Raw genomic sequence first — 72,089 nt, 5'->3', positions numbered from 1 at the left:
GTTAGGATGGTATATGTTAGAGACCTGGTTAAGGTCGGTATCCTAGTATATAGGATGATGCTATGCTAGTGGCCGGTTAGGTCGGTATCCTGTTTAGAGTATGTTATGTTATGTGATATGCTAGATCGGTTTGATTGGATGTGAATTGTTATATGATTGTATGATTATGTGCACATGGTTGTTTGACTGGGGTTGGGTTGAGGCGGGTCTTGCTTTGTGCTGTAGGCCAACATACCCAGGGCGGACCGGTTATTCCGAAGGCCCAGCGAACGGTCCGGATAGGTTGTAGGCCCCACGAGGGCGGACCAGACATGCCGAGGCTCGGAGAGTGGACCATGCCGACTGAAGGCCCGATGCGGGCGGACCAATCATACTTTAGACTCAGAAAGTGGACCAGGTGGATTGAAGGCCCGGTGCGGGCGGACCAACCACACTGCAGACTCGAGGGATATGGCTAGACTTGGAGGGTGGACCAGGTGGACTGAAGGCCCGGTTCGGTGGACCAGTCACACAGTAGACCCGAAGTGCATGGTGGTTCTGTTCAGTTATGATATGTTATGCGTGCTATATGTGGTTAGTATTTTGGGGGTATCTCACTAAGCTTTCGGGCTTACAGTTGTGGTTTAATGTTTTTCATGTACTTCAGGAGACCGTGGCAAGGCGAAGGCGTGATCGTACCGCTCCTCATGTTTAGGTTTTGTGTTATGGTTCTGGGAATACTCTGATAATAAATGTATTGAAAACCTTTTTATAATAACTTAATGAATTTGGGTTGTTTTTGAAAAGTTTAAATTGGTTTGAATTTTTGGAGTGTTACAATGAATCATATAAAATACATAACTCATCAACAGTGAGCGGTTCAACTCCTAGCATCATAGAGTTATGTTTACATTTTCATTATAGAATAACCGATTCACCATCAATTCCTTTGATATGGTATAGTATAGAATTAAGAAAATAAATAAAGACAAAAAGAAACAATAAAAAGAAAGAAGTCACAAAGGAAGATGTGCAGCTTTTCAGGAAGATAGTAAAGACCCGATATGGTGTATCTTTTGAATTGAATGTTCATAAAGTACATCCTTTTTTCAAGAACCTACCACCCTAACTTTTTTCTAGAAAAGAGAGACAAATCAGCACTCATTTCACATCTCAACACATATCAAGATGCAAAGATTTTAAACACCAATATAGAGAAATAGATGTTCTTATCCTACTAAGATGATATTATTCTAATGGATTCCAAGCTTTGTATTAATGATAGAGAGAAGATATCTAAAGTAACACAGCCTTTGTAACCAACGAGTTAAAAGTTTCTAATCTTTGTAACCTTCAAGCTATGAAGGTCGGTAGGAGAAGACTCGAAGGAAAAAAGAATTATGATTTTCATAATGAGTGACAAGAATCATTGTTTTGGAAATGATTTCTTTGGATCTCGGATGGGGGATGGTGTAGCAGTAAGAGTGTCTATAGAAATTATATATGACATCCTCATTATTTTCATCTGACCATGTATCAACTGGTTAAGGGTCCAAAAGAGGGAAATAAGAGCAATCAGAACATTTTGTCTAGACATGGTTCTTTGTGTCGACAGTAAGACACCCAGTACCTATCACCCTAACCAACAACATCACACTGAAGGATGCAAGCGTTGAAGAAAATATGTAGAGCCACTAAGAACGGTTTATGAGACCAATCTTGGTGATAAGATCTTGAAACAAATGGAGTGCATGGTTAGGCGAGATGATCTATTATCTAAAGAAGAATAATGCATGTCAACATCAAATTCTGAAAATGGATGATCCTCAGACTTAAGGATTGAGAGAAAAGAAAACACTAGATAAGAAACACACACACACACACACACACACACACACATATATATATATATATATATATATATATATATATATATATATGCAATGTATACTCCTTCGGTAAAAGAAAAGGAAATCTTGAATATTTAGTTTTTAAAGCAAAAGAGTTGTTTTTGTAGTTTTGAAAGAAACACAATAAAGTACTGATACAAAGCAGTAAATGTATAAGACGCAACAAACACATAAAGTAAATAAATGCCATTTTTCCTGATAGCAATGAGCAAGATTGAATTCGTTGACTCGGTGATGTTTCCTTCCTTCTTGCTGAAGTACAATTTGTAGTCAGCTTCACAAAGTTGACTGATAGAGATGAGATTATGTTTCAAACATTTAACATAAAAATCATCCTTGAATAATATGGTCATGCACTAAATCGATCCAAACCCCTTAGTTTTTCCTTTACTTTTGTCTCCAAACGTCACTACACGTCTATCTTTGTCATCATACACTACAAGAAAAATGTGATTTTACTAGGGAAGAAATCTGCTGCGAAAAGTTGAATTTTTTTTGCAAAAGATGAATAGAGACGAAATTTGCGACAACCGATTTCCATCCCAAAAAACCCCGTAGCGAGGGTTTGCTATGGAAACAATCATTTCGTCGCAAATGTGTCAACAAAATGAAATCCATTGTAGATGATATTCTGTTAGGTACTCTGTAGTAGGATTTTGTTGAGAATTTCGTAGTAGTTCTTCCATCACAATTCCGTTGTAGTGGATCTATAGCAAATTCCATGGCAATGAATCCCTAGCAAAATCTATGGTGATGAATTACTAGCAAAATCCGTAGTGATGAATTCCTAGCAAAATCTGTGGTGATGAATCCCTAGCTAAATTTGTTGTAACGAATCCCTAGCAAAAATTCTTGGTGACGAATCCCTAGCTAAATCCATTGTGATGCTAGCTACAGATGGATAATTATTTTAGAAATTAATTCCCAATTATTTTGTACGAATATATAAAAAACAAAAATAACAAAAAATCAAATAAAATTTATACCATAAATAAAACAAGAAATATTTATTATATGGAAATGAATAGTAACATAATTCAAAATAAAAACTTTGCGAAAAACAAATCAACGCTCTATGATATACTACTTTTGCAGTTATTTAAAAGCTTTAATAAAGTCATTGTCGATTATAGTTGTCATTTAAGCTGCTCGCTTTTTGTATTGTGTTGTCCATCTTTGGCCTATATTATTTCCTTCAGGTCTTCGTTTTGGTCATTTTGTTTCCTCACAGACTCCATCAATTCTTCCAATTCATCATTTTTTTATCCGGAAAGAGACTTGTTGCATCCTGTACAGAAGATTGTAATATATAGTAAACATGAAGTTTAATAACTAATAAATAGTGAAGCTATAAACTCAACATAGTACCTGATGATATAGTGTGGATGCAGATAAATTCAATATGAGAAAGCTAAAAACAAGAGAGTAATTAATTGTAATTTTTACTGTATTGCAACCCCTCCTAGTGGATTTTCAAATTGTAATGGCTCAAATGTTTATTGACAAAGTAGTATCACAGTCAAAATCAATGCATATAATTTTATAAAATCCAATCATGTCCTTACAGCCTCATGCACTCATGTATTACCGAAAAGAACTATGCTCTAGATACAATTATGTTTGGATATATAGAAAATTAATACCAGTTTCATGTGGTCTTAAATTGGGTTATAATATTTACCAGTTACCATCGAGCTCAACTAACGGTGGGGCTATGAGCCGACTTAAGGTGAGAGTGAGAACACTAACAGAAATCATAACATGTAAATCAATCATTTATTAGTTATATCAAAATAAGAATTTGAATCAATAAAACTTCTATAAAAAAACAACCACTTATTAGTTATATGGATATGAGAATGGCGACGATAAGCAGGAAACATATGAGCAGAAGGACGACATGAAGAGGCGAAAATAGGCATTACTCATGGGAGTCTGCGATGGCGATAGTAGTCGGGCGATGCCGACGATGGAAATGGTGATGAGCATGACGACAACTATGAGCAGGGTACATCGATTAGCAAGGAACGACGTGAGAGGCGTGTTCCTAAATATAATATAGAAAAATAAGGACCGTGTATTTCTAATCGGTTTCTAGGGCTAAATGTTAAATGATAAATGTTAAAAGCGGGAAAATGAATTCATATAGAAATTAAATTTTTAGGGAAATAAAAATGGATAGAAAGCTAATACAGTAATATAAGTTTATAACTTTTTATTAAAAAAACTTTAAGTTATATTTTGTATAATTAATTTTATTATATATATATATATATATATATATATATATATATATATATATATATATATATATATATAATATTGTAGGTAAGGTGGATGTAGGGCGGGGTACATATTAGTATGGGCTTAGTACTTGGGTCATAATCCTTAAACCTTAAGCCTTAAGGCGTAAGTCATAAGGATTAAGGCATAAGCCATAACTTATAATCCATATTTCCTAAACCAACTGCCATGAGATTAATACATGCGGTTGTGGGTGTGAGTGGGTATGGTTAGGTAGGTGTAAGGGTATTAACCAAGGTTCTAAAAAACTCGTCATGGCTCCGCCATGGCGCGCCATGACTCCAAGGCTTGCACCTGCCACCAAGCTTTACCAAAATGCCGCATTAACTCATATATGTGTATAAAAATGAATAATAGTTGAAAATACATATAAAAATTTTAATTATATAGAAAATTGCCGCCTTAACTCACGTCTTACAAACGTCGTGACTCGCTAAGGCCCGGAAAAGCTTGAGGCTTGGCATTGCCGCCAACTCACGCCTTACATTATTTAGAACCTTGGTATTAACATGATGTAGGTGTTATTGTGTGTATATATATGGCGAGGGTGGTAGTGGTGGTGTGTAGGGTAAAGTGTATGTGGTGTGGAGGTAGAGTTAATCTTGTAGGAATGAGCCTTAGGCCGTAAGCATTAAGCTATGTGGATTAGGGTTTAAGTGTAAGTCATATGAGTTTTGGTTTAAGGGTTAATGACATTATGTCATATAGGCTACGGATTTAGGGTTATGACATTAAGTCACATGGGTCAAGGTTTCAGGGTAAGTTACATGGGTTAGTGTTTAAGGGTAATGGCATTAAGTCATATGGGCTAGGGTTTAAGGGTTATGGAATTAAGTCACATGGGTTATGGTTTAAGGGTTATGCCATTATGTCATATAGGCTAAGGTTTAAGGGTAATGGAATTAAGTTACATGGGTTAGGGTTTAAGGGTAAGTCACATCATTTAGGGTTTAGGGATAATGACATTAAGTCATATGGGCAAGGATTTAAGGGTTATGGCATTAAGTCACATGGGTTAGGATTTTAGGGTAAGTCACTTGGGTTATGGTGTTAAGTCATATGGGCTAGGGTTTAAGGGCTAAGGAATTAAGTTACACGGGTTAGGTTTTAAAGGTAAGTCACATGGGTTATGGCATTAAGTCATATAGGATAAGGTTTAAGGATAATGTCATTAAGTCACATGGGTTAGGGTTTAAGGATAAGTCATACATGTTAGGGCTTAGGGGTAGTGACATTAAGTCATATGGTCAAGGGTTTAAGGGTTATGGAATTAAGTCACATGGGTTAGGGTTTTAGGGTAAGTCACATGGGTTATGGTTTAAGGGTTATGATATTAAGTCATATGGGTTAGGTTTTAGGGTAATTCACATAAGTTAGGGTTTAGAGGTGATGACATTAAGTCATATAGGAAAGGGTTTAAGGGTTATGGCATTAAGTCACATGGGTTAGGGTTTTAAGGTAAGTCACATGGGTTATGGTTTAAGGGTTGTGACATTAAGTCATATGGTCTAGGGTTTAATGATTAAGGTATTAAGTCGCATGGGTTAGGGTTTAAGGGTAAGTCACATAGGTTAGGGTTTAAGGGTTATGACATTAAGTCATATGGCTAGGGTTTAAGGGTAATGTCATCAAGTCGCATGGGTTAGGATTTAAGGGTAAGTCACATAAGTTAGGGTTTAGGCGTAATGTCATTAACTCATGTAGGCAAGGGTTTAAGGGTTATGGCATTAATTCATATGGGTTAGGGTTTTAGGGTAAGTCACATGGGTCATGGTTTAAGGGTTATGACATTAAGTCATGTGGGCTATGGTTTAAGGGTTAAGGCATTAATTCATATGGGTTAGGGTTTAAGGGTAAGTTACATGGGTTACAGTATAAGGGTTATGACATTAAGTCATACGGGTTAAGGTTTAAGGGTTAAGGGATTAAGTCACATGCGTTACGGTTTAAGGGTAAGTTACATGGTGTTAGGGCTAAAATGTTGTAATAAGTCGAAGAGTCAATTTGTTTCTTACGAAGTATCTTATTGTCTTCGTATGTATGTGTCTTCGTATATATAGTTATTTTACTAAGGCGTTATAATGTGAAGGCTTAACGTTTAGTCCTTAGTATTTTGTTATGCTTTTATTCTCCTATAAATAAGGGTATGTTCTAGTGATCTAGGAATAACTTTACACACAATTTTACTGTTTATTCATTGTATTCTGTAAACTGAAAAGCATAATATGAGCTGATCAAAGATTATATTTACTCTCGTGTTCATCGTTTCAATTCTTTACTCAATTACTTCTAGAATTACATTCAAACTCGATTCCAAAACTCATCAATTGGTATCAAAGCAGGAATCCTTTCTGTGATCTGTTTTTCATACGTTCAAAAAGGTTTTTGAGTCTACTGTTTGATTCAAAAAGTTTCCGTTCTTTTTGTGTGGAAAATACTTCTTGATCTAGGTCTAGGATTTGATTCTGCGAAATTTTTTTCTGTATTGTTTGTTAGTAGTGTGATTCTAATCTGAAAAATAAATTTTGATTTCAAATTCTCCAAGTCTTCATAAAATTCTTGAGCTTTTGTTTCGTACAACAATGGCGTCATTCAATCTTAACTCCATGACATCATTTTCTCATTTTCTTGGATCGTCCACAAAGATTCCGATGCTAATTCCAGAATATTACGATCAGTGGGCAGATCGTATGCAAGACTACTTGAACGGATTGGATGAAGAACTATGGAATTGTATTTCAGGAGAAATCAATCCACCTGCAAGAGTTCAACCAATCGGAGCATCTTCAAGCAGTTTGGAGGTTGATAATCAATCAAATCGTTTGAAACAGCTGGAGAAGAAATGCATGAGGGAATTAAGAGGTGCTTTGCCTCCTATTGTGTACAATTATGTCAGGACTTGCATGATAGCAAAAGAAATCTGGAATAATCTCAAAGACAAATTTCAAGGCACTGAAAAGACGAAGATCACTTCGGTGAAACAATGTTTGGTGGAACTCAAGGATTTCAAACAGAAGGAGTCTGAATCCATTGAAGTTTACTATGATCGGTTCAACGAGCTAATCTACCGTTGTAATCGTTATGTAATCACAAGATCTTCAATGGAGTTCAACTTGATATTTGTAATGGGACTTCGAAAGGAATGGAGAAGTGTAAGTATGATGGTGAAAAATCAGCAGAGTTTTGACACTTCGACTTTAAATGACTTGTACAATCAATTGAAATCTCATGAAAATGAGGTTAATGAAATAGCAGAGGAAGCTATGGCAAGTCTTGGTGGTCCATTGGCACTAATTTCGAAGGTTCCAGAAAAAGAAAGTGAAAAATCAAAGTCTGATGAAGAAGAAGGTTTTCTGATGAATTCTGATGATGAGGCTGTTGCATTTTACTCAAACAATAGAGTAAAGAAATTTTTTAAGAAACCTTTTATTACAAAGAACAAGTCATCAGATTCTAAGGGAAATTATGAGAACAAAAATAGAATGGATGAAAAGGTGAAGGAAGAAAAGAAGGTTTCGAAGAGCGAAGAGGAGAAAATGGAAAAGAAGTTAAAGGGAGACATTGTATTAATTGACACTATTGCTATGGTGCTAATCACTTGGCAATAGATTGTTTGTTAAGAAAGAAGGAAGAAAAGAAAAATAGAACAAAGGATGAAGCATATTATACTGAGAAGTTGGAGGAAGTGAAGTCAAAAGCAAAGAATCTGTCTCTGGTGGCTCATGGAGAAAATGAATCAGATGGTACATATCAAATCTGGTCTTCAGGCTCTGATTGATGAAGAGGTGAAGAATCCATCACATGGAGCTATGTTTGCAAAGGTTGAAGAGGATTCAGATGAAGAGCAGACTTACGAAGTGCGTAGGCAGTGCTTCGTATCGAAGTCTACTGACAGGTCGCCTATGACAACAAAGGTACGTAACATTCTTGAATCTTTTAATATTCCAGTTTCTGCATATAATTCTGAATTAGAATCTTTTGATGAAACTGTTACTTACTTTGATTCTCTTGTCGTGTCTGCTAGCAATGAAGCGAAAAAGTTAAATGATCAATTACTAGAGACAAGAAAGAAGTTAGATTCAAAAGTCACTAGGATTGATTATCTAGAATTGCAAGTTACAAATATTATGTCAGATAGGGAGAGTTTAGCTAAAGAAATAAATTTGTTGTTAGCAATACGTAATATTTTTTGTAATTCTGCAAAAAGACTTTATGGAAAATTAACTGAATTGCATCATTCTAGCGAGATTAGTAAGGAACAACATATAAAGTTGCTCCCATTTTTAGCTTATGACAGAGCTAAGGTAGATAGTATTTCATATGATTGTGAAAAAGAAATATTTGATTTTAACAAAGTTCCAAAGGATAGGTATAGATATGGAATTGCAAAAGTTGAAGATTATCTTGATGCTGATGATTTAGTAAAAATTGTGAATGAGACTTTAACTAAATCAGACCAAATTCGAATTTTGAAAAAGACTGAGAATTCTACATCTAATTCTCAATCTAATTTTGCTGATATTGAAGATAATTCTGATAATATTAGTGAAATTAGTGATTTAGAGGATGTAGATTGTTCTCAATTGTCTATAATAAATGTTGCAACTTCTTTTAAAGGGAAATAAAATTGTGAAGAATTATTGGTAAAAATTGACACTGATCAACTCTTAACTTCGAAAGTTTGTGATATGGATTTTGTGGAGATACATGATAGTCAAACAGATGATAGTGATAATGAGGAAGAAAACAAAAATTCGAAGACACATGAAAGTTTGAAAGAAGCTGAGATTCCTCAAGTGGTTGTTGATCAGGTTTATATGGATTCACAAAAGTTTGAGAAAATTCTTAGTGAAAAAGGTGCTCATTATCTTGAATCAAATACTATGGTTTATCCAATCTTCAAATGCACTGATGATACTGTGTTCCCAAATCAAGTCTTCGTAACAACAGGCAATGTTGAAAATATAAAGCCTGAATTCAAAAAGTTGGTAGAGGAGGACAATAAGAAAACTTCTGATGAAGGTTTCTTTTCAAATCAAAGCACAGTTGAAAACAATCTAACAAAGAATTCATATACATTTCAACATCAAAAACCAAAAAGAATATGGATTGAAAAGTCAGTACTTGCAAAGAAGATAGCTAAAACAACTGAAAAAGAGTTACCAAAGAACGAAGATGTTAAACCAGTGTTTAAAGAGCTTAACAAAGCAATAAAATTGAATTCAAAGGAGTTTAAGGATCAAGTTGAAAAATTTTCAAAAGAAAATAACATTTCTAAAAGGAAAGCAAGAACAACAATTTTTTGGCAAACCATTGAGTCATTAAATAAGAAATCAATAAATTTTTCAAAAAGAGAAAAAGTTTTTAGAGCAAAATCAAAGACTCAAGTTTTTGAAAAGAAAAATGTTTTGTTTTTAAATAATCAAACAAAAAAAACACTTCCAAGAAAAAGTTTTTAGAAAAAGGTTGAAAAACAAATTTGTAAATCACAAATAAATACGTCTTATCATGAGTCATATCTATTAAAACCAAAAGTGGATTATGTTCCAATTTCAGCAAAATGTTATAATCTTCCAAAGAAACAAGCTGACAAAGCCTCAAATGCAAAGGGGATAACAACTAAAAGACATATTGATCATTGGTTGGAAGGAAAAGGAAAAATATATCAATCAAGTAAGTTTTCGAAAGAACAGATACATGAGGCATACGAAAAGTATGTAAATTCTTCAATGAATGGAAGTTTATCCTCCAAGGAATCAAGTATTTCAGTTAAAGTTTGGAAGCCAGTCACCAAAACGAACATTGTCATATCACAAACTCAAAATGGGAAGAGTACAGTCAGTGAAAATTTGAAAACAATAAAAACTCATATCTATGACCCTTTGAATGAAAATGTGAAATTTGTTGACAGTCTCAAAACTAGAGTTTGTGATTGGGTTAGTGGTCATACTTTACAATTGAAAAAGACACCTAATATAAATGGACCCAACAAGTCTTGGGTACCTAAATTCTTTCAATAATCGCAGGTACTTCGTGACGAGAAATATGATGACAAATGGTATATTGATAGCGGTTGCTCACGTCACATGACTTGGAAGAAGGAAAACTTGCGTGATTTTCAAAGCTTAGAGAATGGTGGAGTGGTTAAGTTTGGAAATAACCATAAATGCAAAGTCAAGGGTTATGGAAAGATAACTAATGGGAAATTCACTGTAAATCGAGTTGCATATGTAGAAGGCTTACAACATAACTTGATAAGTGTTTCACAACTTGTTGTGGGTACTGGCAATCAAGTTCTTTTTAATGAAGAAGGGAGTGTCATTTCAAATGTTGAGACAAACGCAGTCTTACTCAAGTCCAAACGGAAAGGTGATATGTTTACATTGGACATTATTCCAATTGTAGGCAAACCGGCTGTGTGTCTACTTTCAAAGGCTGCTGCTGATACAAGCTGGTTATGCCACAGGAGGCTATCACATCTCAATTTTCGAAACATCAACAAACTTGTCGTACAAGATTTGGTAAGAGGTTTACCCATTCTTAGATATGATAATGATAGTTTGTGTGCAGCTTGCGAAGTAGGAAAACAACGAAGAGCTCGCAGATATTTTCACAAAGGCGTTGGATGATAAATCATTTCTTCGCATTCTAGAAGGATTGGGAATGCTTGATGGAAATTCAATTTCATATGACAAAAGCGAAGAGTGATGTCTCATAATAACAAAAGCGAAAGTTGTTTAGCATTCAGAGGCTACTGTTCATGGTCAACGCTTCGAATGCTTCGCATTCGTATGTTTTGTTCCTTGATGAAGTCTGTGTTCAGAGAATACTGTTCAGAGTCAACTTTTTGAATGCTTCGTATTCATTTGTTTTGTTCTTTGAAGATATTCTTGTTCAGAGGTCATTGTTCTAAATAAAATCTTTGCATGGTTTCGCATTCAAACTCTTCACATTCACACACATTTCAACTAAGGTATGATTTCAATAAACTTTGGAATAGTTAGTATGTCCCTAGAAGCATGATTCTGCATGTTGACTCAAGCCTCGTATGACTCAATGTGTGAGAGGAAAGCCTTGATGAAATTATCTCATGAAAATTTCTTACCAACAAGGCTTGTATTCGCATTAGTCAACAGAGCTACCTTACTCTTCTCATATGAGTTAAGAGTTTTCTGTTTTGTCCACATATAACAAAGGTACATTCGATCTATAAACCAATCTTTTTCATCCTAAATTTCTTTACACAATTCACACACAATGACGTATGTCCCAGAGATTTTGATCAAACTAATTGAAATCTAGACATACAAAAACTCTGTGTTTATGATCTGAAATCATGAGTCCGTGATGAAAGTGAAACCCTAAAATCCAACAAATCAAGGAATTGATGGGGAACATTGTTCCAGAACTTACGAAACATTTGTTTCAGTACCTTTTATACTCCAAATTGTATTCATTTTTATTGAGTGGTCTTGATCAAACATTCAAAACCAACGATGTTTGTTCCCAACAAGATCCAGCATAATATTTTTTCCATGAATATGATTTCCATGTGAGTATATTTCGAAAATCCTTGTTACGTTGTATATCATTCCATACCAATTTGTCACTGACTACACTGGTCATACAAATAATTTCGGTTACAATTTATCACCTTATGTTAAGGCTGATATGTCACGAAATTTTCGAAGCCACCCGTTAGCCTTATAAAAGAAACCCTTCGAAACTGCTCTACAAGTTGTCGATTGTAATTCACGGGAAACCAAGCAAGATGTTGCTTATCTCTCTTGATAATTTTCGAAGAAATCTTTGCCCGGGATTTAACTGCTTTTGTGTCAAATCAAAATTTTGACATTACCACTTTCCAAATTTTTTTACATTTGTTTCTTATCTAAATTTTTGGAACACAGCACACACGAAATCCTTGAGGTTTTGAGTATTACCAACTCAGACTGATGATTTTGAACCTCTGGCATATGACTTCGCTTTTTAAGCCAAAAGTGAAAGAGCCTTACCTCTATTCATTCTGAAGGGTTCCGACTGTTACACTTCTCTTGGGGCAAACCAAACAGTCTTGTCTTTTGGTGACGTATGGAATACGATACGAGTTTTAGGTGTGCTGACAGTTACGTTTGTTACTTTTTGATGAGTGAGGTCCGTATTTCAAGGTGCCATGTCAGCAAGCATTTAATGCATCCCGCTTGAAATTCAAAATTCTAGGGTTACATATAAAAAGGGAACTTAGGGGTCCATAACGTTTTATGCGATCAAATATTCTCTTTCTTACAAATTCTCTCTGAAATTCATCTTCTTCACATCCAACAATGGCGACTCAAAGGCAAGATTCAATTCCATCCTTACCAACAACTGAAGAAGTTGTTTCTGTTCCGATATTGAAGATCCAGGGTTCAAATTATCAAGTCGATTCTGATTTATCCAAGTATCCGGATGAACTCAAGATGTTGGTGGTTGCTTTACAAAATTTTGTTCTATCTAAAGCAATGTTTAATTCGTTTGCGGTTCCGATGTCCTGGTTATCTAAAGTCGGATCAACAGCATCGTACAACAAAAAGACGGGGAGTGTGGAGTTTACAATGGTGAATGAAACACGTATTCGGGTGTCCAAGAGGTTATTTTGCAAGATTTAGGGAATTTCGAACACAGGTCCGTATGTGGAAGTCACTTCTTCACAAATTGTGTTCATGTTCAATGAAATGGGTCATCAACCTCCATTGACGTGTATCAGTGATTTTAAGAAATCAGGTTTACCTACGATATGGAATTTTTTATTTGGATTTTTTCTTCGCTGTCTTACCGGAAGAACAGTGGGTCTAGATAAAGTGAGAATGGAAGTCTATGCAATGGTGGCTGGGCTTTATTATGATTTACAAGTTGATTACTCCGAATAGTTATGGACAGAGTTCTTGAAAAGTATATCGAAGACCAATGTCAGGCAGGGGATTTGATGTGCCAGATATTGGAGTCTTATTCTTCAGTATGTTTATGCCAAGGAGAGGATTGCAGTTCCTGAAGATGAAGAAAAAGTTGTTTTCCACATGTATGGCAGTCCGAAGGAGGTTGTTGATGATCCTGCCATTTTTACATCTGTTGCTCGTATTCCAGATGCGATGCTCAAAAAGGTGGATCCAACAAATAACGTGTTGGTGTCATATCTTCAGTCAATTGACACAACCGTTGTTAGTGGTGTTTTATTTGATGCGGAAGCGAAGAAATCAAAGAAGTCGAAGAAGACAGATGTTGGATCTTCGGAAAAGAAAGTGAAGGTTGAGAAGAAGAAGAAATCTCCTATAGTCAAACCAGCTTCAGTCGAAGAAAGTTCTCAACAGATTATTTCTCCCATTTCGACGATTGTTGCTGCTACACCAACAGTCGAAGCTTCTCAGGAGAAAGAGATAATTCCATCAAAGATAGGGGGTTTTCGCCGACTCAAATTTAAGCGAAAATCTTCGTCTCAGATTGTTCTAGAAAACTCAAATCACACATCAGGGTGTGATGGTTCGTGAAATTCCAGCCCCTGTTTCTCCATCGTCGAAAAATCGAAGGGCTGAGGATCTTTTCAAGTTTATTAAGAAGAACCAAATGACTGAGGAAGAAGAGAAAGTTCCTGAAACACCTGAAGTCCATATTCAAGAAGTAGTAAAGATTAGTCCACCTGTTACTATTTCAAAGCCTGCTGATTCGAGACCCGTTGAACAAGGTCTTGTTATCTCTCTACCCCCAGGTTACATCAACTACTGATTCTCCAACTTTTCAATCTATCATGGATCAACCGTTTACTACAATTTTTTCTACTCAATCTACTGATCCACCGAACCCATCGTCCCCTGTTGATGAAACCATGGCTACTGATGTTGGAACTGACAAAGAAGGCTTTGGAGGAACGTTCGAAGCTCTTCACTTTGATACTTCCGAAGAAGATTTTCCAGACCACATGCTGATGACGATGAAGCAGTTCAAGATTTTGAATTCAAAATTAAATTCAATCTTGCAATCACAAGCAGATGTGGGTAGTGTTGGGGTGACGAGTTTGGAGGTTGATTCATTGATGAAATTGATGGAAGGGCGCGTAATTTCGAAGGCTTCTAGATTAATTCGAGATTCAGAAAGTAGAGTTCTTGAAAAAGTTGATCAACATCATGCTTCTACTGAGAATCGAATTAATTCTCAGAATGCTGATTTTGTACGAGAAGTGAAAGATTTGAAGATGGTTACAAAGGAGCATAATGTTCTCTTCGTACAAGAAGTTAAAAAGGTAAGGGAGGATGTGAATCTACAAATCAGAGAACTTCGTGAAGAAATGCAAAAGGAAGTTCAAATCATACAACAGGATTATGCTTCGGCTAATCAGAAAATTGATATCATCTGTGATGCTGTCACTAGATGTGTCAAACTCTTCGAACAAATGAATCCAACGCTGACAACTCTTTCTCCCAACGAAGAACAAAACTTTGGAGAGTTGGTCGGTTTGTTGAAACAATTAAAAGCCTTATCTTCGAAGTCTGTCTCTCCGATAATTTCCCAAGAATTTCTTTCACAGAAGTTTTCCCATTTCGAAGCCATTTTACACAAGAATCTGATTTCCCTGCTTTGCATTTCCAAGCTTTTACCAACAATCTCAGATGCCCCACCTGCTTTAACAGGGGTGCAAGGGGGAGAAAAGATAGAACAAATAAAGGCTGGGGAACAAGTAAAAACTTGCGAAGGGATGAAGACAACTACAGAAGATGTGAAGGTAGTTGGAAAGATATACCATTTGAAGGTGGTGGCAAAGGCAACTGTTGTTTCTACTGGTCCAGTTACTTCAACTGTGATCACAAGAGTTCCAATTCCTAAACCAATTTCAAAGGGAGTTGTTATTGGAAAGCAAACAGGTGGATCTTCTTTCGAAAAAGTTGATCTATCAAAAATAAGGGACAAGGGTAAAGAGATACTGATTGAAAAGTCCAAAGAAGAGAAGAAAGCAGAAGTGGCGGCTGAAGTAGAAAAAATGAGACATGTACAGAGCATAATGAGACAAAGGGCTCTGGAAGGTTCAAATGTTGATAAGGGTGATCCATTAAAAGTGTATAATTACGAAACCATTGAATCCAGGGTGATGTTTGATCATATGTATTCGTTTGAAAAGATCCCAAAGAAAAGCTACGTGGTGACAAACACTGATTTTTCTCAACTTGATTTCCCAATCAATGAGATGATGTTTGTCATGCCACAGTTTAAAGTTGAGTCAAAGACAATGGAAACAGAAGAGGGAAAGAAGATGAAAATAAGGTTTCATGCTGTGTTGGCAAAGGCTCAGGAAGAAGTTTGGTTTTTGGAGAAGATAAGAAAAGTGATATCTATCAAAAGAGATGTCATTTTCGAAGGGAAGTTTGAAAATGTTAAATACATTGTTGCAAGGGCAAGTGGAAAAATTCAAGAATTTATGGTGGCATATTTTCCTTTGATGAATACTTATGATCTCATCAATGTCGCCCTGATGCTTAAAGACAAATTATTTTCATTTCTGAAAGATACTGAGCCTAATGTTTTTAGCCTTGGGTGCAAGAACATAAAAATATACTTGGAAAATTACTTCGAGTGCTTGGATCAAACAGATGTGGAACTTGCAATAGTGAAAGGAATTGACATAACTGCACCAATGGCACCAACAAAGAAGAAAAATGAGCTGAACAAGTATGAAGATGGTGAAGTTTGCTTAAAACCATTGGGGATAGTTTTTGCTGGGAAGGATAAAGCTGGAAGAGCTAAACGATTTTTGTTCCAAACCTGTGAAGTAGAGAGATACAACAATTCTCAATATACGAACTTAATTGTTCGTATGAACCACTGCAAGAAAAACTCTGAAGGAGAAAAGAAAGAGATAAAGAAGGTTATCTCTTGGTATACGGAGATCCGAAGAGTGCTGATGTATGCCGTTCAAGCACTGACTACTTGATGACTTCGACCTTGATTCCAAAGGGGGAGATTGTTAGGGCTAAAATGTTGTAATAAGTCGAAGAGTCAGTTTGTTTGTTACGAAGTATCTTATTGTCTTCGTATGTATGGGTCTCCGTATATATAGTTATTTTACTAAGGCATTATAATGTGAAAGCTTAACGTTTAGTCCTTAGTATTTTGTTATGCTTTTATTCTCCTATAAATAGGGGTATGTTCTAGTGATCTAGGAATAACTTTACACACAGTTTTACAGTTTATTCATTGTATTTTGTAAACTGAAAAACATAATATGAGCTGATCAAAGATTATATTTACTCTCGTGTTCATCGTTTCAATTCTTTACTCAATTAGTTCTAGAATTACATTCAAACTCGATTCCAAAACTCATCACATGGGTTATGGTATAAGGGTTATGTCATTAAGTCATATGGGTTAGGGTTTAATGGTAATGACATTAAGTCGTATGGGCTAGGGTTTAAGGGTAATGGAATTAAGTCATATAATTATCCCCACCTAGGCACACCAACCTACATCTGCACCCATACATCCAACACCCACCCCTAAATGTTAAGTGTCATCCCTACCCCCACACACCTTATGGATTTACCACTACAACCATCCACCCTGCACCTCACCCCAACCTATAAACCCTCACCAAAACCCTACCCCGCCTAACCTATCCGATCCCCACATCCACCTACCCTACCCCCACCAGCACCCTTCCCCAACCATACCCTATCTCAAATCCTAATATCCACCCAGCAGACCCCCACCACACACCCTACAATCCTACCCCTACCAACACCTTATATATCCATCCGACCCACCCCCACCTATACTTATAACGATCCTTTCACCTACTCCCACCTACACACATCCATACTCACACATTCCACTAATGTTTCATTTATAGTTGCAAATTTTTGGAAATACAATTTTTTATTTAAAGGTTATATGCTAATAATAGTATAATTTTTGTTATTTTTTTATAATTACATATTTATATCACAATATCTAGAGTCTTCCGACCATTGTGTTATCTTTTGTTTAAATCACAGAAAAATTGAGTCCAAGAATAAAATACTTTTATTAACAAACAAAATCATTTGCCACTATTGACACATATAATATTTTTGTTTCGCGTTTTACACAGATCATTTATAAATTTACATGTTTAAGCATGTATAATACATGTATAACATTTGTATGATATGCAACCCATATTTGATACGAATAGAATATATATATATATATATATATATATATATATATATATATATATATATATATATATAATTACATTAGCAATATGGCACATGAATTAAATTAATATAATTAATTTAAATTAATTGTTATAATTAAATTAATATAATTACCTATTGTAATCTTTCCCGCAATCGATATTCTTATTCATGATATGTTTATATTTTGACCTAATTCTTTGTCGTTTCAAATTGTGCATACTCGATTAGCAAAACCCGATGATTGCACGTTCATCATTAATTGTTAAAAAATATATTTCATCTCCTACAGTCGACTTATGAGACTCATGATTATTCTCCTACAAACAATTTTGTTCTTCTTTAATTCTTTAGTTACATGTAAGATTATAGAAAGCAAATGTCATTGTTGGTGTCGATATTTTGTAAGAATTCATAAAGTAATATGTCGAGAATGATAATATTATTCAACTGCGAAAAATGGTAATATTGTTACGTTACAAGTTAATTAGTTTTTAATAATAATAAAATTAATTTAAAGATAATGTTATCAATTTATAAATAGATTAATTATAACTAAATTAAGTGTGTGAGTGTGTGTGTGTGTGTGTATATATATATATATACACACACACTAGCTGTTTACCCGCGCCAAGCGACGGGTGCGACAATGGTGGTTGAATGTTGAAAGATGAATTAAACCCTAGAAATGGAAACGTCAGCGATATAATCCAAGATTTGTGAACAGAAATTGCGAGATTTGGGGAAATACGGAGATAAGGAATGAACCGGGTCAAAATAGCCTAAGAATAGGGAATAAGAGATTTGACATTTTCAACTGTTGACCATATATACTCTACTCTTTTTGTAATGCATAAATTGATTGTACAAATGCATTGTATGCTTGTACGACTTAAAATTCAGCGTTTGACCAAAAATGCTTTATAAGGTAATTAAGATATATATATATATATATATATATATATATATATATATATATATATATCAGTGTTATAAAAATCGGTCTAGGCGGCCGCCTAGGCGCTAGGCGGTCTGCAACTGATTACGATTAGGGGTGCTAGGCGGAAATTGGTCAATATCGGTCAAACTCGGGCTAGGTAGTCCTCGGCGGTCCTTGGCAGGGATAATGAAGGGAAGGATGCCTTTGCTACCCAAAGGAAATGAACTGGCTGAGAGAGCTTTTATGACTACATACGTATACATAATATATAACCAATGTTTAGACGACCTTCGGATGGATAATTGATACTCTAAACTACATCCAAACAAGGAAAAGGAATTTAAGCAAAGTTAGCCTTCCTAAGTCCTTCAAACATTACTTATATAACTATACATATATAGGCATGCATTTAACAATATAAAAGCATGAAAGAAACTTTGGTAAAACCTTTGGAAAACTTTATAAATAAGAATTTATGACTTGATGTTAGTTTATAAAACAAGCTTCGAAAACCTTTGGTAAACCTTTAATAAGAAATTACAACTTTATGTCCCTTTAATAAACAAGCTTTGGAAGATGATTTGATATAATAGTTTAAGTGAAGAAAATCTTTGTTTAAAACACTACTGTAACAGGTTTTGAAGGAAAACATACAGTACGAAAGACAGTTTGAGAGAATATCTAACCAAGTAAAGACGTTTTGGTAAACCATCTGTAGTATTATACTTGGTAAAACAGATGAAAGTGTAATAATTCCTTTTGCATGCGGGTTATTAATCACATATGATTGATATGATAACTAGCATGCTTCAACTTGTATTCTCCCCCCCCCCCCCCCAATAAAAGCATTTAAAAACGTTTAAAAGGTTAATTAAGAGGTATGAACTCACCTGTCGTGGGTGACTCGGATGGTCGGACGATATAGGATGCTATGTGTCAATTGATGTCTTGAACACACACTTGGATCCTATTTAGAAAGTAATGATACATTTAAGTATCCAATTAGTCATTAAATAACTAATTACACAAGTAAATACCCTCTAAGGCATGAAAACACCTTGTTTCAAGTGCTAGGAGTGTTAAGGGTTGCATCTAAGGAAAGTATAGTCTCACATTGGAGTTTACTCCTCAAATGGTAATACGTAAGGGTGTTTACGATTTTGGAACCATATCCCCCATGAGTTTACGGCCGAAAAATCATGGGTGGGGTGTATTTGTGTGCTTTAAGGCTTCATGCTTCACAAGGAACGGTTCTAGGGTTGATTCAAGGGCTATGGAATTGATTAGGGCTCAAAATGGACACTTTAGGGAGTTTACGGTTTCTGAACCACTCCTTGGGGAGTTTACGGTCGTAAACACATGTGTTTACGGTCGTAAACACATGTGTTTACGGTCGTAAACTCATGTTTGTCCATTTTTCATGTGCTTTGGTGGTTGTAGGTTAAGCATGCAAAGTTCTAGACCCAAATATAAGCCATACAAGGTGTTAAGGGCACTTAAACACCCTTTGGAGGTGTTTATGGTTTTGGGAGATCCCCAAACCATAAACTCTTGTTTACCCCCCTTCAATTCATGTTTTGGGGTTCTTAGATCATTCATGCAAGTCCCTAGGCCATTAGCTAAGCATTGAAAGGGTTTTGGGGCATCAAAACCCCCTTCTAAGGTGTTTACGGTTTTTGGATGTTCCCAAACCGTAAAATCTTGTTCTTGGGGTTTTTTGATGATTAAACCACGAATTTGCAAGTATGATAAGCTAAAAAACAAGCTAGGAAGGCTTACTTACCATTGTGAAGCTCGAAAGTGGCAATTCTTGATCAAAACCCGATTTGTAGAGAGAGAAAGTAGAGAGGCGGTTCCTAAAGTGTGAAAAGGTTGGGATGAAACCCACTCAACCCTTATATAGGATTGAGTTTCCGATCTGGTTGGGGGTCCACCCAACACTAACCGCAAACGGGGTTTTTCGCGACTTCCGTTAAACACGACAATTTTTAAATTATACCTCCTTATTTTTGGTTTGCTTGACGAATATTATTTAAAATATTCCAACGGGCTTAAATCCAGCTAAAAATATTTTGAAATAAATTTGGCTAATTTTTGGATTTGCTTAATTGCGGAGACAAAACAATTGGAAATTTCGGGTTGTCACATATCTAAACTCAACCTTCTTGTGACACATCCAAATGGATCCTCTGCTAAGATTAATAAAATGGGAAATCTTAAGTTGTCATCTAATCTTACCTTATTTCATGTATTTGTTGTTCTTGATTCTAATGTTAGCCTTCTATTTGTTCATAAGCTCTGTAAAGATAGTAATTATGAAGTTGTTTTTTCTAGGCACAACTATATAATTCAAGATTCACTATCAAAGGAGATGGTGGAGAATGGTAGAGAGTCTGGGGATTTATATTACCTTGATTATTTACCCTCAGGTATTTCCTCTAATATAAGTGGTCCTAAATGTTATGTTTCTAAACCTACATGACATAGTCATCTTGGTTATCCTGCTGTTCAAATTTTAGGTTCCTTAAAGGAGAAACTAAACCTATGTAATGAATCTTTGCCTCATTGTGATGTTTGTCATAAGGCTAAGCTATCTAGAGAGTCTTTTCTTATTAGTCAACATAACACTATTTATCTTAGTGACTTAATTCATTTAGACCTTTGGGGACCCTATAGAGATGTTACTCGTGAAGGCTTTAAGTTTTTTTTTTTTTACTATAGTGGATGACTACACAATAGCTACTTGGGTTTTTCTCATAAGATCTAAAGAAGAAGTTTTTGAATGTTTTGTTTCTTTCTCAAAAATTTCGTTTAATCATTTTGATTCAAAAATAAAAATTATTCGTTCAGATAATGGTACTGAATTTGTTAATATTCATATGAAGTCTTTTTGTACTGATAGTGGTATATTACATCAGACTTCATGTGCTTATAATCCACAACAAAATTGAGTTGTTGAGAGAAAGCATAGACACATTCTGAATGTTGCTAGGTCTTTGCTTTTATAATCTGGGAATCCTATTAAATTTTGGGGAGATGCTGTTCTTACCTCTGTTTTTTTTTTTTTGATAAATCGTATGCCTAATTTTGTTTTAAATGGAAAGTCATCTTATGAACTTGTTTTTAAATGAATTCCTTCTTTTGAACATCTAAGAGTTTTTGGCTACCTTTATTTTGCTGTTAGACTTAATGTTAGTGATAAATTCTCTGAACGTGCTGATAAATGTGTTTTACTTAGATATTCTGCTGATAAAAAGGCATACACACTTTTTAATGTTGACACTAATTCATCTTTTATTTCCAGGTATGTAAAATTTTATGAAATTGTCTTTCCTTATAAATTAAGGTCAACATCTATCGAATTGTCCCTTAACAATGGTGGTCCTTGTCATCCTTTTTCCTATGATGATATTAATGTTAATTAATATAAAAATGATTCTATTAATTTGGATGATTTAAGTATTAAAACCTAGTGGGATGATGTTGATGCAACCACCAACCTGGATGAGACCAGTACTAGTGATGTCAGCAACCAGAGTGGCGAGGCAACTGTGCCTCCCATTGATGGTTCAGTTCCACATCTCTTTTTTAGTTCTGAGGAAAGTAGTCATTCTCTTAACTTGCCTTCACTTGAACAATTTGTTGGGTCATCTAGGTCAAGAAGAGAGTCTCGCATGCATGCTAAATTTTCTGCTTATATCATTGAGGGTAAACATAGATATGGTATAGAAGGGTCTGTTAACTATTCTTTTGTTGATAATGATATTTGATGTTTTGCATCTAATTTAAATATGACTGTTGAACCTAAAATTTTTTAAGAGGCTTCCTCTGATCCCAACTGGATCAAAGTCATGAATGAAGAAATGGAAGCTCTTTATCTTAATCATACTTGAGATATAACTTCTCTTCCTAAAAACAGAAAACCTATTGGGTATCAATGGGTTTATAGTATTAAATATAAACCTAATGGAAATGTTTAAAGTTATAAATTTAGGTTAGTTGCTAAAGGGTTTAACGAAAGAGAAGGAATTGATACTTGAGTATTGTTATTTCTTTATATGCTCATAATTTATGGTCTCTATATCATCTCTCGCTCTCTCTCTCTCTCTATATATATATATATATATATATATATATATATATATATATATATATATATATATATGTCTCTTCCTTCTGGTTATCATACTAAAAATGATACTTGAGTATGTATATTGGTTAAGTCTTTATATTGCCTTAAACAGGCTCCTAGAATGTGGAATGAAAAATTGTGGTCCGCCATGTTTAAATTTGGTTTTAAGGAAAGTGTTAGTGATTATTTCTTATTTACCATAAATGTTGGAAATTCTGTTACTATTTTACTTGTTTATGTTGATGATATCATATTAACTAGTAGTCGTGAAACTGAGTTGAGTCAGATTAAAGAATTTTTAAAAACTCAGTTTCTTATTAAAGATCTTGGTGTTTTAAAATATATTTTAGGAATTCAGGTTGTTAATACTATAGGTGGTCTCTGTCTAAATCAGATAAAATATTGTCTGAACATTTGCATGAGTATGGTATGCTAGGTTGTAAGCTTGTTAGAACTCCTCTTGAAACTAAGTTAGTTGTTAATTTTGGTGATATGGATAAAAGTGAGAATTTATTGTCAAATATTATTGACTTTCAAAAGGTAATTGGAAAATTGATTTATCTTACTAGACCTGGCATCTCTTATGGTGGTCAAGCTCTTAGTCAGTTTATGCATAAACCAAGTCTCACTTAAAGATTGATTTTAGACTATTACGATATTTAAGAACTAATCCAGAAAGAGGAGTATCAATTACAAAGTCAGATACTTTTGAATCAAAAGGTTATGTAGATGCTGATTACGGAAAATGTTTGTCCACTCAAAGGTTTGTTAACGGATATATGGTTTATTTTAACAATTCCTTAATTTTGTGAAAATGCAAGAAACAACCAACTGTTTGTAGATCTTCCAATGAGTCTGAATACAGGGCACTTGGGTCTATGACTTGTGAGATTAGTTGGGTGTTAAAGTTTCTGTTTGAATTAGGTATTAAAGGGTTGTCTCATGTTCCTATGTATTGAGATAATGACTCAACTATTAAGTTATCCATGGATCCTATTTTTCATGAGTGAGCTAAACATTTTGAAACTGACTTATACTTTGTTCGTGAAAAAATTTCTAATGGTGTTTTAAAGTTAGTAAAATTTCATCATCTGATCAAACTGCTGATATTTTAACCAAATCCTTAAGTTTTAAGCAACATGAATTTTTAGTTAATATAATGGGTTTGGTTGATATTTTTAGTAATAAAAAACAAATAAATTGATCCAGGGGGGATGTTGAAAATATTGTATTTTTAATGTTCAATATCATTATTTATTTATGTTTTATATATTGTGTTATGGATCTTGTCATGAGGGTATATTTTGTATATCATGATTTTTTTGATTGAGCTTGTATTAATAAATATGTTGGTCAAAGGGTTAGTCGTGATATTATGGCATAGTTTTGGTTGTGGCTCGTTTTTTGGGTAAACTACAGATGGAAGACATGCATATCCTTACCTGATTCATGGGTGTACTTGAATCTATTGACCCGAAGTATAAATGTTGTTCTTGGAGTTGTGATGGTCATAATTCACTCATACAAGTTTCAAGCCCTCTCTCTTTTCTCTCGTTTACAATATACAAAGTTAGGATTAGGGTTTGACTCTCTTGTTATTTTCCGTTGTTATTAAACTGATCTTGTATGATCGTTTTAGTTTAGGTTGAGTGTTGTAACTAAGAGTTTTTGTAGTGAGGTTTCTGTGTAAGTACCTGAAAACCTTATGGTTCTTTGTACTTAAATGATATAAGAATCGTTGATGTTGTTCATATTGTGTTTTTGGAGCTTTTCATGTTAGGAGCCTTGGTATTTAAGGATTAAATTCTTAATGCAGAAAAGGGCATTATTCTAGAGACCATGACGTGGCCAAGGAAGGGCCATGATGTGGTGGTGCTCTGCCTCACGACTGTTTTGTCCTGAATTGGCCATACTATAGCCAAGAGTTCACCACGACGTAGTGGTCCACTGAGTTGGCTTTGAGCATTGACTTTTTGACCATTTTAACTTTTGGTCAAACCTTGGTACCATTGAGTGTTTAGCTAAGAACTAATCTCAGTTTGGCATTAAGTAGCTTCTGTTAAATGTTCTGTTGCTAAGGTTTGTCGTTGAGCTTCTATTGGTTAGCTCATGTGACTTTTCTCACTATACTTTGTACTACAGTATGTATCCTTGTGTGTAGGATGTTGTTATGTTGTAGTGATATGTTAGATTGGTAGATATGTTATAATTACTTGTGTTTGTTAGTTATAGTTTATGTGCATATGACGGACTAAAAGCCTAAGGAAAGTTATCAAAGTATATTGTAGGCCTTGTGAAGCGGTCCAGTTAGATTGAAGGCCCAAAGAGAGCAGTCCAGGTATATTGTAGGCCTTGTGAGGCGGTCTAGTCAGACTGGAGGCTTATATGTGCATGCATTGTATATATATTGTTATGTGATGTATTTTGGGGAACTCATTAAGCTTGAACTTACAACTGTAGATCAAATGTTTTCAAATACTTTATCGGTTTGTGAGGATGCGAGGACGAGACTGTACACACGTACATCACCAATTTAATGATTTGAGATTCCAAGAAAATTTTCTTTTTAACTTTGGTATTGTACTATAGTTTTGCCTCGAATATGTTTTATGAAAATATATGTTAAAAAACGAAAACATTATTTAAAAAATTGGGATGTTCCAGTTAAATGAAAATTAAAATTAAAATATATGTTTTAGTAACGACTTTCGGTACATGTAACATTTGTAATATTTAAATCCAAATATTACCATCCATTTAACGAGCTAAAGTTTTGACATTCTATGCATACCCTTAAGCAATAATTTGGTTAACAATTATGAATGTAATCATTGAAGTTATATACTTATATCTGCGTTATTTTAATTTGTTTACAGTACAGTACACGTGCTTAAAAATGTAATTAGAAATTATGAAAAAAATAGTATAATATTTATCTTTATAACATCTTTTATTTTTTTTATTGATAATGCATATTTATTTATTAAATTGATTTGTAATTTATTTAATCATTTTGTGTTCATGTAAGTGTTTGATGTTATCTTAATTTTAGATAAGAATTATAGTCTTAAATCAAACTTCTAACGTTGTATATAAATAAGTTTTAAGAATTTTATAAACAATTTTTACTTTTAATTTTGTAATTTATTGTGTTGTGTTTATTTATGTTTATTATATTTATGTAATACTTAATTTTTCATATATCAATGTTATTTCTACGATTAATGGTGTATTTTCACTATTTTGACACTTTATTCAGATTTATATTTTGTTCTATAAATCATAATTATATTAATATCTTCACATATATATAACTTATATCGAATATTCAAATAAAAATATATATTAATTTTAATTAATTAATATAGTTGTCTAAAAAAACTTATATCTTATTAGTTTAATAAATTTTGTAAATCTTTTACTCGTGTTTTTCACGGATTGTAACTTAATATCAAAGTTCTAAATAACATAAGGTGTGACATGACGGCAATGTCAAGCCTTAAGCTTTTCTGAGCCTTGCCGTATCACGTCGTTTGTAAGGTGTTACTTAAAGTGACAATTTTGTATATAATTCATATTTTTATATGTATTTTCAACTATTATTTATTTTTATACACATATATGAGCCAAGACGGCGTTTTGGTAAATGTTGCGACACATACAAGCCTTGAAGCCATGACATACCATGACGGAGCAATGACGAATTTTTTAGAACCTTGCTTAATATACTTATATATGGAATTGTTTGCAGTGGATTAATATAATCTCAACAAATTTAGTCATTTTTTAAAAACCGACATTATAAATATGTTCAAATACATGATATCCTACACCTTGTTAACCCTTAAAAGCAGATGTGATTATTATTATTATTATTAATTTTGAAAAGTTAGTTAAAATTGTTTTTAGATTATTAATTTTTTGCTTAAAATAAATATTTCTGTTTAAAGTTGTTTTTAGATTAATAACTTTTTGTAACTCTCAAATGAATATTTTTCTTTTAGTTATATTAAAAACAATTAAAACCAAAAGATCATTGGCGAACATACCCTTCATAAAAGTAGAGCATTTCGTCCAAACCTTGTAAACATTTATAATAACAACTATATCTTGTAAAATTTCAAATTACATATAATTTTAAACTCATAAACTCATATATATATATATATATATATATATATATATATATATATATATATATATATATATATATATATATATATATATATATATATATATATAATATTAAGAACGTTTCCTTAGATTGTAACTAAATTAATATAATATGTATTGTATTATGTCCAATAATCGATATTCTTATTCATGATATCTTCATTTGACCAGATTCTTTGTTGTTTCAGATTCTACATACTTAATTAGCAAAACTTGAAGATTGCACATTCCTAAGTGATTGTTAAACCATATATTTCATCTCCTACAGACGACTTAGAAGACTTATGATTATTCTCCTACAAACAATTTTGTTCTTTCTTTAATTCTTTAGTTACATGTAAGATTATAGAAACTTAATTTCAATGTTGGTATCGATATTTTGTAAGAATTCATAAAGTAATATGTCGGGGATGATAATATTGTTCAACTGTTAAAAATAGTAATATTTATAAGTCAATTACTTTTTTAATAATAAAAAATTTAATTTAAAGACAATGTTATTAATTTTTAAATACTTTAATTATAATTAAATTAAGTACTAGATATATATATATATATATATATATATATATATATATATATATATATATATATATATATATATATATATCAATGTTGTAAAATCGCTCGACGTTATCTAGTCGGTGGATTGGGGTTAATGGATTAATCAACTAGACGGAGATTAATCGAATAATTAATTGGGGACCATTAATTGCTAATTTGTTAAATTTTTTAAAATTAAATACGACTAGTATCATATAAAAATTCGTAAAACCACTAACATCATAACAAAATTGGTTAATATGATTAATATAACACTAATCATACCTGAAATAGTTTCTATTGAAATATAACTTCTTCAAAATGTTAAAATTTCATTTGGATCTACTGACTTATTGTGTATGCATGAATTAATCGTTAGACGCCCTCTAATCGGTCGAGTACCACCTAGGGATTAATCGGAGATTAATTGAGACCTAATCGAGATTTTTGTAACACTGATATATATATATATATATATATATATATATATATATATATATATATATATATATATATATATATATATATATATATATATATATATATGAAAGTTTACAAAATATCGACGTAACTCTGAAAAAAGGTTTTTTATTTTTATATTTATTTTTTTTACACCAATATGACAACATCGGGAATATATTTGACAAATTTAGAAAAACTTATGAAAACATTGAAATGATTTCAAAGTAAAAAGTAAAAGGTTACATCTCAATCTAATAACTCAACCGATTTGTTTTAGAATGTAAATAATCTAAGTGATTAACTTACAATAAACATGATTTATTTTATTTTATTTTATGGTTAATATTAATAAATCACCGGTTTAACAATTTTTAGCATATATATATATTTTTTATTTGAAGATAAAAGTGTTTGATAAAAATAACTATATGATTTTGAAATATATAAAATTACAAAAATATAAAATATATCCCAAAAAGTTAATTGATGTAACTTTTTGATATAAGTTCTTTATAAAGAAAAGTAAGTTCGTTCTATTAAAGGAACTTTTCCATTAATTTAAGTTTTTTTTTTTTAAATAAAATATTTGTTGTATACAGAATACATATAAACTACTTTATGATATATCAAGATTCTAAAAAGTTCGTCATGGCTTCGTCATGGCGTGCCACAACTCCAAGGCTTACACCTGTCGCCAAACTTTGTCAAAACGTCGTCTTAACTCATATATGTGTATAAAAATGAATAATAGTTGAAAATACATATAAAAATATTAATTGTATAGAAAATTGCCGCCTTAAGTCACGTCTTACAAACGACATGACTTGTCAAGGCTCGGAAAAGCTTGAGGTTTGACATTGCCGTCAAGTCACGTCTTACGTTATTTAAAACCTTGTGATATACCTTATTTTTAACTTATTGCAATAAAGGGGGTGTTTTGGATTGCGTCTGCCACTGGGGTGCAACAAGGTGACCCCTTGGGCCCTCTTCTTTTTGCCCTTGTTTTGCACCCGCTTATGCACAAGATTAGAGACAATTGTAAGCTCATTCTCCATGCTTGGTACCTAGATGATGGGACTGTCATTGGGGATTCAGAGGAGGTGGCTAGAGTGTTGAACATAATTCGGTTGTATGGTCCAGGTTTGGGTCTCGAGTTGAACATCAAGAAAACAGAGATTTTTTGGCCCTCATGTGATGGTAGGAAGCTTCGGGCTTATTTATTCCCTACGGAGATAGGGAGACCTTCTTTGGGGGTGAAACTCCTTGAGGGGGGGGGGGGGGCTGTTAGCAGAGACGTCGGGTTTATTAGCGGGCTGCCCATGAAAAGAGCGGTCAATGCTGTTGATTTGATGGGCCTTCTTCCACAACTATGTGACCCACAGAGTGAGCTCCTTTTGCTTCGATCATGTATGTGCATTGCAAACTTTTCTTTGGTTTAAGAACATGTCAGCCGGTACATATAGAAGAGGCAGCGTTATTCTTTGACAAGGGATTACGAAAGTCTATCGAGGATATGATGGTATGTGGAGGCCCCTTCTTTGGAGACATTCAGTGGCGCTTGTCATCCTTACCTATTCGTTTTGGTGGTTTGGGTTTGTACTCGGCCTACGAGGTTTCCTCCTACGCATTTGTAGCCTCGAGGGCCCAATCTTGGGCCTCCTACGCATTTGTAGCCTCGAGGGCCCAATCTTGGGCATTACAAGACCACATCTTACGTGACAGTGGCATATGTGGTATGGACTCAGATTATCTATGTGCTATGACTCGTCTCCGTGATACGATTCCGGGATTTGGCAGTAGCGGTTTCACTAATAAGGACACCGCCCCCTAAATCCCAAAAAGTTTTGGCGTGTGCCCTTTTTAGCAAAATCGTCCAAGATATGGAAGTCAACTTCGAGATGACTGATAGATAGAAAGCAGTCTTTGAGTGTCTGCGGGCGCCTCATGCTCAAGATTTTCTGCTACCTATCCCTATTGATGGTCTTGGCCAGCATATGTCTCCTGTGAAGTACCGAACTATCCTTCGTTATCGCCTCATGATTCCCATATTCCCAATTGACGAGATATGCCCAGTTTGTCGCAAGGCATGTTTGGATACCTTTGGGGAACACGCGGTTCATTGTAGAGAGCTCCCTGGTTTCAAGTATAGACATGATGTGGTTCGGGATGTTCTCTTTGATGCTTGTCGGCGTGCTGGTATATCTGTGAAGAAAGAAGCGCCAATGAACTTTTTGACGGACCCGCAGGATGGCAAGTCCACACTTAGACCGGCTGACATTTTGGTCTTTGGATGATAGGAGGGAAGCATGCGTGCGTGGATCTTACTGGTGTATCTCCTCTCGTTGGTTTGGGGAGCGGAGGTTTCGCAGCTGGGCATGCCGCTTTGAAAGCCGCTGCGTGCAAAGTGGTAAAGCACGACAATGCATGTAGAGAAAATCAACATGTGTTTGTTCCTTTTGCATTCGATACATTTGGTTTTCTCGCACTAGAGGTGGAGCTCCTCAACAGAGTCCAACGGGTCATGCATTCTAATGTCATATCTCCTAGATCCACAAATGTTGTTTTCAAAAGAATAGGTTTTGCCATCCAAAAAGTGCTAGCGGCGCAGCTTGTTGCCCGTTTGCCTTGAATCGATATGTATTGATATTAAAGATAATTAGATTGTTATCATAATCATTAATCTATTTTATAAGTCAAAAAATATTTGACAAACTCAAAAGCACTTTTCAAAATAGCTTTTCCAAAAACTAATAACTCAAAAAAAATGTTTAGCAAACTCGTTTGGTTAAACCATTTAATTAATTTATAGACTATTTTGGTTATAAATTATTTAATATATTTTATTAATAATATTAAGATACATATACTTATTTTAGGCTAATATCATTTATGCAATTTTACATCTATTATCTAGCTTACTGCTGATTTTCTTGTTTTATTAAAGTCTGTGTGGCGGTTCACTGCATTCTTGATTCTAGAGCATTTTTGAACAAGTCAAAGGTTGTTTATCTTAAACATGATGGGTACATGATACATATTGGAACCTTATTGTCTAATATACCTTTGTTGTTGTTGGTGGTTGTGTAGTCATGCTCATTTTTGGATGATTGAAGATTGTTCAAGCGTTAAAGACAATTTTCAATTGACATATTCAACTAGTTTGCTTCAATGCAACCATTTTACCCTTGATGGTGTTTTTAGCATTTTGTTACATTTGTTTTTGTTTCTTTTGTGGTGCATATGGCAGAATTCTTATTCGAAATGATGTTGTTCGATGCTCGTCATTTCTTATGAATTCCTTACGTTTGCTACCATTGGGAGTTATGTTGCTTTGTGGCTCTTTTGCTATTAGGTCATGTTTTTGGTTTCCCTGGTTGTTGTTCTTTTTGGAGGGTTAATCAGCTGCTTGCTTACTTGTATTTTATTTATTTATTTGTTTATTATTATTTTTCTTTGTGTAGTTCCCTTTTAGTGTTGTCTCAATTGCTTTAGAGCCCTTGCTCCTTTACTTGATGCTTTTATATGGGAATATGACTTATCAAGGTAATTAACTTTTCGGTATGTTCACATCTGGGTAACTATCTTTTTTTTGTACATATGTAGGTAACAAACTTTTTGGAAGTGTTCACATATGACCATTATGACCTGCTATAGCAGGTTAAATCCTAGATGTGAACTCTCTCAACAAGTTTGTTACCTAGATGTGTACAAAAAAATAGTTACCCAAATATGAACAAAATGAAAATTAAAAATTAAATTACATGAATGGTCCCTGTGGTTTGGGGGAATTTGTGGTTTTGGTCCCTAATTTATTTTTTTAACTTAAATGGTCTCTACTATTTATTTTTGTTGCGCGTTTGGTCACCGTCTTACCTAAAAATACTATTGTGCCCTTATTAATTTATTTTTTTAATTAATTTTCTTATCTATGTATTTATTTTATACATATTTAAAAAAATTAATAGACCATACATATTTGTATCTCCTCGGATGATCTCTACTGTTTATTTTTAATTAATTAATTTTTTTTAACTTGGATGATTCTTACTGTTTATTTTTGTTACGCGTTTGGTCTCTGTCTTATCTAAAAATACTATTTTTCTCTTATTAATTTTTTAAATTAATTTTCTTATTTTTGTATTTATTTTTTATAAAACCTGAAATCACATTTGAGAAATTTAATATGAGTCTTACCATTAATCATCTCATCTCTGATCCTCCCCATCTTCTATTTCTTTTCCATCTTTAGTAACATCAACGTCTTCACCGTCCTTCTTTTTTTGGTACTTCAACTCTGGAGAACCAACACCATAACCTACTGTCTCTTCATATTTAGTGGGTTGTGGTGTTGTTTTGACGGAGTTGAAGGACCGAAAAAAGAAGTGATGATGAAGACATCGATATCACTAAAGATGAAAAATAAATAGAAGTTGAGAATGATGAAAGATGGGATGGTGAGGAGATACAGATATGTGAGGTCTACTAATTTTTCTTAAACATATAAAGCATAAGTACATAAACAAGAAAATTAATTAAAAAAATTAATAAGGGCACAATAGTCTTTTTAGGTAAGACAGAGACCAAGTTCGTAACAAAATTAAATAGTATGGACCATCCGAGTTAAAAAATTAAATTAATTAAAAAATAAATAGTAGGGATCATCCGAGGAGATACAAATATGTGTGGTATATTAATTTTTATAAATATGTAAAAAATAAACATAGATAAGAAAATTAATTAAAAAAAATAAATTAATAAGATCACAATAGTATTTTTAGGTAAGATGGGGACCAAACGCGCAACAAAAATAAACAATAAGAACCATTTAAGTTTAAAAAAATAACTTAGAGACCAAAACCACAAATTCCCCCAAACTATAGGGACCATTCATGTAATTTAATTTTTAGTTTTCGTTTTGTTCATATTTGGGTAACTATTTTTTTTGTACACATCTAGGTAACAAACTTGTTGAAAGCGTTTATATTTAGGATTTAACCTGCTATAACAAGTCATAACGGCCATATGTGAACACTCCCAAAAAGGTTTGTTACCTACATATGTACAAAAAAAAGTTAGTTACCCAGATGTAAACATACCGAAAAGTTAATTACCTTGATAAGTCATATTCCCCTTTTATATAGGCTATTTTGGTTGTATGTTCTCTTATTTTGTTGTACCTTTGCTAGCTTCCCAATAGTGTTTTTTTTTTTTTTTTTAATTTAGTTGCCGTTCAAAAAATTTGTTATCTAAATATATGAAATATTTTTAAAGCATGTTATTATTTTATTAGCTATTTTATCAACCATAAACTAATTTTACAATCAAACTAATTTTCAAATAAAAACTAGTTTTTCAATTAAAAATTAGCTTTTCAATTGTTTTTAGAGAAAATGACAAAAATAGTCATTTACACTAATTACATTACAAAAATAGCTAAAAGAAAAACCGAAGTTGCAAAAATAACCATGAATTTCGCAGATGGAATAGTCCCATCTGTGAAATGGGTTTTCCATCTGTGAATGTACAAACAGCTAAAGCACAACTGTGCTTTAGCTGCTTCTACATTCGCAGGTGGTTTATTATTATTTTTTTTTATTTTTTTCTCTCTATATATATTGAAATTGTAGGGTAAATTCGCAGATGGAATAGCTCCATGTGCGATTTACTCTGATTCCATCTGTGAAATTGTGGTTTTATTTTTAATTTTTTTTTAGTTTGACTATGAAATCAATTGGTTTATAGCTCGGTTATATCTAAACGTACATCACCAACATCAATATAATGCCCGTAAACATGTTTTTTTTTTTTTTCATTTTTTTGATTTGAATTTTTTTCTTTTTTGTTTTATCTACTACACGCCTATTCATAACTTTAACTTCTTATTCAGCAATATTATTTCGTAGTCAAACCAATTGATTTCATAGTCAAACTAAAAAAAAATTAAAAAAATTAAAAATAAACCGCAATTTCACAGATGGAATCAGAGTTAATCGCAGATGGGGCTATTCCATCTACGAATTTACCCTACAATTTCAATATATATAGAGAAAAAAAATAAAAAAATAAAATAAACCACCTGTGAATGTACAAGCAACTAAAGCACAGTTGTGCTTTAGCTGCTTGTACATTCGCAGATGGAAAGCCCATTTTACAGATAAGACTATTCCATCTGCAAAATTTATGGTTATTTTTGCAACTTCAGTTTTTTTTTTTGATTATTTTTATAATCTAATTAGTGTAAATAACTATTTTTATCATTTTCTCTTGTTTTTGACATTGTTAATATAAAATTTTAAAATTTATTCAAATTGTCGTTTTAAGAAAAACATTAGAGACATGAAAAATCTTTGAAGATAGACAGCGAATCACATTCCATGTTCTATCGTTAACCGGTATCTACAGTACACCACAAAACAGCTAAAACCGCAAACTCATCCAACCACCTTCAAAAGCCAGCGTGGAATGCACGTACAAATATCACAAACCACTCCAAGTTCATCGTGTACCACACGCGCTATAAATACGCGTGAGTGAAAATGATTATCTTTTAATTGGTCCACGTTGCACTCGCACAGCAAAATTGAGCTGCCAATCAACCGTCAGTTTCTCGAATTCCCAATTTGTCTTTTTTAGGGTAATCATTCATTCAATTCTGTGTACAACAATCGAGAAGTCAAAATCAATTTTGACCAGAAAAGAGAGGCAGAGAGAGTGATCGATCTTTTGGTTCAATCGATCTCTTTCTCTTGTAGTCTCTCACAGTCGCTATGGGTTTATGGGAAGCTTTTCTCAATTGGCTTCGAAGGTAATCATGTTTTCCTTTTCTCTCGATTAGTTCGTGTTTGAATTCGAATTCGAATGTTCGCCTTTTTCAGCTCTTTATCTGTTTGTTTGGTTTTGCTTTCTATTAGGGTTTTCGATTTCTTTATCATTTTATCTTCGAATTCATATGTATGTTCGATCTGCTTCGTGTTTCTTAATGGAATGTGGGATTTATGTGTTCAATTGTAGTCCCTGATTTTTCCGTTGTTACGAATTCATTGAATCTGTTTGTGTTCTTATTAGTGTATACTGTTTCACTTCAGCTTCAGTTCTTTAGTTCAATTCAATCAATTCGTCAATCAATCAGTCAATTGAATCTCCAATTTTGATTATTCATGGAGCCTCATATCTTCTCCTCCTCAATCTTCTAACCAAATCAACAGATTAGATACTATAACCTATTAACCAATAATCACTTCATTCATGTGTAATGCATATTTTTTTCTATACAATTGAAAAAAAAACTACTTATATCTTAATTACTTAATATTATAATTTACAGCCTCTTTTTCAAGCAAGAAATGGAGCTCTCTTTAATAGGCCTCCAAAACGCTGGAAAAACTTCACTTGTTAACGTTGTCGCCGTAAGTAAATTAAATCAAACCATTTATATATTTTCGCTAATTATATTAAATCATAATTCAAATAAAAAAAAAAAAAAAATCTCATTCTCTTACATCCTTTTCTTGCAGACTGGTGGATATAGTGAAGATATGATCCCAACAGTAATTCCTTTTTTTTTTAAGACTTCATTTCTACATTTATCTAAACACACATTTTAAATCCTAAATAACATTTTAATTTTTTTAATTTTTTTTTTCAGGTGGGATTTAATATGCGAAAAGTAACTAAAGGAAATGTAACAATCAAACTATGGGATCTTGGTGGACAACCTAGATTTCGTAGTATGTGGGAGAGATATTGTCGTGCAGTTTCTGCCATTGTGTAATTAATTCCTCAATCTTTTTTTTTTTTTTTTTTAATTATCCAAAAATAAAAAAAGTGACACGTGGCATATGTAGGTATGTTGTTGATGCAGCGGATCCTGATAACTTGAACATATCAAAGAGCGAACTTCATGATTTATTAAGCAAGTCGTCATTAAATGGAATCCCTTTGCTTGTGTTGGGAAACAAGATTGATAAAGATGGTGCTTTATCTAAGCAAGCTTTGACTGATCAAATGTAAGAATTAAGAATATTATTTATTTATTTATTTATTTATTTGTTTGTTTGTTTGTTTCATAAATTATTGTGAATGGATTGATGCAGGGATTTGAAGTCTATTACGGATAGAGAAGTATGTTGTTATATGATTTCGTGCAAGAATTCGACAAACATTGATTCGGTTATTGATTGGCTAATCAAGCATTCCAAATCCAAAACTTAAAAGTTTTATGAGTAATAAAAATATTTATTGTTTTTTGTTTCATGTTGTTGAGTTGGAGTTTGATAATCTTGATATGAAAAACAAATGGAAATTTCGAGTTCTTGTGTGTTGTATGATTTAGGTAATTGTTTTGTGAAAGTTTTATGTTGATTAATGTATAGATAATAGGAGCTTGTTAAATTTGTGGGATATGCTTTCGTGGATCCCTGTATTTTAGGGGTGTTTTGATTGGATGGATTGGAATGGTAAATGAATGGAATGAAATGATGATCGGATGGATTGGAATGGTAAATGAATGGAATGAAATGATTAAGGTAATCGCAAGAAACAAGGAAATGAAATGAGTTTTTAGTTATTACATTGACAAATTACAATAAAATCAATATGTTACCATAAAATTTCTATTTCAGACCGATTTTTTTTTTTTTTTTTTTTTGTCAATTATGTCACTATATTTACAATTTTATGCAATATCAACGAAATGATTAGTTCTCTCTGTTTTTCCAATAAACACTTTTCTCAAATTGTAATGAAGTCAGTAAGATTACTAAAATTTAATTTTGACATCGAGTTTCAAATTGCAAGAAAGTTAATAAATTACTACAAAATATTGATTTTTCTTCTTAATTATGTGGGTATATTTACAATTTTGATGCAATGCCAACCAATTGACCGATTCGGGAGATATTATTGTGGTTTAGAAGTTCGCTTTGTACAACAACTAAATAAAGGTTGATCAAATGGTTCAAACTCACTTACAAGTCAACAAAAGAGGCATAATCACCATTTTAGGAGATGTTATTGTGGTTTACAAGTTCGATTTGTACAAGTAAATGAAGACCCCTACAAGGTCGATGTAAGACCCCTTCAAGATCGATTTGTACAATAAATAAATGAATACCCCTAAAGGAAGCTTTATTTGTACAACAAATAAATGTAGACCCCAATAAATGAAGATCCCTACAAACTCGCTTCTAAACAAATTGACTGATTACCATGAATCTAGCAGTTTGTGCATCTCTTGGACTTTTGTGAGTATAAAGCTTTAAGCTTTCATTTTTCATTTGTTAGATCTTACTTAATGTCCATCTTGTGCACTTTTGGACCCATTTTGGAGGTGAGATTGGACTTATCATGACACCAGCTCCATTTGGTCACTTAGGATTGATGTTTGAAACTTTTAAACCTGTAAAGTTTGGACCTTTAACCCTTTCTTCAAGTAATGCAAGTCTTGTTGTTTAGGGTTTAGTTGGTCACTTAGGCTTGTTGTTTGAAACTTTTAAACTCATAAAGTTTGGACCTTTATCCTTTCCTTCAAGTCATGCAAGTGTTGGAGGTGTTTTTAGGTCTTTTGGAGTATAAAAGTCTAGATCTTGATTGATATGGTATGTCTTAATGGATAAAGTTGGAAACTTTATCCATTTAGACCTTCTTAGAGTTCAGATATAGAATATGGTTGGTGACTTAATGTATTAAGTCAAAAACCTATGTGAAATTGGCTTGAGCGCAACGCTTTTCTTGGTCATGATGCATTTTTAGGGTTTTCTCAACGCGTCTGTTTTAAGCCATTGAAATCGATAGTTTTATCCTTTCGTAGGAGTAGGGCACCCAGAAGAAGTGTGGCGCACTTTTTGACCAAAATGTTGACATTTTGACCTTTTTACCAAGTTTGACTTTGGGTCAAAGTTTAGGGTTGAGGTTCAGGCATGGAGTTTGACTTTTGATTACATGTTAAGTGTTTGTTGTTCCAACTTTCTCGTTTCTGCTACCTGTGGAGATTGTCTGATAGTCAATGAAGTGAGTTTTTCCCTATACTATATGTGACGTCCCAAAAACTCTAAGCAAAATTTCTATCTTTAAATCAACCAAAACCACAAACCATTCATTTCAAAACCATCAAAGTTTGTTAATATAGAAAATAGTTATCATACTACAATCATAATCATAAAAATGCAGAAAACTGGTGGATGGTGTGCGATCATAACGAGCCCTTCCCTTTCAAACCAGAAATACCTAAAAAAACATTTTAAACATAAACCAAAAGCATAAAGCTTAGTGAGTTCCCAAAAATACCACATATCTTATATACATCGCCATGAGCTACCTCCATTGTTACATCCCGTTTAAAATATGATAATTAAATAATAACTAGCTGGGAGATGGTTTCGAGAACCCAAATGACAAGACTTGAATCTCCAGGGGTTAAAGTGTAATTTTGAACTTAATATGCAAGGATTTATGGAAGTAGGGACTAAAGAGTAAATTATGTACCTAAGTTGAAAATAAATTGTCAAGGAGGGGCCATTTGGTAAAATATTAGATCAAAGTTGAAGGGATTTTAAGGAATCAGTGTTTAAATGGTAAATATTGGACTTTGTTTGAAGAGATTGGAATGGGAGGGACCAATTCTGCCATTTTTGTTATAAGTATGCATAGAGACGAGATTTAATATCCGATGCCCCCATGTTACCATAACCCTAATCTCTTTTTTAGTTGCCAACCTTATGCCTCCCATCTTCTAGTCGCCATCCTCACATCCTCGTCTTTTATTTCCGGTGTCACCGCCTCCTAGCCTTGCTAGAACCACCGAACATTGCCACTTTCGTAGACCAGTCAAAGTCGTGAGCCACCAGAAATGTTCCCCCGATGAGTGCCGACGAACCCGAGACGCGCTGAGAACGATGCTGGTTTTGGGAAGGGCCGATCGAAGTGCTCCAGTTGGGTCTCAGCGTTGTAACCGCTGCCATGCGACTGTTTCATCATGGGTGCAGCCGCCAGCTTCGTTTCTTCGATCATCGGATACCACCGCTCCACCGCCGACATCAAAGATGAGGACCACTGTGCGCTCACTCCGTTGAAGGTGAGGGTTGTTTCTGGACATCGGGGTTGTAGGCGTGTGGATGAACACGATGTACCACTGCTGCCGTCTCTCCGGGGGTTCTTCCGCCACCAAACGCCATAGGTGGGTGGCTTTGTTGCTTTTTCGGGCAAAGGGTGTAGTGTCTGTTTATTGTAGTGTGTGTGTGTGTGGTTGTATTTCTTTTGTTAGAGTGTTTTTTTCTAGCCGAAAAATCAAGATCAACCGCCACCACCACCGTAAGGTGGTGGCTGCCGCCACGTGTCACCGTCGGCCACCACTAGGGTGGTTGTGTGTGTATTTATGATAGTTAGTGTGCGTGCGTTTAGTTTGGATTAAAGCATTGTAATTGTAATTAGAAAAAAGAATAATGAAAAGAATCAAACCACCACCGTGAGCCGCTATTGACCACCACTACCCGAGGTGGTAGTGGGTGGTACCCCACTAGCAAAACCCTAATTGACCTAATGAAACCCTAATGGGCTTAAAGATTCAATTTTGGGCCTATTGGACCATGATTGGATGGGCAACCCTAATTAGGGTTTAGAAAACCCTAATATTGGATTATGGACATTGGACTTATTGGGATCCACATTTGGGCCATTGGAATTGGACTATGTATTAAGCCCGATTAGACCATATGATGTATCTAGTAGATTAGTGTACCTAATGGATTAAGTCCTTAATGGGTTAAGTGAGAAACACTTAACCCTAATTGTCATTTTATGTGAAACCCTAATTTCACTTGGGCCTTAAGTTGGGCCTTTATTTTGGGTTTTGGTGATTGGGCCAATAATGGGCCATTCAAGAACAATCATATGGACTAGAATAATTTAATGGGCTTAAAGGTAAGGTCCTTGTAAGGATTTTGGGCCCAATTTGTAAAATTGGGCCATAGGTGGGTCGTGGTTGGGCCTTGGTTCATTATTAGACTTTTGGACCTTTGGATTGGGTCTTGGGCTTGAATCAAGCTAAGATAGGGTAAAGCAGTCTTTACTCCAAGCATAGACTTATGGGTATATGTGATGGAACCCAATTATTAATTGGGTGTTATTTTGATATTGAAAAATTCGGGAATTTACCATCTAGCAGCTAGGGTTTTGTCAGTAGGACTTCAGCAATGTGAGGTGAGTTTTCCTCCAGTAGGAATGGGTCTAAGGCACCAATGTCGGTCGATTTATGTAGTAGCAGTATGCCGGGGTAAGCCCGATGTCGGGGTTAGCCCGATGCAGTTTATAGGTTTTCGGGCTTCGGTCCGATGTCGGGGCAGTACCGAGAAGTAGTTATGTATGCTTGATGTCTTTGTAATTCATGCATGTTTATGTTATGTGTTATATGTTCCGGACTTTGGTCCGATGTCGGGCAAGCCCGATGCAGTATATGTGATCATGTTATATGTTTATGTTTATGTTATGTTTAGTTTATACCGGACTTCGGTCCGATGTCGGGCGGGGCCCAATGCAGGGGGCAAGGTCCAGTATGTGTTATATGTGTTATTGTATGGTATGTGGTAGTTTGGGGGAGCTCACTAAGCTTCATGCTTATAGTTTTTAGTTTTGGTTTCAGGTACTTCCAGTACCAAGGGGAAGAGCTCGGGGTGATCGCATGGCACACACCACATTATTTCAGCCTGGGATTATTTGAGACTTTGATATTTTATCATTTGTTTTGCTACAACATTTTATATGATATTTGAGATACATGAAACTTGGTTTTCTTTTTGATTATGGATGGTTACGGTTTTTATAATGCTTTCCAAACGAAAATTTGGGACCGTATTTTTGAGATGTTTCATCCATGGTCTTGTATACTAGTGTCATAGTCTGGAGAAGGTCCTAAAACTCCCTCGCCGGCTGTTGAACCTCGATCACTGGCGCAAACTCAGCCCTGAATTTCATCACAAAATCCTCGCAAGATATCGTCTCAAAAACCTCGCCTCTTAAAGCATGGCCCACCTTCTTCCACCAATTGGGGGCTTTGTCTTTCAAAAAAACAAGATGCAAATCTGACCTTCGACCCCTCGGGGCAGAAGCCAGTTCGGAAGGGGTTCCCAAGGTCTACCAACCATCGTCAGCTAGCAGTGGGTCCTTCCTCCCAAAGAACTTAAGAGCCCCACATGCACGAAACTCTAGAAAAGTCAAACAGTGTGTACCCACCATAGCCATCATCTTAGTACGAAATACGACTAGACGCTCATCCAAAATCTCCACATGAATCTGATCCAGAATACCGCGAGTGATCTCTGGCAAAATGAACTCGCGCATCTGCTCATCCAAGGGTCCGGATCCAAAAGTCGAACCCGATCCCTCACCAGGACCTAAACCATATCGAGTGACCACCATACTGAAAAATAAACTATATAATCATCAGAAACACTCAAAGAATTTCCACACTTAACGATTTCCTTAGTATCCTCATGACTTTCCTTGTCTCGAGTATGGATCATGTGCTTTCATTAGTACAGAACCAATATTACCTTCTACACCTATTCACACTTTCCTCAAGAGCCCTCCCGATTCCCCTAAGTGTCTCCCTTACTGCCAATCATTTTCCCTTCCTGCTAAACAACACATCTGTAATACTAACATACTTCCAACATTCTCCTATGATTCCCTTCACACCACTCTCCGCCATCAGGTGCAGAAGAATCTCCCACTAATACCCACTAACTACCTTACAAATACAATTACATGCAATAGAAACTAAATAATTCTACGACTGAAAGGTCTTACACTACGATGGTAGGACTCAAACAAGAGTTGCGCAATAGACTTAAATCTAGCCTTCTAAAATTATCTAATTTATGTAACATGTAACCTAACATATTCGCTTGATAGATAATTAATACTAGTGGAGGCCCCTAAAAGCACAAAGTAGACAACATTTGAGCATCGAGTTTTAACTAGTGCACTACCTAATCAGACCACTCTATCATATCATCTTAAATACATACTAGCATGAAGTTCTAAAGACTCATACAATAGGAATACACAAGTATCACTCCTAGCATCCTATCATGCGTTCTGAGCAGATCCTTAGCCCTAATCTGGCATGTTTTTCACATATACACAAACTAGAACAAATAAACACATATGAGTATTTTGGGAAATACTTACTTGAGCTCAACCATTTGCACGCATTACACCCCTTCTTTTAAAAAAACTTTTTGGAAAAACTTTTTCTTTTTACTAATTCCTCAGTTTAAGTTCAGATACTCCCAGGGGTGTGTCTAAATCCCTCAAATCAAGGCTTTAATAGCAACTTTGAACATCCCAAAAGTTCTAAGTAAAAATTTTATCTTTAAATCAACCAAAACCATCACACATTCATTTCAAAACCATCAAAGTATGTCAATGTACAAAATAGTTATCAGAGTACAATCAAAATCATAAAATACAGAACATTGGTGGATGTTGTGCGATCATGCCGGACCCTTCCCCTTTGAACCAGAAGTACCTGAAAAAACATTTTAAACATAAACTGTAAGCATAAAGCTTAGTGAGTTCCCCAAAATACCACATACCATACATACATTGGGCTACCCCCATAGTCTTGCATACAAGTGTCACAGGCTACCCTCACGGTCTTTTCCTTGGAATGCCATAGGCTACCCCTAGGGTCTTACAACCAAATGTTGTGGGCTACCCCATGGTATTTCCTTAAAATGTCATGGCTACCCCCATGGTCGAATATCCAAGTGCCATGGGCTACCCCATGGTCTTTCATGCAATTATCATGGGCTATCCCCATAGTGTTTCATACAAATGTCATTGGCTACCCCCTAGATCTTACATGCAAGTATCATAAAGACAACTAGCATCATACATAGTATAGTGAGAAGATTCACCTTAATCCGATGATAAACAAATCACACAGTCGAGTTGCTACAACAAAGGCTCCTCACACTGAACATATCCAATACCAACCCTAATTATTAATTAGAGTAATAACCCATAATCAAAGGTCCATTTCATATTCTCCCTCACTAGGGTAAAAGTCCATTTTACCCATTCCAAGATGGACCTACCCAAACATGACCCAAGGCCTAAAAATGACCCAACTACACTTCTAGGAGTACGCCTTGCGTACTCCATCCTTATGCCCTACATACTAAGTGTCCGCAGAAAAAGATACAGGGCAAACCTGTTACACCTTGCATACTCAGAGGTTATGCCCTGCGTAATCCTGTGTTCTCCAAAACCACTTTTAAGCTCTTAATACCTAAAAACTAAACATCCAACTCACATATCTTAATCTTGGGAAGGTCTTAACTGATAAAGTCATCAATTGTAATATTTTTCATGGATTAATAGAGCCCAAGACCAAACCCTAGGTCCATAATAATCTTGAGTAACCTTAAAATCTTGCATTCATGATAAATGGAAACCAATACCTAATTTTTATGACACATGCTCCTTAGAAACAACATAAAGTGACAAACTTGAGCTCTGGGGTAGCTTTTACTCACAACAACCAAAACCAGGGGACCAAAAACTTACAAATCAAGGCTTTAACCTAGATCTAATCATAGAATCATAAAGTAAGAGCTTTATACCTCTAGAAGCTTGCAAAGGTGATGAAAGTTCAGGATCTTCAAGCTCTAAGCCCACCAATCCTCAATGATGAGCTTCTCATTCTTCCACAAGGCACCAAGAACACTCTAAAGGTCTAAAACAAACTTACAAGGATTGGGGTTTTGAAATAACCATTTGGGGAGAGTGGAGGGTGGTTATGAAGAGAACTCAAGGGACATAAGGTGTTTAAATAGGGGCTCCACCCTAAAAAACTAAGGTTTAGGTTCAGCTTGAGTGCGCCCTCCGTACTTCTTATGTACGCCCGACGTACTTCATGAGGTCTGTGTCCAAAATTAGTGACCTACGCCCAAGGTACACTCCATGTACGCTCAACATAAGGACTATGTATGCAAAGTTTATATATTTTGGGCAAAGAAGGGAAAATACCTGGAAAATGGATGTTACACTGTAGGACACAAGGTTTCGTTATGTGGTTGTTGTCTTTGTGACTCTTGCTGGTGCATGTATTATACATACATATATATATATATATATATATATATATATATATATATATATATATATATATATATATATATATATATATATATATATATATATATATATATATATATATATATATATATGGTTGAAATAGACATGTTGGGTTGAAACAAACCCATTGGCTGAAATAGGTCGTTGGGTTGAAGCATACCCATTGCTTTATGTGTGGTTGTATGTGGTATCTTGGGAAACTCAATAAGCTTTATGCTTACAGTTTAAATTTAAATGTTTCACGTACTTCTAGTAGCAAAGGGAAGAACCCGAATTGATTATATCGCATCCACTGGAGATTCTGAACTATCTTTTTTATATTATACTCGAATGATTATTGATATTACATTTTATAGCCCAATTATCTTTTGATGGATTGGATCGAATGGTTTTTATCTTATTTAAAAATGAATATTTTACTCTGTATTTTTTGGAAGTTACATGACACTTTTTATTATAATGTTTAATGTTTAATCCCATCATAGTATTTCTTCACAAATGGCATCTGAATGTCAATCTGGTGCTTTAAACTCATAAGATGCTATTATGGTTTATAACTTGATTTGTACAAAAAGTATATGAAGACCCATATAAGGTCAATCCAAGATATCCTTAGTGAGTTTAAACTACTAAATCGACATTGTAGGGGTCTTTATTTACTTATTGTACAAATGGAGCTTCTAAACCCCAATAACATTTCCTGAAAGGGTGACTATGTCATTTTCACTGATTTGTAAGTGAGTTTGAATATTGAACTGACATTCATTTTTATTTGTTGTACATATCGAACTTCTAAACCAGAATAACATCTCATGAATTGATTAATTAGCTGACATTGCAACAAAATTGTAAATGTAATTACATAATTGATAATATGGTGACTTTTTACAATTTGTAACTCAGTGTCGAAATCGAAATATTGATAAACTTAGTGGTTTTATTGCAATTTGGAAAAACGGTTACCGGAAAAACAGGAAGAACTAATCATTTGGTTAATATTGCCACAAAACTGTAAGCATAGTGACATAATGAAAAAAAATAACTCAGTATCAAAATCGGAATTTTATGATAAGATAGCGACTTTCTTGAAATTTACCCTTATTACATTGATAAGTTTGAGTTGGAATTTAAAAAATGAAAGGAATATTCATATGAACTTTTTTTCTATTTGTAAATAAAAAGTATTGCTTTAAACTATTGTATATATTAATATTAATTAATTATAATTATAAATAGATGATATGTGAGTAAATTAGGATTGTAGTTTTTGGTTTATACCTAAAAAGTTGTTATGGAAATTTTTTTCTTTGTTTTCTTTTCATATATTGAATTATTTTTATTTTTCCTATTATTGACCTACAAAAACCAGCTATTTAGTACGATGTTTTATTTGCTTATATGGACAACTATTCAATGAGTTGATATTTCTTTTGCTATATTAGATATCATCATATTGTCATTGTAGCCCAATAATATTTTGTATATTGGTTTAAATGGTTTCTTGTGATATTTTTGCCTTTAAATTGTACGAACTTGTGTTTTACCTATGAATTTCGTACCTTTACCCATTTGTGAAGCTTATATCGCCTTGTTAATTGCCACACCCCTGAACCGGAGAAACGACGGAAACATCCGGGGGTTGGGTGACTTCATCTTGTAATATCATCACAATGTATATAATTGAAACAAAGCAAGCATCATCAGCACACATACAATAATACAACAGTACTGAGTTTAGATCATTGTAATTGTCTACGAAAGTTACATCCTAAAAAAAAAAAAAAAAGGTTTATGACAGCAACAAAATGCAACAAAATCCACATGTTCTTGATATCCACCTGCTTAACGATTTCCTGAGTATACAAGTTATTTTGAAAACATCAACGTATATAATGTTGGTGAGTTCATAAGCATGTTGAATGTAAGTTTTTGTATTACTTTGTAAATGCTAGAAAATCCGATATTCTCTGTAAAACGGTTTGAGAGTTTTGTATCAAATCTTGTATTAAAGCACGTGTGTTTCTGTTTTGAAATTGTATAAAAAGAGTATTCTAGAAAATCCTATATATTCTGCTGTAAATAGAAGGTATTGTATAATTGTATGTTTTCCCATAAAATTCTGATATTTTCTGACTCTAAAAGTGTTGTGGTCTTAAAAACCGTAAGACCAGATTCCACTGTATGTATGTATGTATGTATGTATGTATGTTTTTGTATAATCAAAAGTGTATATGTATTTCGTAAATTTTACAGTGGGGTTAATCTCTATGTGAGTTGTTATAATCATACTTGATAATGATTGATTCGTCTGTCTTGATGTTTTTTAGGCGCCGACTTGTTTAAGGTAAGGTTTGTCACCCTAGACTAGCCTAGTCTAACTGTAGCAAACAGCTCAGGTGTGGGGGGTCAACCCCATGTAAATCTATACACAAACTCCCACTCTCCCTCCAGGAGACTCTAGTTATAACTACAGGCTTACGGTTGTACACTAGAAAGGCACGAGTGAATGAAGTGTCTCACAAGAGCCTTAACTGAATTTGCGCGAATATTATATTACACCATGTAACGTAGTGAATAATGTTTCCGTGTGTGTTTTAAGTCTACTGGGCCCAACAAGCATGTAAATGGGTCACAAAGGCTCAAATAACATGTAATGTATATTCCAAGCCTAATAAGCATGTAAATGGACCACAAAGGCCTAATAAACATGTAATGTATATCCTAGGCCCAGTAAGCATGTAAATGGACCACAAAGGCTCAATAAACATGTAATGTATTTTCCAGGCCCAATTAAGAGTGTAACTGATGTATTTAGTCCGTTTGTTATTTTGTTGGTAATTTAAACTCAAATGTTTACCAAAATGACTTAAAATGCCCACTTTTTGTAATAATGACATTTTTGGTCCATAAAACCGAAAATTTATAATTAAGGCTCATTTTTGGTAAAAATGACACTTTAGGTCCATGAAAACCAAAAGTTTGCATTTAAGGGCTTATTTTCAATACAATGAGATTTATAGCCCAGTTTTTGTTAGAAGTACATTTTTATCCCAATTTAAAGAAAATTTACATTTGCGGCCCAAATATATAAAAACTCAACCCTTTCAGCGCAAGTTTAATAAGGTTTATATTTTCAGTGCATATAACTGAAAAATTACATTTTTGGCTAAAATTTGTTTAAAATGAAAATTTAACCCACAAAAGTTAAAAGTTTACAAATTTAGCCCATGAAACCGTGAAGGCCCAATTTTAAGCCCATTTTGTGAAAATTAACACTTTTGGCCCTTTTAAAACCATAAATATCCTTAAGACCCATTTTTATATAAAAATGACTCTTTGATCCTTGAAAAACCGTGAATGCCCTAAAGGCTTCATCTTTTTGTTTATTTGTCATAAATGCCTCCTTTAACTTCATATTGAGTTGCATAATGATTTTAGTTTGCAATTATCACCATGTTTCGAGTTTTAAAATGTTTCAACAAGTTTTCATAGTATAAATCACAACACATAACATAAAACACACATATACAAGCATAAAAACATAGATCTAACACAAAGCAACTTGTATCCTCCCCCAAAACACAATAAAAACCGAAAATAGGGGGTATAAACTCACATTGGTAAATGGTTTCGGTTTTTCATGAAGAGATGAGAGGAAGTGATGTTTTTTTTAGTTTAGAAATTTCCTTAGAGAGATTTTTGAACTCTAGGAGTGTTAAAAGAAATAAGTTTAACATAAACATGAAGTTAAACTTCTTGAGTGGAAGTAGCTTACCAAGATGAATGGATTTGATGAAGTGCTCTTGAACTCACACACTAGAACACACGAATTTTTGAAAAGGGAAGGGAACGATGGTCTTATGTTCTTGAGTGGAATATCAGAGAGTTCTTAATGTGCTTGAAGTGAGAAAATGAGTGGTGAAAGGAGATTCTCTCGGTCGAGAATAAGAAGGAAAGAAAGAGAAGATGGTGTGGTTTTTGCATGTAGGTCATTAGCTTAGCGCATGGAAGTATGGTAGTCAATTATCCTAGATATTTGTTATATAATATTGAGGTGTCATCCCATAGGTTTTTATTTATTTATTTACTTTTTTACCAAATATATAAATATATTTATACATATAAACGTGAATGAGAGGAAAAAGGAAAGAAATACGGACCTTGGGCTTGATATAGCCTTAGCCCATTAGGGATTTTGATCCATGTGGGCCTACATATGAGTTTACAGCCCAAAATGTTAAAAGGGATGGGTTTTCTGCCCATTATAAATAACTATGTGGTTTTCGGCCCAATAAGGCCCATGAAAACGAAGTGAGACATTTTAGGCCCATTAAGGCCCATAATGCTATACTTTAATGAATGTGGGTCCAATTAGGGCCAAAATGAGGTTCCTTGGCCCAAAATAATCCAACTGAGAGTTTGTTGCCCCATTAGGCCCAATAAGGGGATCCTGATCCAACATTGAGTGTATGAAATATATTGAATTAGGTTTAGGGCTTCATGAGTGAGTTTTGATTCGAATAGTTGTTATCGAATGAGTAATATGTATAACCTTAAACTTGGAGTTACAAGATACATCAAGAGTTCATTACATATAGATAGAATTTCCTAGCCCACAATAGCTAGTTGTGACATTAATAAACGAAATTATTAATAAATTTTTGGGCCCCTCTTTTAATATGCATTGTTCATTACCTTCACCTTTATTTAAATTCGATGTTAAACCTATATTGCTTTTATTTAGATCTTGCCTTTCTACATGAGTATTCTTAGAAACCTGAAACAAAGTCAAAGAACAGAGAATACATTTTCATTTCGCTTAACTTAAAACAAAAAAATGCAATATGTTGAGCTGACTGCATTACCTAATTCTCTTCTATTGGCATATCATTAATGTTAGTTTTTTCATTCTTCAAAGATGATTTATCTAGTGTCTTCATCAGACTGCACCTCCGCTTCCTCACTATTTTGTTCCTCCAGTACAACTATATGATATGATAAAGTTCAACCATCAACAACAAAACCCTAATGACAACATCTCCTCCACCACCACCACCACCGGGAACTCAACTGAATCTGGAGGAGGCTGCCTATAGTGCAACAAATCATCACCGTCATTGGTGGGCGGTTTCTGCTGGGAACATTCACAATACTGAAATTTTCAAGCATCGATGCTAATTGTAGCTTGAAAATCCCAATTTAATATCTTTTGAAATCATGATACGAAAATTCATCGAAATGATGCTACTTGTAACTTGAATATTAAACTTATATAATTTGAGATTAAGAAAGTTCTGAAACTCATGAAATTATAAGGTTTGCTGCTACTTGCTATTTTGAATCTCAACTCATTTTAAGTTAAATCAATGAGTCTCATGCCATTTATGGAAAAGGAGTATATGAAAAACAAGTTGAATCGGACATGTATGCTACTTTGACCGGTTCAACCCACTAAACAAAATTCAAAGTACCGATATGCATAGTTGATAATGGTGATGAAATTTGCAGGTATTAGAGCAGTTGATGAGAGGCCTGGCCAAGGATGATGACATAGGAATCGAAGGCAATACTGATAATGTAATGACCCGTCTATGGTATGTTGTTTTTATATTATTTATTTAGAAGTTTGCAGAGGGACTCGGCGTGTCTATTGCCCGACTCGTCGATTAGAGACGGGATCTTGAGCAGCTTTTAGATCGGCGACTCGGCAAGTCCATATTCGGGACTCGGTGAGTCCGCCTGCCAGGTAGAAACCCTAAATCCCCGGGTTTGCACCCTATTTACACCATCATATGAGCCCCAAACTCGTCTCCTTCACCCTCAGAGCATCATTTAGCAAACCCTAACCATTCCCTTGAGTATTTGAGCATTTCCTGTGTGAATCTTGAAGTTTTGAAGAGAAGAAGGAGGCTAGATCCAAAGGAGAAGAAGAAGATCCAAGGTCTTGCACCCATTTCAGAGTTTATTGAGGTAATAATTGGATTCCTTCTGTTTCTATGATTGATTATCCTTCATAAGCATATTTAGCCCATTTTATCCATTCCTTAGCTTGTTCATAGTAGAGAGATCACATTAGATTGATTAGCTTTCGGATCTAGCCATATTTCAATTCCAAAAACGTAGATCTATCACCTTGATGGAGCCATTTTGCATGATAGCCCTAGATCTACTCTTCTAATTGCCTTTTTAGCCTTTATATCCTTTTTCATGCATATGTACACGTAAAGTTGGAAACTTTACGTGGTAAACCAGCCTTAGAAACTCAGATCTATAAATTGTATGCAGTGGTTTTGAGAAGAATCGAGTTTTTAGTAACTTCATGCATGTGACTCGGCGAGTCGTTCTTCGGACTCGGCGAGTCGAGTCGCGAGTCCCCGATCTTTCCCCTTTGAGTGATTCCGAGTGGGGACCAGTGAGTAGTAGAATGGACTCAGTGAGTCGGAGATTAGACTCAGTAATGGAGGGACTCGACGAGTTGTTCATACAACTCGACGAGTTGGATGCGGATAGCCTGAGTTTTAGAATCGAATGGGAACTCATCGAGTTTATGCCATACTTGACGAGTAACAGCGAGCAGGGTTGAGAAATGAGAGTAGGGACTCGGCGAGTTGGCGGCCCAACTCGGCGAGTCAGGTCAACTGTAAGTTGACTTTGACCAGGAGAGTTGACTTTGACTAGGAGAGTTGACTTTAGTCAGGGGTAAAAGAGTCATTTCACCCCAATGCAGTTATTAGTATTTGATTGAGTGTATTTGTGGAATTGTAGCCGGGGAGATACCGGAGCAGCAGTAGATAGCTTCCAGAGCCATACACTCAGCAGCCAGATCACGAGGTGAGTTTCCTTCCAGTAGGAACGGGTCTAACGCCACAATGCCGGCCCGTTTAGCTAGTAGTAGTTTCTGGACTTCGGTCCAATGCAAATTTTAGTATGTTTGATGCCTTCGTGGCTCATACTGGATTTATGTGTTATGTGTTCCAGGTTACAGCCCGATGCAGTATGCAGTTTATGTTTTTATGCTAGTTGATATGTTTATGCTATGCTATGTTCAGTAGTTCCAGACTTCTGTCCGATGCAGTCAGTTCCGGAATTCGGTCTGATGCAGTTAGTTCCGAACTTCGGTCCGATGCAGAGGGCAAGACCCTGGTTTTGGATTAGGTGTCTAAGCCCATAACTATTATTGGTATGTATTCGACCCGAGAGTAGCATGGTCCATTTGGGTTGCATATCATCAGGACAATTTGTTAGGATGGACTTTTGAGAGAAGGTTATTTATGGTTTACTAATATATTATAAGTTATAATATATTAATATGAAATCATATGTTTTAATTAGTATGTATCAAGAATTAATTTGTAATTAATTTAGTCATCAAAAGAGACTAATTAAATCTATGGGGACTAATTATGATAATTAGTTACATTTATATGTGTTGGGCTTATGATCCATGTTGGACCAAGTTTATGTATGGATACATAAAGAGTTGGGCCACATGAACCATGGATCATAAAACCCATGGGTATGGATTATGGGTTATACCCATGACCCTTGGAATTCTACATATAAATAGGTTACTCCATAGCCAAAATCACCACTTCTTTTCTTAGAGAAATATGGAGGTGTTTTGGTGCATGGAATTCTCTCTCAAGAGCCACCTTTGTCCTAGGTGTGTTGTGATTCCATTTGAGGCATTTCATACTATTGGTGCTAAGCTCTTAAGGCTAAATACATCAAGACTTCAAGCCACATAAAAGGTATGTTTCCCTAACTAGTATATTATATGGTTTATGTCAAATGCATGCTAGTTATAGGTTTAATGCCTTGGAAACCATTTGCATGTATAATTAGTGAAAACATAGATCCAAGGTATTTAGGGTTGTATGTGCACCATAGTATGTTGTATTATACCAAAACCCAACACTTGGTTAGTTCCGGACTTCGGTCCGATGCAGTGGGCAAGGCCCAATATGTGTTTATATGTATTGTATGGTATGTGGTAGTTTGGGGGAGCTCACTAAGCTTCGTGCTTACAGTTTCAGTTTTGGTTTCAGGCACTTCCGTAAGCAAAGTGAAGAGCTCGGGTTGATGGCATCACATACACCACAACTTCAGTTGTCCTGGGATATGTTTTTAGTTCTTCATAATGTGATTTGATACAGTTACTTCATAACACTTTGCTACTGTTTGAGATATTGGCGTACGAGTTTTATTTTATGAGATTATCATAGTGTTTTTAGTAATTGTTAAACAAAAATTTTTGGGTCGTGATTTGGGATGTTTAAGATAATAGAGAAAATGTTGGTGGTTTTAACGAGGTTTCCCTGACCCATTTGTGAGGTGTTGATCTAGGAGTCGGTCCGACAACTGAATCGTAACCAAAACCATAGTCGTCGATCATATTGGATGTTCATAATTAGGGCTGGTTGAAATCAGAAGACATGGAATAGAGTGAAGAACCACCGTTGATCAAGATTTAATGTACATGATCATGCGACTCTCTCGATAACAAAGAATATGAAGAACAGAGTGAAGAACCAGAAGAATATTGATTGAAATAAGAAGAGACGCCGCTGCTATTCATCTGATTTAAACCTCTGATTTCTTGTGATGAAATTCATACGTGATTATTGGTTTTCTCTAAAACAAGAAGCATACTTCGTTGATTTTGTGGTTATCGCTATTGAATTTAGGGTTATTGTTCGTCCGAGTAACGTGGTAATTGAGGTGGGTGTTTAATAATTGACTTTGCATATTAAACTTGCTGACTGGGACTAGTTCACCAGACGAACCCTTCAATTTTTTCAAAATGACATTTTAAACCTTAAAAACATGGATTTGTAGCCTTAGAAAAAAAATTTGAAATGGACCATTTATGCCAATATTCGAAATATTGTTGGGCTATAGTGACAATAACATTTATTTACCTTATAATAAAACTTCCATGTAAGCAGATTAAACCCGGTATCTAATTTTTACTTTATGGGATAATGACTTAAAATAGTAAATATATTTTTCGATATGTACACATTTGGTCACTGGGTTTTTTTTTCCCCAACATTTGTTCATTCAACTTGTTTAACTGTACACATTTAGTCCTTATGACCGGCTACTCCAGATAATCCGGAAAATGACTTAATATGGTAATATATTTATCATTTTATATACATTTAGTCCTTAATATATTTTATTGCACATTTAGTCCTTGATAATTTTTTGTTGGATAATAAGTCATTGTTGTTTTTGTACACATTCAATACTTATGATTGGTTTCTTTAAGTTTTTCTCACGATATCATATGCAAGACAATCATTAATGAGGTGCTCATGGTTATTGATGCTTATGTCTACTTAATTAATGAGGTGCTCAGGGTTATTGATGCTTATGCCCGCTTCGGCCTTGACTGAATGGTTACATAGGTCTTGTGGTTTTTCTTAAGTTTTGTTTGAACGTCATAATTTCTTCATACGCTATTGGATTTTAACGATCTTTATATCCATATGTCCGTGTTTGTATTGAGTCTACTAAAATTTTCGTTTAAATGACTCCCATTGAAAAATAATATATTTTTACTTACGATTTTATAAAAAAAAGTGTTCATAAAATGAAAAGAACACATGTATATAAAGATCATAACTAAAAATATATTACTTTTTAATGGGAGTAATCTAAACAAAAGTTGTAGTACTCTCAAATAAGAATGAGTGAATATAAATATCGTTAATATTCGATATCGTATAAAAAAGTTACAACGTTCAGAACACACCACCTAACCAAACCACAAGACCTAAGCAACCAAGTAGCCGATGATGCAGTGGTTATAAGCATCAACATCCCTGAACACATCATTAATGATTGTCCAATGTAGTATACCATGAGAAAAACTTAAAGAAACATCATAAGTACTGAATGTGTACAACAACAATAAGGATTTATTTTGCAACAAAAAATATGAAGGACTAAGTGTGCAAAAAAAAATATTATGGACCAAATATGTACAAAGTGAGAAATATATTACTCTATTAAATAATTTTTTCCGGATTATCTGGAGTAACCGGTCATAAAGACCGAATGTATACAGTTAAACAAGTTGAATGGGCAATTACCAACGGAAAAAAAACCCTCAATAACCAATATGTACAAATCAAAAAATATATTACATTTTAAGTCATTATCCCTTCTTTTATCAATAATGATAGAATGGATTGTAAAAAGTTAACTATCAAAGGCTTAGGCTAAGAGATTAATGATATAATGATTTTTTATATTATGTAAAAAAATTAAAATGGCTTTTTAGCTAAGAGAATAATGATATAATGATTTTTTTTATTGTATTATGAATAATGAATATATTATTTACAAAATGAAAAAAAAAAAAAATTAAACACAATAGAAGTTTAAAATCCTAAAAAGATATTTCATGAAAAATTATAGTTTTTCTAGTTATATTACACTTTTTCATTTCATCTTACTAAGAAATAAAAGCCACCACGAACAAAACTTAACAAAATAAAGGCAGTGGTATATATATATATATATATATATATATATATATATATATATATATATATATATATATATATATATATATATATATATATATATATATATATATATATATATATATATATATATTGAAAATTATCCAATCCATCATTTTTTGTTTCTTTCAATTCTAATAAAATAAACCATTTATTTTTTTTTTTCTCATTTTCCAAGTAGTACCAAACACTACAGTAGATTTGGATCTGAAAACATATAATATTTTAAAAATATTTTTATTGGTTTAAAATGTATTGTTTTCTAAAAGAACTGATTATAAATAATTAATTATTGATTGATTTTTTATAAATATGCTTTTAGAATGTCTGATAGGTATCTTAGCAGCACCCTATTTTTATATTTTAAGGTCTTTACTTTATTAATAAAAGTTATTAAAAACACCTTTTATGTTTTACTAACGCTTCATTCAAGATTTTGAATTTCTTTCTTTTATTATCATAGAGACGTGGCTCCTACACTAGGCCTAATCGGAGAAAACCCAGTTCTAGCACAGGCCCAGTCAATACAGAAAAAACAAGGGCCTAGTTCTAGGATTCAGCCCAAATATGAAATATTTTAGTACCTTATTATTCAAAGAATTTTTCATATTTTTTTTTATCCAATGAAACATTTGTTTTCAATCATTAAACCTTTTTTTTTTTCTTTTTTATTTTTTATTTTTATAAACTGGAAATAGTGAACTACACTATGGCCGTAAGAAATTTACCCCCATTTTTTATTATTCCTTTTTTCTTTCACATTTATAGATATGAAACTAGTCTCTTTACATACACGTAGGGTTGATAAAGAGTTTTCTCAAATCAAAATTTACATGTTTTCGATTTTGTCTTCTTTGCATTTAAATCCAATTGTTTTCTTCTTGTTTTAAACATGAAATAATGGAACGGTTGACTGGTATGAAAGCAATAGCAAAGATGTAAGAGCAAAAAGAAATTTACATCATAATGTTTAAAATAGGATTTTGAAGATGTAAGTTTCAATGTGAAATATATGTTTTCTATACACAAACCAACAAAAATAAAACACCACAATATCATCAATGAGCCTATCCTTTTTCGGTCTAAAATCAAAAACACATTTTTTTCATATTATACGTGTGACAACCATAATTTAACGTGTAATCATCTATAAATAAGACAAGTATCTTTAATTGTGAAATCACCTCCGAGTCCTCAATCCCAATTATCATGACACTAAGAGAATACTACGTGTGAAATCACCCATGAGCTCCTCCAAACCCGAAAATTGTGTCAACTCAGGATCCCCTCAACTCTATTCTCCACTACCAGTTCCATCTCTGGTTCTCTTGTATATCAACAATCAAAGAGTCAAAATTAGTTTATAAGGTTAGAAGGCTAAGAAATACATATGGCAACGCCACATTTCCTACCCATACCTCATTCCAAAACAACGTACTTCTACCCTCCGATACTTTCTTTATTAGGGTATCAAGAAGAATAGTATGTTTAATTATCATGGAGTTTTACAACATAGGAAACAATAGATGGCTACATACCTTTGATTACTAAACCCTACTAAACCCCGTGCACCCAAAACAAAACTACATGTGCACCATGAATCGATTTAATAACCCTGACCTAAAGCATGTCAGTGTTATTCTCAAATCACCAATGTCATTTTAACCGTAAAAACTCATTAAACGTTATTTTTGTAATTGAAAATATTTGAAGTTTATATAAAAGCTCACAATTTCCTACAAAAATATCTTTGATTAGATTACATTATGATTATGTCTATTGATAATTATATGAATAACTAATTTTTTAGGTATTTTCTAAATATTTAGGTATTTTCGTAAATGACCACCAATTTTGAAAGTGAGCATTTTCGGGATGGTATGTAATTTGTAATTTACTTTCATTTGTACCAAACATTTTTAAAAGAATCTTTTCTCTTTTACATTTGAAATGTCTAATATGTTTAAAAATTTTAGATGGATTTAAAATTTCAAAGTTGGTTAATTTGTAATTATTCAAAAAAATTATTAATTAACTAATTAGAACATAGGTCGGGTATAAATTTTTGTGATGGCAATTAAATGAAAACTTTTGGATAAACTCATTTAATTTGGATATTGGCTTATTTGTGAGGAATTATAACATGGTCAGATCAAGGAAGTAATCATCATTAACCTATTAGAAAAGTGTTATCAGTACAGTGTTATATCAACTCTACGATAAGCTCACTACCAAATCATTAGCCTTTGAAAATAGTTAACACTCCATATTATTTATTTATTTATTTATTTTGATACTAATTAAAAATAAAAAATAATAATTTAAAACATAAAGTTTAGCCAATCAAAAGGAACAGTTAAAAAAAAAAAAAAACTTAACCACCCAAAGTGTAAAAGTCAAGAGTAAAAGTCAAGAAATGTGTATAAAGAGAATATATAAGAAAGTTGGTTGAAATTGATGCAATTTTCGGAAATGGGGACAGTAATGATCAAATTTCCATGCAACATCGGAATTCATAAAAAACATTATGGATATTGAATAAAAGGAGTATTTGATGGTTGACGTTAGTAAAAAAAAATGAATATTAAATGGGATTAGAAGGTGATGAAAATTTGAAATTTTATCAAGGTCTTCTTAATCGGAGAAGTCGACAAAACTATTAGAGGAATTATGTGTGATGGAGTTTGGTTAATGGAGTCACTAACAGGTAATCATCAGTTTTTTGTGCCTTATAAAGTGAAGTGTTCTAGTTTCAGTGACTTGCTTGCGGATTTCTACACTAAACCAACGACTCAAGAAGCTGACTTTGCATCAACGTGATCTTCTAGACTCCAAATTCAATGATCTTCTACACTCAAAATTCACAATTCGTGAAAGTAAACCAGGTTGAATTTGTTTTGCGATAGTGAAAAAATTATATAAAATTGCAAAAATGGTCTTGTGGTTCTCGGTATTGGTCCAACAAGGCTTGGTGGTGCACCAATAGTTAAAAGTATGTATGATGTTTTTATTCGTTTTGGTCTCTCATGATAATAGACGTTAGAGCCCAACATTATCTAGAAAAAAGGGGAGTTTTCATCTTTCCACTTGGCTTTCTCATAAGACATAAACGTTAGCAACATTTCAAAAAAAATAAAACCATCCCGACGCTTGAGTAAATGGCCCTACATTCTCTCCATTAAACCCATTTTCTTACTCATAAAACTCTAATCGATCATCACACTCGTGCGTTTGATCATCAAAGTGATTATGAATATTGTTGGCTGACTATATATGTTGCACATGTGGGAAATTAAGTCAAGCAACAGAGGTTTTTATGCAAATAGCATTTAGTGTAATGTACTTTGTTTCTCACGTGTAAGTTTTAAAACCTAAAAAAACATTTGCAATTAGTAAAAAGTAATGATTTTTGGTTTGGTTCATGATTTTTATAGAAGGTTATCCTACCATGTTCACCATTGAGTTCCATCATGGAAATTCACCAAATTATCAAGGATAAGATACATTGAAGGAAAATTACACCCTGGTAAAGAGGGATGAGTTCTATGTGCATGATTTGGACAATATGATGATAACGCTTGGTTATGAGGTACCAACAGTCATTTTTTACCATTGTTAATTGCCAAATAGAGATTTGGATTTTTGGTCTAAGAGCTCTAGGGAATGATGTTGATGTACTAAACCTTTCATAGTACATTGAACATAATAATATCATCAATGTATACACTGAACATGGTGAAACTAAGTTACATACTTTATGTCTACGTGAGTTAGATTTAGGGTCATAATTGAGGAAATACTAAATATTGAGCTAATAACAAATGTTGTGGCCATACCTAGACCCAATTCACCAATTGTTGATTTGCCCCGAGTAAACAAACATCGAGAAGAGGCCCAAAATATTCAATTGAGTTTGATAAGGTATGTTATATCTAGGTATAAAAGGATAGGACATTAAAGCTAGGTGAAGAATTTCATATTGTAGTAAGAAATTATGTTTCAATTTAGAAGTCAATACCATTGTTGATGATCAAGATACAGTATAGAAGTTGGTGATCAAGATGGAAATCCAATAGAAGTTCATGAAGGTGCGGAAACAACATGTGTTGATGAAGATGCAAATACAACATAGGTGTTATAGGTGTCAATTTCTAATCATATGATTTTGAGGACTTTAATCCTTTCTTTGATCAAGAAACCTTTTATGAACCCAATGATAGAAGTATGAACAAGGGTATATAGTAAGTGTAGAATGTGAATGTGACTTTGAAGGTGACAGTGTTGGTGAAGAGGGTGTAAATACAACATGGGGTGATATATGTTCCAATACAACAACATATAAGGTGCTTTTCCAAGATGATCAACCTACTTACCACTAATATGTTTTTGAGGATTTTGATCCTTTTTTAGGCAAGAAACCTTTTATGAACCCAACGATGAAAGCATGGTACATGGGTATACATTAAGTGTAGAATGTGAAGGGGACTTTGATGGTGAAGGTGTTAGTGAAGATGAAGGTTAATGTGAAGGTGAGGTTCAAAGTGGTACTAAGGGAGTGACAAAGACGATTACTATTTGGAACATAAAGAAAATTATGTAAGTGATGTTAAGCTGACATGACTAATTTTTATGAGTATATATGTAGATGTGGAGTATCTTGAGAGAGGAAAGCATATACTAATGCAAAAACAACCTGGATTCCATTAGATTGTCATTAGACATGAAAGGGTTATACATTTTTTTCAATTGTCTAATATAACCTTAATTCTTAATATCAAAATGCAAAAACAACCCACATTCCATATTACAATATCAAAATGAAAAATACCTTAATCCCTAAACCTTAACTGGAAACCAAATAAACCACCAAAGATAGGACCCAACCTGTAAATAAATACATATTCCATTTCATTAATTCTTAATTAATATTTTGGATCACCATTTCATGATTGTTGATGTTTCTCAGTTATCCAGGTATTATCATCACCGACCTTTCATATAGTGAAGGATCAATCCATCTTAAGAAACTATATCTAGAACCCTTCAAGATAAAAAAAATAGCAAAATTAGAGGGTAATTTTCCTTATCTTCAAAGGTTATTAGAAGTGTTTACCTATTTAGGGAAAGCATGAAACATTTGACCAAGTTTTGTCAATGTCTAGGAAGTACGGACAATCGTAACCCTGCTGCAGAAACACAAAATCATTACAATCATGAGAATGAATGAACACAAAAGACGAGTAGGGAAGATAATGGAAATGTCGAGCTTGGGTAAAAGATGGAAGAAAGAGTTCAAATGTTGTTATTTTTTCTAATGTGTATGTATGATGAGAGAACTGAGTGAAAGATAAAAATGACCCTTCTCTTTTTTCTAGATTATGTTCGGCTAACATCTGTTACCAAGAGGGATCCAAACTAATAAAATGATCCAACTTTAGACCATTAGTGCATCACCAAACCTTTTTGGACCAAAAGCATATATTTTTGACAAACATATGGACCATTTTTGCAATTTGATAAAAAATATTAGGAGTTATTCAAACCTGATATTGTTCTTATGGTTGAAGGGTTTGCAGAAACTGTGAGTATCCTTAATTGGTGTAATGCATCATTTATTAATTTTATATCGAAGGTAGATGATCCTTTATTTATTAAAGACCATAAAAATTTACATAAACTAGGAGTATCCCTAATCAGTGTAATACATCATTTATTGGTTTTATATCGAAAGTAGATGATCCTTTATCTATCAAAGATTTTCGAGCCATCGGTTTAATTGGGCCACTATACAAATAATTGAAAAAAATTTGTCCATCATGTTAACTAAAGTAGTTAATAGTATAGTGAAGGTGGAGTAGGTGACTTTTTGTCACACCCCCGAACCAGGACGGCGGAAACGTCCAGGGGCGGATGACTTCATTGTATAGTATCGTCACAAGTGAATATGAATGAAACATAGCACTCCAAGCGACATACATTGAAAATACATACTTACATAGTTTACATATTGTACTTGTTCATCAGTTACACAAAAGTGAAAAAATGTAAAATTTCATAAGGTTGCACCACTTGATCTCATAGCAGAGCTGATTATCTGTTACTGGTTCCCTGAGAATACAAGTCATTTTGAAAAGTATCAATTAAAAATTTGGTGAGTTCATAAGCGTTTTTGTAAAAAATGGTTTTCTACTTGTTTAGAATAGCTCTCGTAGTACTTTCTGAAAGTCCGGTATTTTCTATGAAAATGGTTTGTAACTCTCGTTCCAAAACCGTGAATATATGCATGCATGTCCTTTGTTTTCCTTTGTTTGTAATTGTAAAGAGTGTGTTCCCAGAAAATCCAATATTTTATGATGTATGTAAAACTGTAGTCTTAAACCCTAAGACCAAAAGTGTAAGTGACGGTGTACTGAAAAATGATATGCAGTTTTATATTTAAATAAATCTGGTGAAGTGAAAGCTTCATGTAAACCAAATGGTTTTTTTAATCTCTATGTGAGTTCTTATAAGCATGTTAATATGACTAATATGCCTGAACACAACGTTCTTCAGGTGTCGGAGCTGGGGGGACCTTTTTTTACCCTATACTTGTCAGTCTAATTGTAGCGAACAACTGAGGTGTGGGGTTTTCAATAGCGCATAGATCTATACACAATGGTCTTGCTCTCCCTCCAGAAGACTCTGGTTATAACGCAGGACTTACGGTGTACTCTAGGTAGGTACGGTGAAGGAATGTCTCACAAAAGCATTAACCAATTTACGTGAACTTTGACTCCCATTATTGAATAATGAAAATGACATTACTAGTGTAAATTTATGACTGAAGTTTTTATGACACGCATTTTACAGCTTTATGACATATAGCTTATTACTCATGCTTTAAAACTCCTATGATAGGTAGATCATGACACACAAATTTTTTAGACATAAATTCTGTTTGGTGAACCATTTTGGTTAAATTATTTATAATATTTTTTTTATAAATAATCATTAATGGAAATGTCTAATGGTAATATATGTTGTGAAAATAGCATAATACTTTAGGTTCTAAGCCATCAAAAATAGTGACAACATAGTTACAACTATTTTATTAGTAAAAATTATTTTTAGTAATATAATCAAGTTTTGTAATTTGTTCAAAACACCGTATCCAGTTTGAAAGTTTTGTAACAGAAAATATTTTATTTTGTTGTGACTCAAATAAGTCATGATTCTTACAAGAATACATATAATAACATTGAAATTTGTTATATTCAAAAATTTGTGTAAGTATAAGTGTTGAAAATGTATATGCCCTAGAGTTAAACATGTTTGAGCACAACACTCATATTTTTGCTATTTTTGAGTGTACAATCATGACATATAAAACTTTTTATATCATAAATATGTTATCAATATTTACTTCACAATTTTAACACATGTTAAGAACCATTTTATTCAAGAATTTGTTCCATTTTCAACCCATATCTAAGATGCATACAATTATCCAAAGGCTAAATGAGATTTGACTTGTATCCTCCCCTCAAAAAGTATGAAAAAACCGAAAAGATGGGGGGGGGGGTATGAAGCTTACTTTGGTCTTTTTCGTGAGTTGTACGAAGGAAAGTGAAGGGATTTCGAGCCGTCTTGAGCTTGATGAGATTCTCAAAAATGGGTGATGTTTTAAGAAGCTAAACACGAAAAGGGTGTGTAAATGTGATGATCTTAAACCTTTGGTCTACAAAATCACTTGAGTTTTACAAGAAACTTACCTAGATTTCTTAGGACCACTTGAAGATGTAACTCCTCTTGAATGGTGGTTCACAAAAAATTGGGAGAGAAAGGAGGGATTATTGAGAGGAAAATGACTGGAATGATTTTTAGTGAGGTGTATGTGTGGGCTTTCGGCCGAATACATCCTAAATGGGGGAATATTGGTTGAATTTTTGTAGTTTTATGGGATATGGGCTTAGAAACATGTTGGTTAATGGTACATGCATGAATATATGCTAGGTAAGAGCTTGGAGACTTGTGGGATAATAATGAGGTGTCACATCCCTTTTAGAATTTTCTTTTTCTCTTTTTTTTTGTCTAATCCCAACTGAGAGTGTGGAGGGTTTTCGGCCCTTATGGCTCTTCAAAAGGGTTTTCGGTTTTTAGGGTGGCCGAAAACACCCTACCTTCTTAAAGGCTTTGTGGGTTTGATGAGTGTGTGGGCTTTTGGGCTTACTTTCACCCAATGTAAGGGTTTTCAGTCCAATTAAGGCCCAAAGAAAGGGTTTTCAGCCTAGGATGTTGAGCCGAGAATTCTTGGGTCAAGGCCTCAAAATTGTTTGGGCTTAGCTATTGGATCAAGTGTTGGGCTTGCTGCGGCTATTTCATCTTGATTCTCAATGTATGCACGTATGTATTCAAATAAATTTGTAGTTTGAATTTTACTAATTTGATGTTGTAAGGTTACATAGAGGAAATTGTTTTGTACATGAATCACAATCTCAACCCTGAATTTGCTAGTTGTGACACTGTTATAAGGGGCACCCAATTTTTGATTGGTTCCTGATTATTAATGAAGTTGTCACATGGATGAAAAAACAGAGTAAAAGCTGTTGATTTTTAAGATTTATTTTGAAAAGTCATAAGACAATGTATATTGAGGTTATTTGGAACATTTTTTTTTCATATTATGGGATATGGTTGGTTAAAATGTATCAATTTATGATTACATTCTACCATCACTTAAGTGTTGGTAAATGATAGTACAATTTAGTACTTAACAGTGGAAAGGGGTTGCATCAGGGAGATTCATTATATCTTTTCCTTTTCATTATGGAGATGGAATGCCTACATGTTGCTTTGGAAGTTGCCATCAAGTTTAGGTTATTTAAAGGTGTGAAGATTGGTTTAACAAGTTTTAATATTTCCAATGTATTATATGTAGATGATGCATTGATATTTGGAAGTTGGTCTTATCTATCATATATACAATCTTGTTTATATTCTGAATTGTTTTTATGTGACTTCAGGTATTAAGATCAACTTAAATAAGACAAGATTGTTTGGTGTTGGACTAGATTATGAAAAAGTTAGGGAGCATGCGACCTTTATAAGTTTTCGGATGGATAAATTTCCATTTGCCTATTTTAGTATTTTGTATGGTGAAATTTTTTGATGTAACATCTGTTTTTTAGGTATGAGATTTATAATTCAATCTTGTGGATTTTAGGTAGCCATGACGTGGTGAAGGAGGATCACCACGACATCACACCAAATTTTGAGTTGCGATCCTTTTAAGTGTCCATGACGTGGCCATGTATTGGCCATGATGTAGTGACATCTAAGGCTCAAAACCCAGGATTTCGAGACATGTGCCCTATTTAAAGAAAGTGATGGTTAGGGTTTCGTGCTTTGGTCAGTATAACATCTAGGTAATATCTCTTCCAAGACCATCATACATCATAACTCTTAGGCACAATATCATATCTTACAACTAGGCAAAGTATTTATGGTTAGATTATCCTAAGGTTTCATGCTTCTTGCTTTATATGAGTTACTATATATATATATATATATATATATATATATATATATATATATATATATATATATATATATATATATATATATATATATATATATATATATATATATAGCAGATTCATAAGCATGTATCCCCCCCCTACCGCACGTGCGCGTAAAACCTTTAAAATAATATAGGGAACCCGTGAACTCGCCCTTGACACATGAGACCATTGATTTAGGGTTGAATCGGGCTCGGGGTTGGGTGATCGCTTAGGTTAGTGTCATAACTAGCAATTTTGGGTTAAGATGTGAAGCTTGTTCACAACAAATTCCTTTATGTAACCTTGTTGCATCTTATTAATAAAATTCAAACTACAATGTTATTTAAATTCATACGTGCATAGATTGTGATTCAAGTTGAAATAGCCCCATGCAAGCCCAAAAACTCGATCCAATAGCTAAGCCCAATCAATTTTGGGCCTTGGTCCATGAATTTTAGGCCCAACACCCGATTGGACCAAAAAATCTTCTTTGGGCCTTATTGGGCCGAAAACGCCGTTTGGGCCTTCCATTGGGCCGAAAACCCTTCCATTGGATCAAATAAAACCCAAAGACCCATACACACATCAAAAACCGCAAACTCTTTATGGAATTAGGGTGTTTTCGGCCACCCTAAAACCGAAAATCCATTTAAGAGCCTTGATGACCGAAAACCCTAGAGGGTTCAGTTTGGGTTGAAAAAAAAAAGGAATGGGAAAAATACCTTGCCACCTCATTTTTGCTCAACATGCAACAAAGTCATTAACCACCATGTTTCCATGCAAGCTTCACATCAACATCTAAGAGGTCAACCCTCGTTCCCCCCCCCCCCCCCTCTCTCTCTCTCTTATATTCGACTGACCACCCTTCTCACCACACACACCACACTCATTTTGTAACACCCAGGATTTTGAAAGCCAAGACAGTAAAGGAAACCCTAAATTTAAGAGGGACTCGACGAGTCCAAGGAAGGACTCGGCGAGTCGGAGCGGGATCCGGGTCGATAAGAAAGTGACCAACTCGACGAGTCGGCCAAGTGGACTCGGCGAGTCTGGTCTGTGCGAGGAAAACCATAAATCCGGGGCTTGGAGCCTATTTAAGCATCTCAATCTTCTTCCTAGGGCTCCTTTGCAGCCTCTCACACCCAGAACGCCGCACCTTAAGCCCCCATTGTGCTCATTCAAGCTTTTAGCCATTTTTGGGTGGGTTTAAGGAAGAAGAAGGAGTGGGAATCTTTGAAGCATCAGGGAGTGGCTTTGGATCTGAAGTTTGGGAAGCATTTCAGAGCATTGGAAGGTATCAATTCGTTTCTCTCCTCCAGATTTTCCTTGGTTATGAGTTTTGGGGCTTTTAAGCCATGTTTAAGACCAATCTTGAGCTTGAGGTCCAGATCTGAGGTTGCTACCTCAGATCCATGCTTGTTTTGGTATGGAATCCCAGAAAGTATCAGCCATTGGGTGGAAATTGGAGCCTCTTGGTCCTAAACCCTAGCTATGGGTGTATTTTGCCTAGATCTCCCTCTCTACACGTAAAGTTTGCAACTTTACGTGGGAAATAGGCTTGGGGAGGGTAGATCTACAGTTTGGAGCTCATGCATGACTCGGAAGTCCTCTGCATGTAAGTGGATCTTAGTAGACTCGACGAGTCCTTCGAGTGGACTCGGCGAGTAGCTTGAAGATGAGGAGGAACTCGACGAGTGGGAGGGACAGCTCGTCGAGTTGGATGAAGATAGGCATGAACTCGGAGAGTTGGAAGAACAACTCGGCGAGTTGGATGAAGATTGCCGTGTGCTCGGCGAGTTTGTTCTTAGACTCGGCGAGTCAGATCGAGTGGTCCCAAACCCTTCGAGTTAAGACTCGAGTCAGCGAGTCGAGCCAGAACTCAGTGAGTTGGACAGGATAGGAATCGGGAATCAGTAGACTCGGCGAGTCAGGGGCTGACTCGGCGAGTAGAGTCGCGAGTGGAAGGACTCTGGATTTATGAACTCGGCGAGTCAGTAGGGTGACTCGGCGAGTAGGGTTGACCTGGGAGGTTGACTTTGACCAGGACATGGACTTTGACCAGAGTTGACTTGGTTGACCTTTGGAGGTCAGTTAGACTAAGTATGAGGTTGTTATTGGTAGCTCGGGGAGCTAGCGGAGCAGCAGTGCGGAGTTAGCGGTCAGGTAGCGGTCAAAGGGGTTAGCAGCAGCAGTTCAGCAGTATCAGGTGAGTTTCCCTTTGTATGAATGGGTCTACGGCCACAATGCCGGCCCATGTAGTTATGAGTAGAAGACCCGGGGGTTAGCCCTAGGCACAGTATGCTAGTATGCTATTTGGACGAGGTCCAATGACAGAGGGCGGGTGCCCAAGGAGCGGTTTATGTGATAGTCTATACTTGTTGCCTGTGTGATACTTGTATGTGCTTGGTAGGGAGGTGAGTGAGGCGAGGACCCGTATCTCACCAATAGCAGAGTGTGGATGGTGTTCCACATCTCAGTAGCAGCAGAGTAGGGGCGAGGCCCAAGTTAGGAAAGGAGTGAGAGTGGGCTGGGCCCGTACCTCACTATCAGCAGGAGTATGGACGAGATTCCATGACTCATCAGTAGCAGGACTCGGGCGGGCCCCGAGATAGGCGAGGCCTTAGAGCAAGAATTGTTAGTATATGTTTAGCTTATGTAATGTTATGCGATATGTTCATGTACTATTATATGTTAGTGGGCGAGGCCCGATGACAGGCGAGGCCTAAGTGAAACAGATCTGTATCCGAGCGGGGCTCGAAGCCAGGTGGGGCCTGGAGCGGCGGGGCCGTTATAGCGGGCGAGGCCCGGAGTAGAGGGCGAGGCCCATGGTAGCGGGTGTGGCCTAGTATGGGCAGTGTGTGATTTTGTATGGTAAGTGGTAAGTTGGGGAACTCACTAAGCTTTGTGCTTACGGGTTTCAGTTTTGTTTTCAGGTACTTCCGGTAGCGGAGGGAGGAGCTCGGGGTGATCGCATGGCACACACCATAGTGTAGTCAGCCTGGGAATGTTACTCTGATAATAAACGTGTGTTTTGAAAACTTATACTCAGATCATGTTTTGGAATGATGTTTTGGTTTAAAGTAATGTTTTATTAAAAGAAATTTTTGGTCTTAATTTTTGGGTTGTTACAAGTTGGTATCAGAGCCTTGGTTTGAGGGATTCAGGCATACTCTCGGGTGTGCCTGAACTCAAACTGAGGGGTCGGATGAGAAGTTTTCAAAATGTGAAAAGACAGTTTTATAAAAAGAATTTTGAGAATGAAAAACAGTTTTAGAAAAGCAAAAAGAATCCAGAAAGAAAAGAACTTTGAAAAGAGAAAAGAGGTGTGGTGCATGCAATCAACCGAGCTCAAGTAAGTACCCCAAAGTACCCATACAAGTTTATGTTATGATTATCCGTTGGTAGAACAGCATGCTAGAATAGGACTAAGGATCTAGGGATGATGCCTTATGTGCCTGTTATTTATGCTTTTGAGCTGCATGATAGTGCTGATTAGACAGTAGTAGGATAGCCTGTTTAGGTTATGTCGGAGTTTATGAGTTTGTGTTGCATGCTAGTTCAGGTTCTTGCTATGTGGATATGATTGCTCGAGTATGTTACAGTTAGATTTTCCCTTGACCGAATGTTGCTTGCCTTGTGCATTGTGGGATTCCGAGTGATGGGAGTTAGCCATTAGGTGGATACGACACGCCACATGTGATCAGGGTTGAATAATCTCAGAGTGTTGAATTTGGTCCTATTGCGCAGCTCTTGTTTGAGTCCAACCGTTGTAGGAACGAGTTTTATACTTGAAGGATTATCTGAGCCTCGTCACATGTGATGGTATCCAGATGGTGGCTAATTGGCATCGCGAGGAAGCCTTCAGCAGCTGAGGACTGGTTTGAGTAGTGTCAGAGGTTTCCCTAGGGTAAGCCTAGGATGAGATAGTGCTGGGAGCAGTATTAGTGGATGAGGGACCTGGTGGAGTCAAAGCAATTCCTGAGGAAAGTACGGATAGATGTGGAAGGTAGTATGGGCCCGTACTACTGAAAGCAGAGGATCCGTACTCGATTCGGGAAGGGCAGAGACAAGACCGGGAACCTGGTAGGGGTGTGTTTGGCCTGGTATCAGTGATGAGTGTTCTGATAATGGTTGTGGTGTATTTTCAGCATGGTGACATTGCGAGAGAGACCAACGGGCGGATCAGGCGCCGGAGAGGGATCAGGCTCGGGTTCAGGGGCCGAGCAGCTCGAGGAGCGGATGAGAGAGTTGATATCAGATGAGGTTACGCGCAGTATTCTAGCTCAGACTCCTGTGATCTTTGGCACGGTCAAGGAGGGCATACTGGAGATCTTGGAGGAGAGGCTGGGAGCCTTCCGTACTGAGATGATGGCATTGGTGGGAGCGCGTACCTTGACATTTCGAGAGTTCAGAGCCTGTGGGGCACCAGATTATCATGGGGCTAGGGACCCCATTGCTAGCAGCAGATGGTTGGCTGATGTTGCCAACGCTTTTCGTTCGAGCAAGTGTCCCGAGGGGGACAAGGTTAGACTCGCCTCCTGTCTTCTGAAGGACAGAGCGAGGGATTGGTGGGAGGAGATTGGTCATGCTTTGGGGGATGATGCCGCGTTGGACACGATGACTTGGAGCGATTTCTCGGCCAGGTTCAGGGCGGAGTTTTCGCCGATTATTGAGGTGCAGCAGCTGGCACGAGAGTTTCAGGATTTGACGCAGACTACTGAGACTGTGGCGGAGATCACCGCCAAGTTCAGGGAGAGGGCTCTTCTTGTACCACAGTATGTAGCGGATGAGGAGATGAAGAAGGCTCGGTACCATGAGATGTTGAGGGACGACATCAGGGATTTCGTGAGCAGGTCCAGTTGTAAGACGCTGGAAGATATGATTTCTCGGGCTAGAGAGAGGGAAATTGATTTGGAGCAGATCCGGAAGAGGAAGCCGGATGAGGTTCAGGTGGCTGCGGGTTTGGGCAAAAGGCCCAAGGGATCGGATTCGAGATCGAGGGATCATCAGGACCGCAGTCGGTGCGGAAAGTGTGGCAGGGCGCACGGGGGCGCGTGCAGGAGTGGTAGCGGTGGTGAGTCTGGCTGCTTCAAGTGCGGTCGGACTGGTCATTTTAGCAGGGATTGTACTGTTACCGCCGTGCAGGGATTTGACATGATATGTTTTCATTGCAACCAGCGAGGTCACAAGAAGGCTCAGTGCCCCAGTTTGTCTTCGGCAGGACGGGCAATGGCACCCGCTCCTGCAACCTTGAGGATCACGGATGGCCGTCAGGGCCGGGTAGAGGCACCTACAGCAGGGAGCAGGGCTTTTCAGATGACGACCTTGGAGACGCGAGCATCGCCGGACGTTGCAGGTATGCAATTTCCATTCCCAGTTCTTTTATTTTGTGCATGATTTCATTGTTATGGTTCTGCATCATTATCGGTATGAGTATTTTATTTTGATTGGTTGATTGTGATCGAGTTATATGCCATCTGCATACCTTGGATATTTGTATGGTAGTTAAGGGATGTGCTCTATTGAAGAAGGTTTCGAAGGATGCAGTAACTGTAGCATGCTGAGGAGGGATTTGGTACGTTTTGCTAGTTCGGAGTGGTGCAGTGATGTGATGGATTGGCTAAATCCCTAGCTATGGCGGGCTTGGGTTCCTAAATCGATGGGGTATGGAATGATAGCAAAGATCGGGATTTCTTGAGTATTGTGCAACAAGGGAAAGCAGGATCGAAGTGGGGGAGAATCCTCCGGGTATGCCCAGAGAGGAGCACACGCACCCAGAATAAGTACGTGACCTTCGAGAGGGAAGAGAAGTAGTTTAGCGTTTGATGGATTGAGGATTTCAGGGTCGGGAGTTTAAGAAACTCCACATCAGCTGGCGCATGTGATGGTATTGGTTAGTTATGGTTAAGATTTCGGGTTGGGGATCGCCTGAAGGACTTGCGGGAGTCGGATTAAGGATCTTGAAAAGCCGATGGCATGTGGTGCCTTCAAATTAGCAGTCAGTGGTAGGGGTGTTGTAAGGCTACGGGTAAGCCGTAGCATTCTTTAGTAGCTTCGTTAGCGGAGTCGGGGCGAGGCCCTTACCTCCTAGTGATCAGGCAGGGATCCAGATTGTGTAGTGGGTGAGAATGATAGGAGGTTGCCCGTATAGCTCTAGAGAGGTGAGGCCTTGGGAGAGGCTGCTCCAGGATATAGTTGGGTGAGACCCGTGGGCGAGGCCCGTATGAGACTGGCAGTGTAGATGAGACCTGGGAGCCGGGTTGCTCAGTAGTAAGGTTGGGTGAGACCCGTGGGCGAGGCCCGTGAGTTTTAGCAGCGCGGGTGGGACCTGGTCGGGATCTTAGTGTCAAGTTAGGGGGTCGGGGATCCCAGGTTTGTAGTGCCTGGATGGCAGGCTGGAATGAGCAGTTATAGATGGTCGAGGTTTCTTTGGAAGTCGCTGAGAGCGACCAGGGATGGTGTTGCGACTAGCTACCGGAGGGAACCGGTAATCCAGTCATTGATAGGTGGGTAGGGACCAGGGCGGTCCCGGTTTATCAGAAAGTCAGTCGGGGAATAGTTGAATTGCCAGTCGGTGGCAGTGCGAGTATGCAGCGTATGTTGGGGTTCAGTTAGTTGAGTCGAGGGGTGCTCGACACCAAGTGTTGGCAGGAAGGAGTGTCAGTGAGTGCTGACGATGATGACCCGTTCTGGGAATAGCAGGGAGGTGTTGGAGTTAGTGAAGGATAGGACCTTCTCGGTGTCAAAGGAAAAGTCAGTTATGAGGCTTTGCCTTGGGAAGGCAAGGGATTTGCGCAAGGAAGAAGTGGAGAACCTCTGGGGGTTCAGTACAGTATTGGTGGAAGACCAACGCAGGTAGGTGGCTGGTGTGGGGTATTGGAGGTAGATCGTAGGCGGTGGGTCATGGTAAACTTCGAGGACGAAGTTCAGTTTAAGTGGGGGAGAGTTGTAACACCCAGGATTTTGAAAGCCAAGAAAGTAAAGGAAACCCTAAATTTAAGAGGGACTCGACGAGTCCAAGGAAGGACTCGGCGAGTCGGAGCGGGATCCGGGTCGATAAGAAAGTGACCAACTCGACGAGTCGGCCAAGTGGACTCGGCGAGTCTGGTCTGTGCGAGGAAAACCATAAATCCGGGGCTTGGAGCCTATTTAAGCATCTCAATCTTCTTCCTAGGGCTCCTTTGCAGCCTCTCACACCCAGAACGCCGCACCTTAAGCCCCCATTGTGCTCATTCAAGCTTTTAGCCATTTTTGGGTGGGTTTAAGGAAGAAGAAGGAGTGGGAATCTTTGAAGCATCAGGGAGTGGCTTTGGATCTGAAGTTTGGGAAGCATTTCAGAGCATTGGAAGGTATCAATTCGTTTCTCTCCTCCAGATTTTCCTTGGTTATGAGTTTTGGGGCTTTTAAGCCATGTTTAAGACCAATCTTGAGCTTGAGGTCCAGATCTGAGGTTGCTACCTCAGATCCATGCTTGTTTTGGTATGGAATCCCAGAAAGTATCAGCCATTGGGTGGAAATTGGAGCCTCTTGGTCCTAAACCCTAGCTATGGGTGTATTTTTCCTAGATCTCCCTCTCTACACGTAAAGTTTGCAACTTTACGTGGGAAATAGGCTTGGGGAGGGTAGATCTACAGTTTGGAGCTCATGCATGACTCGGAAGTCCTCTGCATGTAAGTGGATCTTAGTGGACTCGACGAGTCCTTCGAGTGGACTCGGCGAGTAGCTTGAAGATGAGGAGGAACTCGACGAGTGGGAGGGACAGCTCGTCGAGTCGGATGAAGATAGGCATGAACTCGGCGAGTTGGAAGAACAACTCGGCGAGTTGGATGAAGATTGTCGTGTGCTCGGTGAGTTTGTTCTTAGACTCGGCGAGTCAGATCGAGTGGTCCCAAACCCTTCGAGTTAAGACTCGAGTCAGCGAGTCGAGCCAGAACTCAGTGAGTTGGACAGGATAGGAATCGGGAATCAGTAGACTCGGCGAGTCAGGGGCTGACTCGGCGAGTAGAGTCGCGAGTGGAAGGACTCTGGATTTATGAACTCGGCGAGTCAGTAGGGTGACTCGGCGAGTAGGGTTGACCTGGGAGGTTGACTTTGACCAGGACATGGACTTTGACCAGAGTTGACTTGGTTGACCTTTGGAGGTCAGTTAGACTAAGTATGAGGTTGTTATTGGTAGCTCGGGGAGCTAGCGGAGCAACAGTGCGGAGTTAGCGGTCAGGTAGCGGTCAAAGGGGTT

At 35.6% G+C, this 72,089-nt stretch overlaps 2 protein-coding genes across 2 annotated transcripts; both read left to right on the top strand.

Moving 5' to 3' along the window:
• The first annotated feature begins 6,775 nt into the window (after positions 1-6,775).
• Positions 6,776-10,901, top strand: LOC145035774 (uncharacterized). Its single transcript, XM_078984281.1, has 7 exons — positions 6,776-7,541; positions 7,644-7,756; positions 7,961-8,107; positions 8,897-9,215; positions 9,750-10,129; positions 10,220-10,405; positions 10,776-10,901. The coding sequence occupies exons 1-7, from the start codon at positions 6,776-6,778 to the stop codon at positions 10,899-10,901; spliced, it is 2,037 nt and encodes a 678-aa protein (XP_078840407.1).
• Positions 10,902-34,251: 23,350 nt separating this feature from the next.
• LOC145036998 (ADP-ribosylation factor-like protein 8a) lies at positions 34,252-35,969 on the top strand. The gene is made up of 6 exons (XM_078985538.1): positions 34,252-34,447; positions 34,967-35,048; positions 35,157-35,189; positions 35,288-35,409; positions 35,487-35,648; positions 35,736-35,969. The coding sequence occupies exons 1-6, from the start codon at positions 34,410-34,412 to the stop codon at positions 35,851-35,853; spliced, it is 555 nt and encodes a 184-aa protein (XP_078841664.1). The 5' UTR covers positions 34,252-34,409; the 3' UTR covers positions 35,854-35,969.
• Positions 35,970-72,089: the final 36,120 nt, after the last annotated feature.

This window comes from Lactuca saligna, chromosome 3 (genome assembly GCF_052625555.1).
Source record: "Lactuca saligna cultivar CGN05327 chromosome 3, ASM5262555v1, whole genome shotgun sequence".
NCBI classification, from domain to species: Eukaryota; Viridiplantae; Streptophyta; class Magnoliopsida; order Asterales; family Asteraceae; genus Lactuca; species Lactuca saligna.
Note: the sequence above shows the minus strand (reverse complement) of the source record. Positions and strands in the feature narration are given on the sequence as shown.

Coding starts and splice junctions, on each gene's coding strand:
- LOC145035774 (XM_078984281.1), top strand. CDS start 6,776: ATGGCGTCATTCAATCTTAACTCCATGACATCATTTTCTCATTTTCTT. Junction 7,757..7,960: donor AGAAGTTAAAGGGAGACATT/GTATTAATTGAC, acceptor TCTGGTCTTCAG/GCTCTGATTGATGAAGAGGT. Junction 9,216..9,749: donor TAAGAAAACTTCTGATGAAG/GTTTCTTTTCAA, acceptor TTCCAATTTCAG/CAAAATGTTATAATCTTCCA.
- LOC145036998 (XM_078985538.1), top strand. CDS start 34,410: ATGGGTTTATGGGAAGCTTTTCTCAATTGGCTTCGAAG. Junction 34,448..34,966: donor TTTCTCAATTGGCTTCGAAG/GTAATCATGTTT, acceptor TATAATTTACAG/CCTCTTTTTCAAGCAAGAAA. Junction 35,649..35,735: donor CAAGCTTTGACTGATCAAAT/GTAAGAATTAAG, acceptor GGATTGATGCAG/GGATTTGAAGTCTATTACGG.